Genomic DNA, 72,089 nt, shown 5'->3' on the forward strand with positions numbered 1-72,089 from the left:
ATAATTTCTGAATTTACAGTATATAAAAGAGATTGTCAATACCACATCTATCCAAAATAATCCAAAGGTCAAAAAAGGATGTCAGCAACTATAGGTCACCTTATAACCTTCAATAATGAGCCAAATTCATAGAAAATAGTTAAATATAAATTTGTACTTGTGATTTACAGGAAAGAAAAAGATCACCAAATAAAAGTTTGGATGCACAGAATACTAATCTCTTTATCTGTTTTAAAAGTCTTTATTTCAAACATTGAGGGGGTGATGTTAAAACTGGCCTCTACAACATAACACTGCTAACTTTTTCTATACAGTTGAAAGAGTATTTGCATAAAATCTAATAGATTCTATCTTTCCATGTTGTTATCTCTACACAATTCATATCAAAACACTTTCACAACAATATGGCTAAATATCTAATGCATCTTAGAATGGATGTGAATACACACTCCTAGATAGATGCTGAAGGCACTACGACATAATTCTCAAAACTATGATAAAATAGAAAAAATAAAATCACTGAGAATGTTACATTTGATTGAAAACTGATAAAATAACAAAATAAAAATAACTTAATTATTATCATACATGTTGTTTCAAATTGAAGTTTCCATTTAAAAATACCAAAAACAAATTTTACTATGAAAATATTACATATCAATTCAATATTATTCTGTAATATGCAAATTTGGATATCAACACACATTGAAGATTATGAATAGATTTTAAATTGCACTGACCAGTCAGAAATGTTCTCTGAAACATATTCTTTCAAGTTTCAACTGAATTCAACCAGATCTGTTCTTGACAGATTCTACACAGCCATTCTGTCAAGTACAGTTCAGATTGAGAAAATTACTGTTCAGTACAAATTAAATTATTAGTAAAGAATATTCCTGTAAAATTGTGACTTTTTCAGACTGCTCTAGTAAAAGTACAGTACAGATTAGTACAAATTACATATATATACTTGCTTTTGAATATAACATGCTTGTATATAAAACTTTACAAATTATTATATTTTGTCAAAGTGGTTTCAAAGTCACAAATATCATTACTGTTCATCTTCTACAACTCCATTTGATGGCTTCAAAGCTATATAATATAATAATAATGAAATATTAACAAGATAAAAAGAGGAGAGCACACAACTAAAGTAACAAAATCAGTATAAATATTAAGTAATTGCACTCTGTAAATAAAGCAAAAACAATTTCTGGTCAGTTATCTAACCATGTCTCAAACTTAACAACTCATTCAAAATCCTCAGGAAAACAAACAATGTACACAATGTCAGTTTACAATAATATTTATTGTTTCATGAAATTTGGAGGAAATGAGTTTTTTTTCCATCCATGTATAAAGTCCTGTAAGTTTTAGAACAAAAATAGCTTAAAACTGTAAAACTCTAAATGAATTTTCTATTTTAATATTTTGTAAACATTTCATGTTGATAGATTAATACAGAGACAACTTATTAAGTGAATTGGAAAAAATGGTACTCATTCACAGTATCAAGTCAACAATCTGAAACTACTTAAATGAAAAACATAAAATCGGACAGAAAGAAATAGGTGAGATTTAGTCGGAAGGCACTTAAAATCATCAATATAACTTTAAGTAAAATTCTTTATTTTTATGATAAAAACTGTTCCCAGGGACTGTGCTAGCCTCTGAAAAGTTGTCACCAGAAAAATCGCCAGCATCAGTTTTCAAAATATTTGCGCCATGTTAACATATTTCCCCCTCTTTTCAGACATGAATAACATTTTGTAAACCCTTCATTTGAAGTAATTCATGCATGATCATCAAATATAAATCAGGAACTTCCAAAACACTTTGCATGGGACATGGATATGATTAAAGATTCCCCCCTTGTCCTCCACTGCATTTTATTTTGAAAAGTAGAACAGAAATTAGAAACAGGGCATTGATCAATCTGAATTAGTTTTCTAAATTTTACCAGTGCAAATAAACACAGTTTACACAGATGTCTTGGTTGCCCTACCAAAATTAAAAACAGCAATCAAATGGCCTGTCATCTGACTGTATAAACAACATTTTATCAAAAACTGAAAAATTAAATTACTTCAAATTCACTTGCAATATGTTAGGTTCTCTGTATGTTAAATAGCCCTTACCTTAGCTTTTAATGAGAGGGTATCATTTAACTAAAATAACTGTTTAAAAATTCAGATGTTTAACAAGAGTAAAAACTTGTCAACCAAAAGCTGTCATTTGCAAAACACAAATACCAAGTCAGAAGTGATCAGGAAATCAACATTTCTTCTAAATGTTATTTTTTTTTATTAAGAAATCGTCCAGCATGTATGGGCATTGATTTTTTTTAATATATGTTAAGTTAAAGTACATTTGTTTACACTCTTCTTTTATCATCAGTTCTGTACTGATTCTGAAATGAACGTTATCAGGAAACTACATTAGGTGTTGCATCAATCCATCCCTTGTCAGAAAAGTAATTCTCATAGCTAAGTTATAGACACATGCATTTATCAAGACAAGACAAATAAAAATAGAACTGCAAAAAGAATGTTTTCTGTTTGACAACATGAGGCCTATGTAAAATTCAACACGATCAATTTGAAAGTCATGAAGTAACAAGAAGAGTTTATTATAAGACACTTATTATTGACTGCCTTTTTTTCCACAGAAGAATGGTGTTTCATTCCAGTTCAATAGAAGTATGGTGTACCATTCCAGTTAACAGCAGCACCAAACCATCTGAAAAGTAATGTAAATTCATAATAAAAAAGAGTTCATAAAAGGTCAAAATCATAATAAAAGAGTTCATAAAAGGTCAAAATCATACTACAAAATGTAACAAAATGGTTCATAATAGGCCAAAACAATGCTATGATGTTTTTAGGTCCATAACTAGAAACTAAGATTCCAATGACTGTAACAATCTCAGGTGTCTTGTCTCCAGAGTGGGAGGTCATGGGTTTCAGCACCTGACAGGTCTAACCAAAGATTGACTTAAATATTAATTTTCAATACTGTAAATTCATCCATTTATTTTGCGATCTTTGAAGACGACACAAAAATGGAAGATTAATTATTGTGATTGCAGGAAAAGCTTCAACAGATATATGTATCAGATATCAGAATGTGAGTTCTTATTACTGCCATAATCACTCAGTCCCAGTATTCGCATTAACAAAAACCTCCCAATAATTTCGGAATTTACATTTGAACACACAGTTCATACAAAAGTTTTGATATAGTGTCAATTTTTCCCTGTCAATCTATCCATTTACTTACTTTGTCATAATACACTGATCTAGCTGAGGAATTTTTCCTTCTTCGTTCTGTCTTACTAAGTTTGTCCTACCAAGTATTCTACGTCCATGTCGAGTTTCTAAAAATCACAGAAAAAAGAAGATATCTAAGAAATTAAAATATGAATATTCTAATTACCTTGAATGTAAAAGATTATTGCAAAATCCTTTGAAATATGAATGATAATACCGGAGGCACAGTTTGATTTTTGAGTAGAGTTAACAGTAAAATACACGACTTCATATATTCTTTGTTTCCATGTGCTATTGTAAAACAATAACGATCTAAAATCTGCCTCGGCCTGCTCCAAATATCACATTTTCATGTTCAGTGCAAAATCTGTGGGCTTTGCTCATTGTTGAAGACCATATAGTGATCTATAGCTGTTAATTTCTGTCTCAGTTGGTCTCTTGTGGAGAGTTGTCTCATTGGCAATCATACCACATCTTCTTATCTTTATAAAACCCTAATTTAACATACATTTTATAACTATAAAGAAATATGGAGATGAGGTGTGGTTGCCAATGAGACCACTATCCACAGACCAAACAACAAAGCAAGTGGTCTTTACATGCTATTGAAGAATTGTTATTGTTTATAAATCTTTTAGCAATGTTGGCCATTATTGCAAGCTTGGCTGATCAACCATTTTGCTCTGTTCAAATGATTTAAAAAAAATAATTGTCACTTTTTTTATTTTAAGTATTGGTGGTGAAGGGAGATATATATATAGTTATTATTCTTAAATTCTTAAAAGAGGTTTACAAAAATATCATTAATCTTAAGTTTGTTTTTGTTAGCAAACATTTTTAATATTAAACACTTGTTCAAATTAACAAATTCTGCATGACAGGGCAAGCTACTGTGGTAATACAACACTTACCAATATTTAGAAAACATTTTGGATGGTTTGGCAAGCCAGTATAGTAATATAAAACAAATCTATTTTCTATCCTCCAATCACTGACTAGATCTAGGTTAATACTGAACAAAAGGCCAATCTGTCCATTGATGTTTGTTATCCACATAGGATACTTTGGAGTCTTTAACATGCTACCAACCTGAAACAAGTGAAAGAATACAGTAATATGATAAAGATAATTTAACAATAAGCAATACACTTTGTCTGCTTATGAAATCTTCAGGTTAGAACCATACATCTCAGAATGTTTATACCTAATTGTAGCTTTCAATTGTAAAAAAAACAAGTAAAACTGTGAGCTACTGCTCACTGATGATACCCCCGCCGAAATATTTCGGTAAACAGGAAGATAATAAGTAATGAATCTGAAAACGCATTACACGGTGTAACTTACTTATATAAAACCTGAAACCAAATTTCAGAAATCCTTGTCCAGTAGTTCCTGAGAAAAATGTGACGAAAATTTTCAACTTGGCTATCATGTGTAAAATAATACAAGTGTTCGGTAAACAGGAAGTTGTTGAGTGATGAATCTGAAAACGCATCACACGGTGTAACTTACTTATATAAACCCTGAAACCAAATTTCAGAAATCCTTGTCCAGTAGTTCCTGAGAAAAATGTGAAGAAAATTTTCAACTTGGCTATCATGTGTAAAATAATACAAGTGTTCGGTAAACAGGAAGTGGTTGAGTGATGAATCTGAAAACGCATCACACGGTGTAACTTACTTATATAAACCCTGAAACCAAATTTCAGAAATCCTTGTCAAGTAGTTCCTGAGAAAAATGCGACGAAAATATTCATGGGACGGACAGACTCACGGATGGACTGAAAGATGGACTGACGGAAGGACGGACAGAGGTAAAACAGTATACTACCACTTTTTTAAAGCAGGGATATAAAAAATACAATTTTGTTAAAATGTAGCCTTGTAAATATTAGCCCCCCTTTTTTTATACTAAAACTGAGCATCAAACACATACAAATTAAAATATAAAGATAAAAATGTTACATAGTTTTATGCAATTCTTTAAATATACCTCAGTTTTTGCATCAGAATCTTCAGTTTTGTCCCAGAATAAAAATCCTACATGACTTCTTTGTTTAATACCTTTCAAAGGTTTCATCTACAAATGAAAATAGAAATTTTCAACCTTTACACAGAATAGATTGTATGATGGTACTCGTTTTACTTCTCTTTTTAATATATCAATTTTAAAACGCAGAAATCTCTATATCTAATATGTAAATCTATATAGAGATGTATCCACCAAAGTTCAAATGAAGTGGATGTAAGGTATTATAGGCAATAGTATGGACTTCAACAATGAGACAAACCAATACTGTATAGTCGGCTATAAAATGGATATATTGGAGTTTTGGAATGTAGTAGACCCTTTATCTGTATTTAGACATGTACTTTAAGGTTAACACTAATCAAGTTGAGAATGCAGTAATTCTATCAATTTCAATTTATTTTTCGGGAATAACGCATGCACTGATGAATATAGTATATATTTTGATGACTATTGGCAATAAATGTATTTGTTATTATTCTTTTATCATAAATTCTCATCAATTCTAATATTTCTATTATGCAGATGAAAATCATATTTCAACTTTTAGTTATTTGTTAAATAGGGAATGATATTTAGAGAGAAATAAAACATCCCTCTCTAAACAACATGGTTTTATTTTCATTTTCTATGTTTGGTATTAGTTACCACAATATAAAATCATTTATGAATTGTTATCTCTTGAAGATATCATCTTGAAGCCTTTAAATACATTTGGACTGTCTAACAGACAAAGCAACAACTATATTCTACTCATCATTTTTATCTAATGATCATAAAAAACCAGGTCTGTATAGTAAAAATCTAATGTTTTCAATATAATTATATATAAAAATAATAAAAATGTATCTACCATGCTAGAACTAAAACATAAATAAACAAGGTTAAAGCTTTTTATCAAACTGTGTTCAAAACTTATTTTTACAGCTATTGTCCCGATTTGATGATAATGATAAGCTAAAAGTACAATTTAAAGAGAATTCTATGTAAGAAATATTAATAATTTCACCAATATAATACACCTGTCCATTAAGAAATTGAAGAAGTTATAAGAAATCTTCAAGAGAATTAATTGGTGCTTAAACTATATTGGTGCATGAATATGTGCTATAGAAGATAAAGTCCAAGAACCCTTTAAAGCACTGTACCAAAACAACCACCAAAGCAACACCAACAAAATTAATGTGGTTCAAGTTGTACAAATCCTCGTATATTCAAAATTGATATACCCCATTTCATAGCCAATCTAAAAGTTGAAAGTATCATTAACTTCTTTTATCGCTATTTTACGAAATTTTCCTTTGATCTTACTGACTGATAATTGCCTTTCTCCGCACAGTAGAGTGATATGAAAAATTATCGCTAGAAACTAAGGGCGCACGTGCCTTTGTCAATGAAATTAACAACGTCGTCATAGGTAAAATAGGGAAAAACAGATTATCATTGGTCATCTCAGCTCGATTGCTTTTCTCACTTTCGCCGTACGGGCTCAAGCAAGAAAATCAATCTCGTTGAGATGACCAACAATAATCTATAAGTATATGGAATATTAAGTACGATAACTGACTCTGGCTTGCTTATGATTCAGTGGCAAATATTTCAAGCATATTTAAAGATGGTATATCATTTGTTCAGCAAAATGAGCAGCCCAGGAGAAGGGGTAGAAAGTTTTAACTACCCCAGAAAAAGAAAACTTCCCAGGTAGAGTAATAAGTTTCACATATAGGCCCTTTTGACAAGTTTATTAGGGGGACATACATTCCCCCTCCTTATAAAATTTAATAAGAACTCAAAATGGTATTGAAGGAAGCATTGGGGTTAGAGTGTAAAGACAGATAAAGGAACAAATATACTGTGGATGCGTTATTATTCATGGGATACCAATTATACTGTGGATTGTTATTGTGATACCAATTATACTGTGGATTGTTATTGTGATACCAATTATACTGTGGATTGTTATTATTCATGGGATATCAATTATACTGTGGATATTATTGTGATACCAATCATACTGTGGATTGTTATTATTCATGGGATACCAATTATACTGTGGATTCGTTATTATTCATGGGATACCAATTATACTGTGGATTCGTTATTATTCATGGGATACCAATTATACTGTGGATTCCTTATTATTCATGGGATACCAATTATACTGTGGATTCCTTATTATTCATGGGATACCAATTATACTGTGGATTCGTTATTGTTCATGGGATACCAATTATACTGTGGATTTGTTATTATTCATTGGATACCAATTATACTGTGGATTCGTTATTGTTCATGGGATACCAATTTTCATGGATTTGTTGGTACGGGTAAACCAAAATTTTAATGTTCAACAAATTACAAATTTTTTATAGGCTTGTGTGTAGACCTTTGCAAAACCGGGAAATCATATACTAATGACAATACAAGTTTTCCTCAATCCACAAAAATTGGTACTCACGAAAATAAGAGATTCCACAGCACATAATGATAACTTTATATCCAGTAAGAGAGGTTAGCACACAATGATCATTTTATATCCAGTAAGAGAGGTTAGCAAATACTCAGAAACTTTGCCTCAATTCATCAATATTCAATTACCTAGATCATTGAAAATATATAACATTTTATCTGCAGAGTTTTGGAATCAAGGAAAGATAACTCTGATCATCTAAGATAAAGGTTTAAAATCACAAGTAGTTATAATGGCAAAAGTCCTTTACACAAAATGAGCTGTAATGACAGCTGGCTAAAAAGTCATCAATAAGCTTTTGTTTATACTTTATGTCTGAAAGTTCATCATTTCATTTTTCAGATTAGAATAATCTTTCCTAAAAAATAAAACTAATACTAGTACTTCCTAGTTCTGCTGTAAGAGTGGCCAATTATAGTGTTATTTTATAGTTCTTTATGATTTAAAGGTTCAGTATATTAAGAACTACAGCATTTTGCTGGTTAAGCTGACAGTAATGTTAGCTAGTTGACATTGTGAGGATAGGAAATTTCGAAATATGTGAAATCAGGCAGATATCTACTTCATAATAAAACTGTAAGCGGAGAGAGATATGTCTTGCCTGCCTTTGGGCATTTTTAAAACAGTATCTTAATAAAATTAAACGAAGGGATGCTGCTGCAACATCAAACCTAATATAAATGCTTTAGTAAAAGTACTCTTATAAACCAAAGCATCAAATCAGAAAAATTAACATTTGAACAATTTTTAAAATTCAATTCACTAATGCATTGCTTGAAGGGTTCAGTTTTAACCACAGTTTTTGGTGGGGATTCATGTTACCTGTTCACGGTACTTAATCTTTAGTTTTCTTTGTGGTATTTTGTGGACTATTATCTTTTGTCCATGGTGTTGCCTGTTTTCCTTTGAATAATAGTTTTTGATTGCCGTCTTTTTTTACATTTTCCTTTAAGCTTTTGAGCACTGATACAACGTACCAAATATCAATGGTCTTGTATAAGAATCTGCTAATCAAAAAACAAAACATTTCAATTACGCAAAACTACAAAATAACTGAAGCACAACAAATGGGTTGAAGCCTCATATTCTGCTTGAAATGAAAGAATACTAATGCAACAGAAGAACAGATATTTATTGCAAGTTGAGAATTCTCTAACAAACTCACCTAATTAGATAACTAACATTTGATCAATCTAAGATTTCCAGTGCCAGAAATATGACTGACTGAGTGAAGCCTTATATCCACATTGAAACCATTATGTAAAGTCACAGTACCCAAATTGCACCGAGTACCTAAATTGCACCTATTCAACAAAAATAGCTGCAGAAATCTTACAAGTTTTCTTTGAGACTAAACAGTTTGTATTTTTATGATTTGACATTATACACGTCTTTCAACATAGATAAATATATTTAAATATACACAAAATGTTCACAGTATATATCAACAGATGAAGCATTCCCAGGAAAAAGTAAATCTACAGAAGCGACGTTCTCAAAATGTCATTTTTATAAAAAATAGCTAATTAAACCTGTTACAAGCATCCATTTCTTAAAAAATGAATAGAAAGCATGGAATAATGTCCATTGTTCAAAAATATTTGAAGAAATAAAACAAAACATCTGTTATTCAATTTTTAAGGATGTGAATTTAAACATGGATGCAATTTGGGTACTCCTCATTACAGAATCATGGATCGTTTGGAGGTCGGTTCAAACCCATTTTTCTATGAATCAATATGGATTCAAAATTAAATTAGTGTAACTATTTAGTAAATAAGGATACGTCTACAAAATAAACACAGAATGGAAACTTTTGTCTGGATCATAAAAAAACGTAGGTAAAAAAACTGTCAAAATAGATGCAATTTGGGTACCCTCACGTTATACATGATCATGCCACAACATACTATCTATCAATGGCATATCAAAAATACTTTTTTCTATCAATGGCTTATCAAAAAAACTTTTTTCTGCCAATGGTTTATCATGCATACTATTTATAAGCACTTCTAATCAGAAAATTTTCCATTTGAGCAATTAAAAAATTCCAAGGTCATGTAAGGCATGACCTATTCATTATCATGCTTTTTGAGCCATTGGAGCATTCTGTACTGTACAACTTTGTAATGTATGGGTGAAGATGCATACTGTATATTGATGAACCAGAAGAATTTATCTTGAAACAATACTATTCAGAACTTAATAAATGGTGCTGAGGACGACAGAAAAATAACACCTATGTCTCGTCACAAGTAAGATAGGGAGTAATTAGTAAATATATCTTTCTATAAGCTTTGATTGTAAGCAAAATTACTTACTGATAAATCCTGTACAATAAAAAATAGTACTTTATTTAATATAAGTGACATACATTCTAAGTTTTGATTTAGTTTTTTCTTTCCCTCTAAGAAAGCAGTACAGCAAAATGCAATAAAACATTGAGAAACCTGAACACTTGACTGTCAAATACTTTTATTCACAGATTCTAAATTCTCATTGTTTATATATCATTTCATCTATGATAGTTATGTTTTTTCTTGGTTTGATACTGTAATTTAAAGTTTTGATAAACTAAAAATTCCTGAAAAACTGACACCTCATGAATAAAAGTTGTTAACCAGTAGCATTACAAAGACTATATATTATATCTTATAAGTTTAGCTTTAGGACTACATTTTGTTTCCATTAACTATGGGTAATTGGTGCCTGCAAGCATGTGCAACAAATATCTTTGATCCTATTGGAGAACTGAAAAGTAAAGGCTGTCAACATGGAGCGGACACTTGTATCATCACTTATGGTAACCTCTTTATTCTATTTTTGGTGTAGGTGTGTTGTTGGGTTTTGTTGATTATCTTACACACTTAATTTATACTTTTTTCATTTGCCCTTATCATAAATACTCTTTTTTTTTGTTGGAAACCATTTGTAAAGCTAGCTTACAAATTCAAAATCAAGGGAAAACCACCCCATTAATGTATTGATGTAATGTGTTTATAAACAATGACATATGTGACCTATGTGTACAAACAATGACATGTTGACTTTGTGTATAAATAATGATATATGTTGACTTTGTGTATAAACAATGATATATGTTGACTTTGTGTATAAACAATGATATATGTTGACTTTGTGTATAAACAATGATATATGTTGACTTTGTGTATAAACAATGACATATGCAGCCAATTAACTCTACCTTCCGTTCCCGCTATATAGATGATGTTCTCTCACTAAATAATACAAAATTTAGTGACTATGTTGAACGAATCTATCCCATCGAACTAGAGATAAAGGATACTACAGATACAGTTAAGTCTGCCTCATTTCTTGACTTACATCTAGAAATTGACAATGAGGGTCGGTTGAAAACAAAACTTTACGACAAAAGAGATGATTTCAGCTTCCCAATTGTGAACTGTCCATTTCTATGTAGCAACATTCCAGCAGCGCCTGCATACAGAGTATATATCTCCCAATTGATACGATATTCCCAGGCTTGTGTTTCCTATCATGATTTCCTTGATAGAGGATTGCTGCTCACAAGGAAGCTATTAAACCAAGAGTTCCAAATGGTGAAGTTGAAGTCATCACTTCGTAAATTTTACGGACGCCATCACGAGTTGGTTGACCGTTATGGAATAACCGTTTCACAGATGATATCGGATATGTTCCTTATGTCGTAACTACAATACCCTTCCCTTTTCACGAATGTGACTTACCGAATTAGACTATTTACCGGATTTGTAATAACATAAGCAACACGACGGGTGCCACATGTGGAGCAGGATCTGCTTACCCTTCCGGAGCACCTGAGATCACCCCCAGTTTTTGGTGGGGTTCGTGTTGCTTAGTCTTTAGTTTTCTATGTTGTGTCATCTGTACTATTATTTGTATGTTTGTCTTTTTATTTTTGGCCATGGCGTTGTCAGTTTGTTTTCGATCTATGAGTTTGACTGTCCCTCTGGTATCTTTCGTCCCTATTTTAATTAGATCAAGTGGTTAATGTTATGTGACCTACCAGCATTTTACCAAACTGATTATACACCATATTTCCATTGTGTAGATGTTTGACTGCCTGTCCCGTCAGTAACAAATTAATAAGAGCTTGTGAACACTCCTCATTGTCTGTCAACAGTTTGTCTTTACTGTCTTCTGTAAACTGTATATCTTCTTTTATTCTATAAAATATTTAAGTTATAGGTCTGTTCTAATACATTCAAATCTCTCACTTAGCTATATAATTTAAGTTATCTCCCTTTGCCCACAGGCAGGTTAATTCTTAGCCACACCTCATTACAGGATAATGGTTAATTTTTTCCTGGTTAAAAAAAGATTAAATGACACATATAATCTATAATACTCAACGCTAAAATACAAACACAACTAGAAAGTTAACTAAGCTTAAAGAAGCAGTCTTTACAATGACTGGTATACACTGCATACACAACAGTGGCAGGGAATACATATTTTCCTTTGGACTATGGGGAAGTTAAACAACATTGACTACACACTAGGGTCTTGCATAGTTGGTTACTTTAACTTTTTACCACAGCTGTTTTTAAATACTTTAAACCAACAATCTCCAACTGACAACTTGTTTCACCTTTTGTCTATGTTGCTAACACCTTTTATACATTCTGTTCAATTTACTCTTACAATATTGGTATTCCTCAGCTTTAAGAATTATTTCCCTATGAAAGAGCTGATGTAACTGAGTCATGATACTGATAAGCATATTTTTGTTATGTTTGAGTCAACTGTATTTTTCTTTTAAATGTGTGTATGGAATACTGATGTGTTTAGTACTAACATTCACAGACTTACTTAAAGATAGTTCTAGACAGAGCTAAACTATAAAGAAAACATATACATCCATTACTCCCATCTGATTGGAACTGAAAGACATCAAGTTAAAATTTCACAATAAGCAGGTGTAGAACAAATATATTCAAGAGATAGTATCTAACAATTTTTTTCTCACACCAAGTCACTAGTTTAAAGCAATTGAAAACTATAATATCAATAAAAAATTGTAATGGGTTCCACAGAACCCTTTGTCTCCCCTGCGATTGCTGCTGCCAGTGTAAAAGTGAAATGTTGACTTAAAAAGTGAGTCTATTTATCAGTAAAATACAGAATTTAAAAAAAAATCAAACTTTTTCTTAATATGCTATTTCTTGGTCTTGAAGATTAGCTTCTGTCCTACTTTCATAACAAGCCATGAAGTTTACAAATTTATCATGTCAAAAAAATCTAATCCCAGACTGTCTGTAAATGTTAACTGTAAAAAACTAAATCATCTATCAGCTATGAAGCTTTGACAAAGTAATTGATGTGTAACAAACTTTAACCCCTGACTGAATCTGAATGTTACCTGTAAAAAAACTAAGTTTATTTATCAGTAAAATACAGAAAAATGAAAATAAATATTTTAAAAATTTTGCTCTGGATACTGTATTTTGGTCATAAACAAGCTTCTGTCCAAATTTCATAAAACCCCATGAAGGTTTGACAAAGTTATTGATGACTGAAAAACTTTAACTTCAGACTGAATCTCAATGTTACCTGTAAAAAAATCCTATTTAGTCCATTTATCAGTAAAATATGGAAAAATGGAAATAAATATTTTCAAAATTTAGCTCTGGATACTGTCTTTTGGTGAAAAACAACCATCTGTACAAATTTCATAAAATTCCATGAAGATTTGACAAAGTTATTGTCTAAAAATACTTTAACCACAAACTGAACCTAAATGTTACGTCACCCACGCCGCCACTGATGGAATCAGGGCTTCCAAAAAATATTTGAGCCAGCATGACATTATATGTCTTATCCCGATTTTAATCCCTTAAGACTTAGTAACAAAAGGCAATTATGGTAATCAGTTGGCCATCATATAACCAATGATTGACATTAAAATAACGATATTAAACTTTACGTTGATATAAATTCGATGTTCTGACGTAAACTGTTAAATTGACAGTGCATCATTCGAAGTGTGCAACATCAGCGTACTAATATCTGCCTTAGATTCTTTATTTGTGCAAAATAACGTTGTCAAAAACTTTACTTTTGTTTTTAAAAAGCACATTTTCCTAATACCGGATGTTGACATGACAATGGTTAAACATGGACCGGAGACGGATACGTAAAATCTGTGTAAGTTTACAAAGCAAGATTGAGTTTAAGTAGCTCTTTCCACGGTATTTCTTCAAGAAAATACTCGAAATGAACGTTAGATAAAGGTATCAATGATAATTTTAGCATTTTTGAAGAATTAGGATGCATAATTAAATTTCCCAGCTGCATACACGTGTACTAGTTCAAACAACGTGGTTCTGACGATTTTTCGTTTTAAAACCCTTTTTAAATTTTTCATCAAATCATATATATAAACGTATTTCTGATAATTTCAATCTTTTTGAATAAATTAATTAGATGCAAACCGCTGAAATGTAAGAAAACAACTTTGAATAGACCGATCAATGTCTGGTACAAAATAGTTTACCTGTCGCCTGAACAGGTAAATTTCAGATGTCCGACAACTCATTAACCTTGATTAAAATGAGAAGGTATTAAAGGAGGGTTTGTTTTGATAGTACTTATTCATCATGTTAATTTTATGACTGGAAATGTGTTGCTGTTTAAGGCAAAAGGTTGGGTCATAAAGATCGCATAAACTTCCAATTATTTTTGAATTATGTTAAAATGACCATATCTTAAGAAAGCCTTGAAAACTAAAAGTAGATGTCCGTTTCATGTTTTTCCCAGATGGACAATGTCTGGTAAATTTATAAATGTCCGGAATATATGACTGTTTTGGAAGCCATGGACGGAATAGAAGATTGCTATGTCTTTTTTATGCAACATAAATGTTGCAAGCTCGACAAACAAATGACTAAGCAAGGACTAGATATTTCAGGGAGTAAGTTCTCATTATACATTTGTACATAAACTGTTGACACAGAGATATTTCTTGCCTGTATGTAATTTTTCATAGTACATTTGTGTATAATGCAAATGTTGATATTAAAATGGCAATATTTTAACATGTAAACTATGCAAAAATCAATGAATGGACAAAAGGCTATACCTATTCCACCCCAAAAAACCTTTACATTGTGAATAATTATATATAATCATATGCTATAGCAGATATGGTGTAGACAGACACGAAATTGTAACACATCAACAACAAAGGGGAAACCACTGCATTACGTTTATTGATAATTGGCCTGATTTTTGAATTCAAAAAAAGTATAATTCAATTGAAGATGTTACTCACAAATTCGATGTTCCTTTTCACAAACAGTTGAAGATCCTGGAATTTCTTGAACTCATATAAAAACAACTGAAATATCAAAAAAGTATATATATCATAAATTAAAATTACAGATGTTGATTTATACTTATTTATTTCCTCACTTTTTATTTTCCTGTTGTTTTCAAAATATGGCTCATGAATGATTTGACATGTCAACATAACTTTAGCTTATCATTCAAATAATATGAAGAAAGCATTAATCAAAACAAGACCTTATAAAATTATAACATTCCAACAGCAAACTCACTCATCAGTCAAAATATTGAGATTAAATAACATGAAACAATACTTAAATGGTCTAACAATGTGAGAAGTACAAAGGAAGATACTTATATGACAGTTATTATGTACATTTCAAAGGTATCTACAAACACTGTCATTTGGAGAATGGACCCCTCTTTGAACCCTTATTACTCTAAGACACAACATCATTAGATCAATTTACCATTCTCAGATTATTGTATAATGGGTTTCAAGTCACAATTGTGTGCCCATTGTTTTCTATTCATTCACTATATAAAACCTAACACTAAATTATTGTGAAACTGATTGATAAGAAATCCTCATCTTCAAAATTGCCACTTGGCCATAAGCAAAATTATTATGCAAACAATTACTCGCAAATTATCTGTAAATGTATGCTAAAACCTTCAGACACGAACAGTGGATTATTTGTATGTAAGTTTGACCCATCCTAATTATGCTGAGTTATCTACCGTTTGTATGATTTTTGGGGTTATGACTATATTTCAGGTTATTTGGGGCATTTGATGAACCATTTAAAGAGAATATTTGCTCATTGTTAAACGTTTTAATAACAGTGCTTTTTCCAGAAGTACAGTTTCCTAATTTAGAAACAAGATCATACTGAATGGTTGATCAATTTGTGACTTTTTTTTTATAAATAATTCAGATATCTGAGCCAAATGATTATGATAATGAACTATCTGAGATAATTCCACCTTATGTAATAATGCTGTATTTTGATTGGATGAGAGACATGGTATTTTTCACCAATTTCTATGTATTGAGATTTTCTTTTCTCTGCCGAGGTATTTGTCATTAGGGAATTCCATGTGCCAGGGTATTTGCTAGCAAATACCATGGCAGATGGGGAATACCATGTCTAAAAATAACCCAATGAATTATTTGTAATCTAAAAGGACAAATTTATGGTCATTCTTAATATACGGTTCCAAGTGAAATATTTAGGATAAAAAACATCGTAAATAAATTAGGAGCGAATGACGTCAAAATTCCGCGAACCTGTACTTTTAATGACGTCATAAATAAAACTCAACGGAAACACATTGTCAACCTGTCATAAACATAAACTGGAATCCGCTTGTATTACGCTTCACTCAAACTGATGAAGAAAGTGTAGTAGTCAGCCGAGAACCAGCTTATCATAAACAGGGATATATATATATATATATACGGTCAGTGACTGTACATCAAAAATGATCAGAAATGATTTTACGGCCAATGCAATTTGTCTGCGCAAATAGGACAGCTGCAGAATATACAAAAATTATACATTCAAGTAGAAACTCCATATGATACCTGATTACAATAAACTTTCTGAGGTCAAGATGGATACAAAGAACATTCGGTGGAATTAAACAATTATACCATGCTTACAAGGGGTATTTGCCGAAAATACCGGTTTCGAGGTAATCAAATTTCCCTCGCCTAACGGCTCTGGAAATTTGTACCTCTCAACCGGTATTTTTGGCAAATACCCCTTGTAAGCACGATATATTTGTATAAAATGTTCTTAGACATGTTTATTTCATATATGGGGAGGGCTGTTTTTTTTAATAAAAAAATTACTTTCTCTAGAACTTTTTAACCCCAAAAGTGTTGATTTCTTTTATAGATTATTATGATACAAGGACTTGTACAACATAACATATGCATGATAAAGAACAAGGCTACAACAAAAACACAAAAATGTTAAAGACAGAGCAGAAAAATAAAAGATTTAGCAGAAAATCAATATCCTGTTCAATTTGTGTAATTTACCTTTCTGTAGTTCAACAAAAAGACACCTCAAATTGTTGGGCTAGTGGAACTTAAAATGGGTGAGTAGTTCCCATGTTACTCATCCAATTTGACGAGTGGTAAAAAAATCTAATTAACACTGTGACATCACAGGTAAGACTAAAAGATGATGTAGAGTATATGTCTTGATGAGTCAGCAAACTCACCAACAATATGAAATTAGAAATTCATATAGAGATCATATAGAGATCATGATGAGTCAGCAACTCACCAACAATATGAAATTAGAAATTCATATAGAGATCATATAGAGATCATGATGAGTCAGCAACTCACCAACAATATGAAATTAGAAATTCATATAGAGATCATATAGAGATCTTGATGAGTCAGCAACTCACCAACAATATGAAATTAGAAATTCATATAGAGATCTTGATGAGTCAGCAACTCACCAACAATATGAAATTAGAAATTCATATAGAGATCATATAGAGATCTTGATGAGTCAGCAACTCACCAACAATATGAAATTAGAAATTCATAAAGAGATCATATAGAGATCTTGATGAGTCAGCAACTCACCAACAATATGAAATTAGAAATTCATATAGAGATCTTGATGAGTCAGCAACTCACAAACAATATGAAATTAGAAATTCATATAGAGATCATATAGAGATCTTGATGAGTCAGCAACTCACAAACAATATGAAATTAGAAATTCATATAGAGATCATATAGAGATCTTAATGAGTCAGCAACTCACAAACAATATGAAATTAGAAATTCATATAGAGATCATATAGAGATCTTGATGAGTCAGCAACTCACCAACAATATGAAATTAGAAATTCATATAGAGATCATATAGAGATCTTGATGAGTCAGCAACTCACAAACAATATGAAATTAGAAATTCATATAGAGATCATATAGAGATCTTAATGAGTCAGCAACTCACAAACAATATGAAATTAGAAATTCATATAGAGATCATATAGAGATCTTGATGAGTCAGCAACTCACAAACAATATGAAATTAGAAATTCATATAGAGATCTTGATGAGTCAGCAACTCACAAACAATATGAAATTAGAAATTCATATAGAGATCTTGATGAGTCAGCAACTCACAAACAATATGAAATTAGAAACTCATATAGAGATCAGCCTTCAGTCTTTATCAATAGACAAATGTCTACACCATCTAATTTAGGATATTTGCTTTAGTTTACTTGTGTTGTTTAGTTGCTGTCTCATTGACAAATATGAAACATTCTCAATTCATAATCATATGATACTGTAATTGTTGCTATGTTAAAGCTAGGGGATATAATTCATACCTTCTCAGTAATCCCATCATCTCTAACACGATAATCTTTATCATAACACCTATCCTCTTGTAAGAGACATATACAGCACCGTTTCTTTTCACCTGCTGCCCATAACATCTCACATATAGCACCAATTAATGCACGTTTTCTCTCAAATTCATTTGGTTTTAAGGCACTGTAAAGAATATTCCAAGATTATGAATCATTGAAAAATAATAGACAAGACCTGGTCATTAAACATTTTCTAAATACTTAAATGTTAATAGGATTGCAAGATAAGAAGTATTTGTCGTTGAAATAGACACTACAATAAATACAATATTTTAGATTTGATACTTTTTAACACGTAATATCAACTTTTGTGAAACATATAATATGGGATGGTTGTAATTACCTCCCTTAGACTGTTACTGGGGTCAAAATTAAACACTATTTTTCAGAATGTTTGTTTTTTCTGTTTGATATAGATCTCTCTGTCTCTCCACATTATCAATAAAAAAAAATCTACATGATTTTTTTTCCATTTATTCTTTTGGATTGATTGATTATATACATATCTATACTACTAAATCTAAAGACCGTTTTTTGTTCCCCTAATAAACGTATAACTGAAGAAAGCTACAAGTCAAACTTATAGAAGGGTATATATACTTGATAGGGTATACTGAAAATTTTAACCTTTTACATCGATTACTGTTTGAAACAATAAGCAATTAGACAAATTTATAAGTTCCGGAACTATCCGATGCGATTTCCTTTTAGTCATGTCATTATATTTTCCGGTCTAATGTAAGCAGTAGCTTTCTTGGGTTATACGTTTATTAGGTGAACAAAAAACTGTCTTTAGATTTAGTAGTATAGATGTTAAAGAACAAGATTTTGAAAGCAGAGAAAACTGCACCTGATAATCAACATAACTTTATCAGATGATAATACGATTACTAAAAATAAGGCGTAGGTACTTTAATTCAGTCCCGGTTCTGCGATATCGCGGGTGTGTTCTAGTATAAAACAGAAAACTGGTAACAAACATATGTTATCAATTTGTCCAAATCTTAAGATTACATTTTTACTTTTCAGTAATAGTTTATAAAGTTTGTGATGATTATAGGGAGATTATATATATACATGTAAAAGGTAAATCATTAAGCACAAGAAATCAGAACGTTTTGTGTGGTGAAATTTTACTCAAAAAGACATTTACCAGACTGATACTCAGTTGAAATTAAACAAAAGAAATTGAACTGTTTATTAGAGAAGGTAAATAAGGCCAAGTTGGTATATTTGAATTATTTACATCTGTTTCTGTTGACTTTAAAAGTTTAATGTAGGTGCATAATTTATGATTTTATGCATCTTATATATGTGTTTTTACTTAAATTATAGTATGGAGCTTCAAGATATTTGTAAACTTTTTAATTAAAGACAAATTTTCACAAAACTGTCGATTGTGGTAGGTGCAAATACATATGAATCATTTCTGTGCATAAGCATAAATTCCGCTGAAAAAAATTCCTCAAAAAGATAAAAAAAATGATCTTTTTAAAGCATTAATTTGCATCTCTGCCCATCCAAATTCAAACTTGATCTGAGTTTTGTGGTAATAAGCATTGTGTATAATTTTCATATTATTTGATTGAGGCAAACTAAAGTTAAAGGAAACCAATTTCGGGACGTACAGAGTTACAGACGTAGACGGACAAGGGCAACACTTAATGCCCCTTCCGCTGCGGCCAGGGCATAAAAATCCTAAAAATGGGCAATAATTTCATGGAAAAGGTAAAGTAAGAGTACACCTTTTTAAGTTCAGGCATGTCTAATTGACTATTTTGATTTGAAAACGTATAAAGCAAAAATATTTGATACATCACCTCGCTTCAGATTCTACTATTTTTATATTTCAAGGCTACAAGTTGATATAATACCATGAAATTCACAGTAATAAAAAATGAAATATGTGGGTCAAGTGAAAAACCTTTCTAATGAGTCATAACAACAGAGTAGGTGTGTTAGAATAACATTTTTTTTTTACTAAAACTACTTGGCGACAGACTTTGCAAGTGGATCTTAAAAATGTATTATTTCAAAAGGATTGTAATGATGCTGTATGGATAAATTTATCGGTTCTCAAGCACTAAATTGACAGAGTGTCATTCCTGCAATGGCTTCCATTTTTTTATGATTGAAAAATTAGGTGGCGTAATTAGTAGATAATGTTGACAAAGTAGAATCCTGACTGTAAAAAAATACCTTCTTGCAAGTTCCACAGAAAAGTATTCTCTTTCAAAAATTAAATGCTTCAATAAAAATGCTTGCACACAAAGCACCAAACCACGAGATCCACACTGAAAGTATAAAAATATAGTATTATCATAATGCCCTTAACATACCAAAGTTATTTAAGTTTAATGATGGCTTTTATTAAAATATAATCATTTGGTGCTTTAAAATTAATTCAATAATAACTAGGTTTTCATCAAATTTCCAATGCAAAACTTTTGTACTATTTTTTGTAAATGTAGTACAATGTATATATGTAAAGTATTGGAATGGTGACACACTTCATTTTACCAATTATATTCTAATTATTCCTTGTTGTAGGGAAAGAACTTCCTACAATATCTTCTTCAGTTTTGTATTTTTACTATATAACAATAAGATGATGTGGTACATATATATGGTATGATTGCCAATGAAACAACTATACATTCCGAACAAAGGACCAAGATTTGAACAATTACAATTTGATATTTTTATTTATTACATTTTTTGGTTTTTGTTTCACACAAGTTAACATTGTTTGCAGCTGAAATCAAAATAAAAACATTTTCATAATTTAAGCCCTTTTCTGTAAAATAGGAATAAGGCATCTAAATATCAAAGATTTGTAAGTGACAGGATAATAACCCATGACCTCCCTCACTCAAGGTCAGCAATTTACAATGAAACAACCATTGCTGTTTGTGTGTTTTAAAATAAATATGAGAAAAAAGTGGTTGCAAGGCAAAAATTTGAAAAATAAATTGCATTAAAAAAAGGTCAGAAAGGTAACAAAATATTTAGGAAAATAAAAAATGTCAGCAACAAACAACAAAGATCCCAAAAGAGAATATGAAAACAAAAAATTCTCATAAGTAAACTTATATTAAAACTATTAAAATCTGCACATACTGTCTATTCTTTCTAATATTATTTGTTTCTTTGTATTATAATTACTTCATTGATTGATATAAGGTAATAAACAATGTTCAATTCAAGTTTCATTACCTGATTTTTCTAGTTAATGCAAAACATCATTTAAACCCTCTTGCAGATATTGAAAAAAGAACCAACCCTATACTAACCATCCAAACAGTGAAATTCTTTGCAAAATTTTGAAGTGCATACATATCAAGGTGAAATGTTTTACTTTAATTACCTTGCTAAACCTGATTAACTTCCTGATAAAAAAACAAATTAATGATTAAAAAAAGTGATATATTACACAAGTGATTGATTTATTGATGGGTTTGTAAACTAAAATGCACACGTTGTCATGTTTAGCATACCCCCAACTCAATGTAATTCAATACATTGGAAAACAGAGAGTAATTGTCTAAAGTGTTGAAAATGTTTAAGTTCATTTTCAATAAATAGAGATATGTCTTTCTTGTATGTTATTTTGATAGTAAAATGCAAATGTTGAAATCGAAACTACAATACTTTAAAAACGTGTAAAATATGCAAAACATTCATCGTCAATAAACCATAACTGAATCTACAGGTCCAAATGATCTCAATGGAAATAATATATGACAGTGTTAATAAAACAGCATACTGTGGATTCATTATTATTCGATGGGTACCAATTTTCATGGATTTCTTGGGTACAGTTGAACCACTAAATTAAATGTTCAACTAATGACATATTTTCTACAGGCTTGTATACAGACTTTAGCAAAACCACGACATTAAATATCCATGATCATGTAAGTTTTCCTCAATCCACGAAACTAAATGAATCCACAGTACCACATTGACTTATCATAATGAGGTTCTGAGAAAAATGTGAAGAAACAAAATTTGTTGGAATGGATAGGCAACAATCTGCAGGAAATTGTATACCCTATCTTCATTAGGTCACAATCTGCAGGAAACATGTACCCTATCTTCACAAATTATTTGCACTTTGGGAGGACCAGCCATGCTCTTACTCCTAAATGCTGCTAGCTCAGCAAATATAAATATAATAGAGGTTCTCAGGTTTTTGAGCCTCAGTGGTCTTTTGGTCCAGTCACTGTTCAAGCATAACTGGTCCACTCAGTGTATTAGTTGTATTTTACAGTATGAGTATTACAAAATTCTAATATCTACACTGGGCCACAATAAAAATATTGTTTGTTTCCCCTAGCCCGACCGACCCACTGAAAACCGTGCCTACTCAAAAATGTTTTTATTCCCTTTTTTCTGTTGCATTTTTTTTTATTTCGGTTTTACTTTCGGAAACGAAATTTCTGGATCCGATTTGTTTTTATGTTGACCGGAAGTTCAGGAAAGTTTTTCTCTGAATTGCCTTTACATTTGAGGTAAAATGCCGAGAGAAAACCTGTAAGTTGTCTGCTTAAAATGTCGTCTACATCAGGCTAAAAACGACAACATAGTGGCAATAAGTTTACTTTATGTAATGTATGAAACATGGAACGATGCCCTGAATGATCTCTTAGACACTGAAAACTACAAACTTCATAAAACACACACGGTAAGACTATGTGTGAGTGATAAGCTTATGGGAACATTAACATTTACACATGACACTGAAGAGGCTATTAGAATAGTCAAAGAGTTTGATTAAAATTTAAAATGTGTAGTTGATACAGTACACAGAGATGAAGATGTTGGTCTGACAGACCATAAAAATGCAAATACTTTAGGAACAACAAAATCTGTATTTGCTGTAATGATGAATTCCTCCAACACAAAGAAATATAATCCTACACCAAAGGATGCCTCATCAGAAAACTTTACAGGTATGTTCAATGCAAATTTAATGAATTCTCTCAAAGAGGAGATTGGTTCCTTTAGGATAAGGGGAACCTTCTCCCATCTCCTCTTTGCTATTTTTTTTTATTAACCTGGTTTAAGTTTAGGGGGGAAATCCTTTATGATAGGGGGAACCCCTGCCCAAATTTTTTTAAGGGTATGTGAACAACGTCTCCATGATTCAAATAAACTGTTAACACAGAGATATGTCTCGCATATTTGTTATTTTGATAATGCAAATGTTGAAATAAAAATAGCAATACTTTAACATGTAAGTTATGCAAGTATTCAAAGTCAATGAACCATGACTGAAGGTACAGGGCTAAACAATCTCCATGAAAATGAGATGTGCCAATGCTAATACAACTGCAAACCAAATACCATTGACTTTTCATAAGTTGTTCCCTTTAAACAAACCTAAACACAAACATTAACTTGTAAACTATGTAAAAGTTTCAAAGTCAATGAACCATAATTAGGGGTTAGGGTTATATAATCTCCATGGAAATGAAACTTGCAAATGCCAATAAATTTGGATACAGTATATCATTGACTTAACATTAGTGGTTCATCTTAAACTGACCCAATCACAAACTAATACATGTAAACAAAGCAAAAGTTTCAAAGTCAATAGACCATGACTGAGGGGTAAGGACCAAATATTCTCCATGGAAATGAGATGTGCTAATGCTTATACAACTGCATACCAATTATCATTGACCTACCATTAATGGTTCCCATTAAACTGACCTAATCACAAACTAATACATGAAAACTAAGCAAAAGTTTTAAAGTCAATAGACCATGAATGAGGGGACGGAGCCAAATAATCTCCATGGAAATGAGATATGCCAATGCTTATACAACTGCATACCAAATATCATTGACCTACCACTAGTGGTTCTCATTAAACTGACCTAATCACAAACTAATACATGTAATCTAAGCAGAGTTTCAAAGTCAATAGACCTTGACTGAGGGGACTGGGCCAAATAATCTCCATGGTAATGAGATGTGCCAATGCTAATACAACTGTATACCAAATATCATTGACCTACCACTAGTGGTTCACCATATGCATGAACTAGACCTTATCACAAACTAATACATTGTTGATGCCGCTGCCGACGCCGGAAACAGCATACGTATGTCTCGCTTTTTGACTCCGTCAAGGCGAGACAAAAAAGGTGAAGGGCGTTAAACTGGTAGGTTAAATACAAACAAACTAATTTCTGGTTCCTCTATATAGCTAGGATAATGGAACATTCTCCCATATCATTGTTTCATATATTAATTTTTGTTACTGAATTTCTACAAAATATTTCATTTTCTTCTTGCGTGTATGTATTGTTAATGGTGTTCTGTTTTTTACAGGAGATGCTTAGTAGGGAAAAGGTTTTGTACGATTACAATTAAATTTGTCATGTTCAACATATATTGAGTTTCCTGTCTATTCATCAAGTGTTGGTCGACCAGATATTCACTGTCATTGTGCTGCATCAAATACTACAAGTAATGAAAATACCTTCATGAAAAATCATATAGTAGTGTTGACGGTTTGCGGAAACTGTGTGCAGAAGGGAATGCCAATAAAATGACATTTCTTCTCGACAGTATCTGTCAGACATTAAAATTTAGTAACAAAATGTTCAAATCTAGTCATTGAATAAAAGTCTGAAAATTTTTTTAATTTTATTCGCCCTTTTTCAGAAGAAAATTCTGTGGATAAAAAAAATCTTTTTACCTACCTACCCACTTTTGGAAAGTAGGGTAGGGAGAGGGGAAACAGACATATTTTTAAATTTGGCCCTGGTCATATGGTCCAGTAATTGATTAAATTTTACTGGACTGAACCATTTATTACTGGACATTATCACGTCTGACAGACCTTGGGAATGACTGATATAAGATTTTTTGGTTTGACCTTAAAAGGAAATCTGAAGAACCTCTTGTACTAGAGGCAATCACATGACCAGTAGATCACACAGGAGAAGAAATAACGTGATGTACATATTTGATTTGATTCTTCATAACATAAATTTCTGTTTCATTTTGATGTCTAAATCATCGCTTAAGTTAAGGCTGTTTATTTTATTGCTTTTTAAAAATGTCTGCAAACCAAGTTTTTTTTTTTGTGGCCTTATAATGAATCAATTATTAGTTTATTATGACTTTTGTTTCATGCTTAAGAAATCAATGATGTCATTTAACCGATTTTACCTCACAGCTTTTAACAAAGGAAATCAATTGACATAAAATCAGCCACTTAATAGGTGAACAATCAGCTAACAATGTCATGTTCTGTAGGCTCTACATTTTACTGGTAAAATTCTAGAGAAGAGATAATTGGATAGAAAGAATCTCTTAAATTTTCATTGTTCCACAGGTTAAGGAGTGGAAGTGGATAAATATATATTGATGAACAGAGGAACAAAGAGAATAAATTGTCCTGTTTTGTTCATTCATTAGCATAAAGCCCTATTCTATGTCAAATACCAGAATATTTACTGTTGTACTTTATAAAGTCATTGATATAACATTAAAGACTTGAACAAGACAAACATGATGCACTGCTGTATGCAGGAAATAAGTGCCACAAGCATTCTAAAACCTTCAACATTCTGTTATTAGTGGAAGATTTAGAGAAAATCAAAATCCAGATCAAATGCACGCCTTTAGTATATGTAATAACACCTTACATCATATAAAAGTTCTAGCTTGATAACTGTAGGAGAAGTTAGCAAGACAAACTATGTATCGTATGTGGAACAGACTGACAGACAGGGGTGAAACAATATGTCACTTACATTTCGTTACAGGGCCATCAATATATAACTTTGAAAACAAAATCGAGTTGAATAAATCAATCTGCTTATGTCACAGACTCATAATTATAACAGGGTACATGTTAACTGTTCTTACCCTGTGAGTCTGAAGTCCCCATGGAAATGGACTAGAAATATCTTGAAACTGTAACGTAGACTTCTTCCACTCACGACTAAAGGAGTGATATGGTGATCCATAAACTATATGTCGTAAAGCCTGCAAAACAAACATTGTGTCTAATATTTATTTGTAGACTTTTATACTGTTTATCATCAAGTATGGAAACAGAAAAAGGTCTGCTATTCATTTTTTCAAAAGAAAATGAAAGTGCACCAGAGCCACCAGTAAAAGTTGGTAGGAGGACTTGACCAGAATATCTTATATTATCTGATACATTTTTCTGTTTGGTTAATATGATGCTACTATCTACCATGTACAGATAGATACTGTTAGTACCATCCTTCCTTACTGGAAAGTAGGGCATGATTTGCCATTTTGAGGCTTATATCTGTCTCTGAAATTTGTTTGCTTTCTATTGTTATTTTTTTCTTTTCTTTCTTTTAACATGGAATCAACAGATTTTAAGTATTATAACAGAAATTACTAATAAATTCATTATTCAATTTACAACTATATCAATTATTGCATATATCATACATGTATGCATATAAAAATGGCAAAAACATAGAAAAGATTCAAAAGATTCATATTAGTGAGAATTTTCTTCTTCTTCTTCAAAATTCACATATTCTGTAAAACTTTCTCTTATCTCGAGGTAAATATATACTTACTACTGCAGTATCTATTGTAATAGGTGTACCACCAATTAATCTACTGGAACGGGGTCGTAGTGTGTTGTCTGCAAAATATAACATCCAATTAAATACTATGTTTTCTTGCTATTACTTATTCTTCATCTTATATAGTTAAATGCTTTAACTAGAGGCTCCAAGTAGCCTTTATGGCTTATCTGGTATTTTTTGTGTGTGTAAAATTGAAATGATGCAATAACAATATCATCTGATTGTTTCCAGCAAAAACATAAAGTAGAGACTCTAAAGAGCCTGTGTCCCTCACCTTGGTCTATGTGCATATTCAACAAAGGACAGTCTCCAACATTGTAGACGAGAATAGAATTCATGACAAAAATCTCTTTTGTATTGATCTTGTATTGATGATCATTTTGTCCGTTTACTTTCTCTCTATTTTCTTCATTTTTGCTCAAAACACAAAAGAGAGCAAAAAAAAAATACTCATTTAAGGGCAATCACTCCTATAAAGATTGACAGTAAATCAATCCTATAGAGATTGACTGTCTACTAACTATATCGGCAAAATTTTACTCATTTGTAGATCTTGCCTTGCTGATCAGTTTTGTTATTTAAAGTTTCTGTTTATCTACTATAACTTTATCATATAAGGCAAAACGCCAAAAAATTGGTAAAATTCGTCATTAAGGTATAGAACCACTGATTCGGCCCGGTTAGAAAGATCATACAAGAAAGTAGAACATATTTTGAACAAAATAGTTCATATGCATAGCTGTCAGTGGCGTAGCTTGCATGTATGCTCAGATGCTCAAGCATGCACATCATTTTGACCAAAAAAAAAAAAAATAATTGTATATGATCGCATTAAATATGTTCGCAGCAGATACCGAATGTAACAAGGGTAAGGATATGAGGATAACGCCCAATCATTTCCGAAGCATGTGCTTGGTCAGTACGTGTCTGTTCTTCATTAAGTTTATGTATACTAGATGGATAAATCGCAGAAAAGTGTTCTCTACTTTTTTCGTAAAAAGTCTTCGTCGTCGTCGGCTACAGCAAGCGCAGAGGATGATGATATGCAGACCCGCGGACATGTTTCATCTGAAATTGAGCCAAGCAGAGCGATGGCTTCTACATCTGACAGAGCAACGTTAACATCAATTAAACTACCATATCCTGATATCGCTTCCTGTGACAAGAAAGACGAATTGATCAAAACTCAATTTGTGACAGGGTGCGATCATTCCTGGGCTTAAAAATACCTGTTTCCATCTAGGAACAAATATTAATTTTATTTTCAATAAAACATACCTCTTATATTCTAACAGAATATACATTTTGTAACATTGCGCACACACAAGGTTGTCGCGTCATGATTGACATGAAATTTGAGGCCCTCATGGCGGGTCCAAATAATTGCATAATCACAAATGTTTTGGCAATATCATCACTAAAAAGGCCAAGTAATCATAAATCAAAAACCCCATGGAGAGGCTCAAATTCCGGGAAAAGGGGGATCACTGGTTCCAATATTCCAAAGTTTCATAAACAGAAGCGCCGCTGTAATGGGTCCAATTTTCTAGCTGTCAAATATGATTGGGTGGGGAACTTTTACATTAAATATTTATGAATTGAATGATGGTAGTTTGGAGAAAACAATAAAATTCTATTGGAAATATATGAATTGGTGGTTATATTGAAATTCAAAGCTACATAGCCTCAGGTATATCATGGCAGAAACTAAACCAAAGACACTCCATGAAACACTTGTCACCACAAACAAAAATCTCTATCCGAACATTTCTGTTATTATATCTGTCCTTCCTACAATGCCAGCTTCAACATCCACAACAGAGAAATCTTTTAGCGCAATGAACAGAATTTAAACCTACTTGAGAACCACAATGAGAACAGAATAGAAAGCAAGGGGGCTATAGAATTTTGCTTGTTTAAGTTTCTATCTATCTATTATGACTTTTAAGATATAAGGCAAAAACACAAACAATTGGAAAAAATCATCATCAAAGGGCAATAACTCTAATAAGGAGTTGACTGACAATTTCAACCATTAAACTTATTTGAAGATCTTATCTTGTTGATCATTTTTGCAGTTAAAGATAATAGCCAAAAATGAAAAAAAAAGGAAAAATTTGTCATTTAAGGCCAACAACTCATACAAGAAGTCGTCTGACAGTTTTGACATTAATAGACAATTGGTAGAACTCACCATTTTGAACATTTTTGCCTTGTCAGATTTGCTCTATTTATAAATAGCTAATACTTGCTTTCTACCCCTATGTTCTATTTTTAGCCGTGTCGGCCATCTTGGCCAAGTTTTGTAAAATTTGGTCTAGTAGTTTCAGAGGAGAAGATTTTTATAAAAGTTAACGGACAACAACGAAGGACACCAAGTGATGAGAAAAGCTCACTTGGGCCAGGTGAGCTAAAAATAGGTAAAAATCACTATTCAATGACAACTGCACCTATACATGGTCAACTGATGAAAACATCAGATATTATTGTAAATTTTTTATATATCTTTTATTGTTGAAAATTAATGCTATTATAAAAACAGTTTCTCTCTATATTTACTATATTGTTTCCACAAAAAACACAAATATGGGTAACAATTGTCATTCAAGGGCAATAACTTCAATAAGAAGTAGACAGATATTAAGGTCATGCAGAATTTTTAGTAGATCTTGTCCTGCTGTTCATTTTTATGTTAAGAGTTTTTCTTTATCTACTTTATGTTTCACAAAAACACAAATATGGGTAAAATTTGTCATTCAAGGGCAATAACTCCTACAAGGAGTAGAAATAATTTATCCCAGTTGATTATTTTTCCTATTAAAATTCTCTCTTTATCTATTCAAGTTTTCAAGGTAATAGCCAAAATTGCTTCAACAAAAAGTATAGAAATCATTTCAAGGCAATATTAGTGTATACATTTGACAGAAAGTTTTGGTTGAAATGGACAGTAGGTAGAATGTGACATTCTGAATGTTTCTGCCCCTGTCAGATTTAATCTATAACAGTTTACAAGATGACAAACAAAACTTCTGTTTTATGGTCATGTTGGTTGGTATTTGTGATGATCAGTCACATTAAGCTACCCCAAGGATGATTGTGGTTACGTTTGGTTCTAATGAGACCAGTGGTTTCAAAGAATATATTTTTGTAAAAGTTAACAAGTGACCACAACTGGAGAGGATGAAAGACAGACGGCTTATCTTTTTCTTGGGTTTCCCATTGCAATACTCACAGAGTACAAGGTATGAATTTGTGAGTTCTGTTCATATCGTCACAGTTTGTAGGGTAAATGTATTTAGTATTGTATACAACTATGCATGACTTGCATGTTCCATATTTGATCACTATATACTGAACCAAGGTAGTGTTTAATTCAAAGGGATAAAATCAATTGGACTTGAACATTTCTAACTTTGTTTTGATAACAGTTCAATGCATTAGAAATAATAAAATACATTTGTGTCATTTAAAATGAACTTTAACATGTAATTTGGCACAATTAATATTTCAATTCAATAAGTGCAAAATAGGAGTTGTAAGGAACCAGATAAAAATTTAAATTCATTTACATTTAAGTTATTTAATAAAATGTCTTAAAATTACTGCCGTGTTTAATTCCACAATCAAATGTGTGTTTAATTAATGCATAAATGATAAAGAATAATGAAGTAATTTAAATAAAAAATACTACAAGCTTTAAAGAGCATCTTCTCCTGGATAAGTACCAGTATACCTATGTACAATGTCAATGTAAAAAAAATGGCAACTCTGCACTCAAATTTGAACTGTTTACCACATTTTTCGAATGATGGAAATTAAACCAATCTGAACTGTTTACCCTTCAGGAGCATTTATTTTCCCCAGAGATCAAATGTCAAAAAGTTTTACTGGCAATAGATACGTACCCCTAGTAAAAGGGGAGCCATAATTAGGAGAAAGAAAGCAAAAGTGAAAAAAAGTATGACAAACTATGTCCAATATCACTAAAACATATGTAAAATGAAAATTTGTTATAAACCAAATTTTGGACAGGAGCTTACATTGTACTCAAGGATCTTACCATTGTGCTAAAAAGTAATGCTGAAGAAAAAATTTAAGGTCTTACATGTACATGTAACTGTCAAATTTGAAAAAAATAAAGTTTCATAACTCAAGAATAGCAAATTACATAATTATTGATAAAGAAATGATTGCCATGACCCCCAACAAAACAAACAAAAGTTTTGAGGACCTTCAAACTGTTGTTAAGAGATGATAAAATGTTGAAAATTCAACAGAAAATGGACACAATATGAGGGCAAAACCTCAAATTAGCCCTTTGGGTTTTGCTATATATATGTGAACTTCTAGGGCACAAAAATTACTATCTACATGTAGATGAATTATTGTAAATTCAGAAATTATTGCGAGGTTTTTATTAAAGCGAATAAAGTGACTAGATGAGTATCTCAATAATAAGAACTCACATTCTCATATCTAATAGGTATATCTGTATGCAGATTTCCCTGAAATCGCAATAATTAATCTCGCATGCATGTCCATTCTTCAAAAATCGCAATAATAAATGCATGCAATAATTTCTGAATTTACAGTAATCACAGGTTAGCAGAAAGAATAATAAATATTTTCACACAAACATGTATTATTTTGTCAATATTGAATACTTACTTGAATGAGAAATTTTAGATAAAAGTATACTACTGCAATGTGATAGATTGGCTTATCTTTAAATCTATTTATTTTGTTGTTAAGACCATTTAATTCTCAAGTACTATACAGATAATTTAAACATGGACAACTATTTATTGATCTATATATCATACAATTTCAATAATTAACACAATAAAAGTACCTGGTAGAGTGTAAGTAACTTCAGTTTTGAGGACCTATCTAATATCTGTCAAAATTGTTTTCATATTTATCAAAAGTTTATGGATTCATTGTATGATTAAAATTTTACGATGACAACTTAACCAATAAAACTTTATTGCATCTGTATGAAAATAATATAAGTACTAACTGTACATGTACTTCAACGGAAAAAAAGTGAATTTCTCTACATCTATATCTGTATATATATTCTTTAATTCCTCTTATACAGAGATGTGTAATATATACAATTATATTGTTATAAGATCAAATTATTCATGAATAATTAATGTTTTTGGCAAGTAAAGGAGAACAAATTAATCGTCTTTAGAGAAAATCACACAAGCAGTGTCACGTAAGAACTTAGTGTGAATGTTCACAAAGCTATCTATATCACATTCTATATCTGGATAGTTTTCTATGACAAGATTTGTTAAGAACATGCCAAAAATAGCTAATTTATCTGTATAATGAATGAATTGTCCAAGGTGAAATATTTGGTCTGTTCCTGTTCTAAAGTCTTACTCAAAGACAATCAGTCAAATATTCAACTTCACCTGCATTGAACTTGACCTCTGGCCATGAATCCACATAAAATGTCTTCACTCTTTGAGTTAGTTTTGGTCGATCATCTTCCTCTTCATCTCCAACATCTCTAAATCCAACTCTTTTTCTCTACAATGATCAAATTTACTATAAACTAGAGGCTCTTAAGAGCTGGTGTCGCTCACCTTGGTCCAAAATTGAAGACGAGAATAGAATTCACGACAAAAATCTGTTTTGTTGATTTTGTTTTGCTGAATGTTTAGTCTGTTTAGTTTCTCTCTATCTTCTTTAGTTTTTGCTCAAAACACAAAACAAGAGGCTCTCAAGAGCCTGAATCACTCACCTGTACTTCAGAGGAAAAGATTTTTAAATATTAGCAAACTTGATGAACAAATTGTGTAAAATTGTCTTTAAAGGGCAATAACTCCTTAAGGGGTCAATTGACAATTTTGGTCATTTAACTTTTTTGTAGATCTTACTTTGCTGAACATTATTGCTGCTTACAGTTTATATATATCTATAATAATATTCAAAATAATAACAAAAAACTGCAAAATTTTGTTAAAACTACCAATTCGGTGGCAGCAACCCAACAATGGGTTGCATGATTCGTCTGATAATTTCAGGGTCGATAGATCTTGACCAATTAAACAATTTTACCCCATGTCACATTTGCTCTAAAAGATATAGTTTTTGAGATATAAGCCAAAAACTGCATTTGACCCTTATGTTCTATTTTTAGCCATGGCAGCCATGTTTGTCAATGGATACAAACTTCGGATACAATTTATAAACAAGATACCCTAAGGAACATTTATTTAAAGTTTGAAGGTAATTGGCCCAGTAGTTTCAGAGGAGAAGATTTTTTAAATATTAGCAAACTTGATGAACAAATTGTGTAAAATTGTCTTTAAAGGGCAATAACTCCTTAAGGGGTCAATTGACAATTTTGGTCATATTAACTTTTTTGTAGATCTTACTTTGCTGAACATTATTGCTGCTTACAGTTTATATATATCTATAATAATATTCAAAATAATAACAAAAAACAGCAAAATTTTGTTAAAACTACCAATTCGGTGGCAGCAACCCAACAATGGGTTGTTTGATTCGTCTGAAAATTTCAGAGGTGATAGATCTTGACCAATTGAACAATTTTACCCAATGTCAGATAAGCTTTAAAAGCTTTAGTTTTTGAGATATAAGCCAAAAACTGCATTTGACCCCTATGTTCTAGTTTTAGCCATGGCGGCCATGTTTGTCAATGGGTCAAAACTTCAGATACAATTTATAAACTAGATACTCTAAGGAACATTTAGTTAAAGTTTGGAGGTATTTGGCCCAGTAGTTTCAGAGGAGAAGATATAGTTTACGACGACAGACGATGACGACGACGACGGACGTACAAATACATTTGCAAACCAAATATCATTGACTTAACATCAGTGGATCATCTTCACAAACTTATACCTGTAAACTAAGCAAAAGTTTCAAAGTCAATAGACCATGACTGAGGGGGCGGGGCCAATAATAATCTCCATGGAAATGAGATGTGCCAATGCTTATACAACTACATACCAAATATCATTGACCAACCAATAGTGGTTCCCCATAAACTAACCTAATCACAAATTAATACATGTAAACTAAGCAAAAGTTTCAAATTCAATAGACCATGATTGAGGGGCTAGGCCAAATAATCTCCATGGAAATGAGATGTGCCAATGATTATACAACTACATAACAAATATCATTGACCAACCAATAGTGGTTCCCCATAAACTAACCTAATCACAAACTAATACATGTAAACTAAGCAAAATTTTCAGTCAATAGACCATGACTGAGGGAGCAGGGCCAAATAATCTCCATGGAAATGAGATATGCCAATGCTTATACAACTACATACCAAATATCATTGACCTACCACTAGTGGTTCCCCATAAACTGACCTTATCACAAACTAATACATGTAAACTAAGCAATAGTTTCAAAGTCAATAGACCATGACTGAGGGGGCAGGGCCAAAATATATCCATGGAAATGAGATGTGCGAAAGCTAATACAACTACATACCAAATATCATTGACCTACCACTAGTGGTTCACCATAAACTAGACCTTATCACAAACTTATACATTGTTGATGCCGCTGCCCGCTGGAAACAGCATACCTATGTCTCGCTTTTTGACTCACTCAAGGCGAGACAAAAATTGGTAAAAATCATCATCAAAGGGCAATAGCTGTAATAAGGAGTTGACTGAAGATTTCAACCATTAGACTTATTTGTAGAACATGTCTTGCTGATCATTTTTGCAATTTAAAGTTTCTCTTTAACTATTATAGTTTTCAAGATAATAGGCAAAAATGAAGAAAATGGTAAAATTTTTGATTTAAGGGCAATAACTCCTATAAGAAGTCGTCTGACAGTTTTGACGTATCAAGACAATTGGTAAAGCTCACTGTGCTGAACATTTTTGCTCTTGTCAGATTTTCTCTTTTTATAACAGTTTCAAAATAATAGATTTCAAAATAATAGACAAAACTTGCATTTTTACCCTAGGCCTATGTTCTGTTTTTAGCCATGTCTGCCATCTTGGTTGGCAGGCAGGGTCATTGGACACATTGTTTTAAACTAGATACCCCAATGATGATTGTGGCCAAGTTTGGTTAAATTTTGCCCTGTAGTTTCTGAGAAGATTTTTGTAAAAGTTAACGGACGAAAACGACGACAGACGAAGGACGTCAAGTGATGAGAAAAGCTCACTTGGCCCAGTGGGCCAGCTGACCTAAAAATGTAACATTTTTACATTGTTTCAATTTTAACCAAAAAGTATAATCATAATAAAAATGTAAAATACCAAAGTACTTTCAGTTGCCTTATTAAGTGCACCTAATTGTGCAGGGTAACCAAATTGAGTGTTGTTATTTGGTACTTACCCTGCTGTCCTATATATGTAAAAAACAACTTATTTAAGTTATACAATTCTCCTATTTTTGGCACTCTGTACAAACTTAATAAATCAATGTTAGTGCTGTAAAATTAATTGACAGCAGAATGACCATTACATCAATAACATGTGTTCTACACAGCAGAATTGCATGGTTGATTGAAAACTTATGCATGGTACATAACATTGTATTCATTGTCCATTTTTTACATTAATTGATTGTTTCTAGCTTAAAGTCCAGTGGCAAATATGTCAAGCATACATGTAGTCAGGACAACTGTTTGTTATACTAAATTGTAGTAAACATTATATAGGGAAGTATAAAACTTTGAAATAATTGAAAACATCGTAACAGATAGAAGATCTTACATAGATCAATTTCTACAGAAAAAGCAAGAGGCAGTGTCAGCCGATACCCATGTTATAACTCTTCAGTAAATTGAAAGTTGATAGAGTGAATATTATTGGAAGGACCTATGCAAACCAGTTTAGCCCCTTCCTTGGAAGGAAGAGGGTATAATAAATTATTTTCCAGGGTACTTAATTATCAATTGAAGAGATAAAAAAATGGTTTAGCATAAATAATAATAGAATAATTTTGTTTGGAATTCTTATCTTGCCACATTAAATAATAGTCCTGAATTGCCAACATCTTCAAAATAAGAAATCTATAGTAGATGTTAAATTATTGTTAAAATCTAGGCATGAGTGACCTACTTTTCTAAGAGGCTGATGTACTCCTGGACCATTAGATGCATCCTTAACACTTAGTTTAATGATTTAAGCTCTTAACATACATGTATGAGGACTGAACTTTGACATATAACTCATATTTAAGCCACTGGACAATGAAATAAAGGCAAGTGACCATGGTGACCATTATTTTATGGCACATGTATGGCCAGTCTGATGAAGATGTGTCTGCACATATCTGTATATTTATTATCTATGAAGAATTGGCTACAATACACATGATTAACAAATTTTTGTGGCAAACCATGCTGTGCAAAATTTTATACTGTAAATTAAGAAATTATTGTGTGCATTTATAATTGAGATTTTTGAAGAATGGACATAAATGTGAGATTTATTATTGTGATTTCAGGAAAATCTATATACTTATACATTGTATATGCATCAGATATCAGAATGTGAGTTCTTATCATCGTGATACTCACCCAGTTGCATTATTCCCATTAATAAATACCATGCAATAATTTGTGAATTTACAGTAACATTTCTCAGATAAGCAAACTGTTATATGATACACGTTGCTTTTTCAACAAATAAAGTTCCATTACTCCTCAATGTCGTATCAGAAATTTATAAAATAAACCTAAGGGAGCTTATTTAAATAGATATAAACCAGTCAATAAAGCTTCATGAAAACTGCTCAAAGCATTTTTGAGTTATTGTCCGAAAACTTGAAAATCCCCCTTTTTAATGAATAAAATCCCATAACTTGGAAACGTAAAATCAAAAATTTGCAAAAATCGAAAGGGAGCTTACGTCAATAGATATAAACAATTCACAAAAGTTTCATGAAAATTGTTTAAAGTTTTTTTGAGTTATTGTCTGACATGTTGATGACAGATGGACGGACAGAAGGATGGACTGACAGACAATGGTATACCATAATAGGTCCCATAAACGGGCATATAAAAAAGTTTGGTTATCAATGTTTTGTTCAATAGTTATGATTTATATCACAACTATATTTGTTATAATGAAAAAGGTTAAACATCATATTGAATCATTTAATGAAACAATTCTGAAAAACCATCATATAGTTAAAAAAAAATATTATTCTATATGATCTAATGTTTTAAAATTATTTAAAACTTTTTGTGATGGATTTCAATGTTTTCTTGAACAATGAGCAAAGAATCAGTGTTGTACATGGTCCACAAAATCCTTGCTTAAATTGATTTAAATCAATTTTTCAGTTAGCATGATTAGAATAAACTAGAATAATTAAAACTGTCTAAAGTCAGACTTGCCCAATGGAGGTGAAGCCCATCCTTCACAAGGTTTTGATTTGTACATGTACAAAAGTATAGTTTGACCATTACCTGTGATAATAACAATACAGGAACAAGTCTGCTGTTTTAGGGTAACAATTAAGCGTCCATAAGAATACCTACAATTTGTTGATAACTTTTTTGCCAAAACATATACATATTATATAGATATTGCAAGAAGGAAATTAACAGTTTTAATCATCTAATGGATGTTTGTCATTAACCAAAAATTGTGAGGGATGATCTCAGAATTGGAAAGTAAAAATCTGCAATGAAAGTTTGGTGTGATTAGTAAACTAGAGTCTCTAAAGAGCCGGTGTCACTCACCTAGGTCTATGTGCATCTTCAACAATGGACACTCTCAAACATTATAGACTAGATTAGTATTCAAGACAAAAATCTCTCTTTTTTTATCTTGTAATGCTTACAAATTTTTCTGTTTAAAACTGTTGATTTTTACCAAAACATAAAAAAAAGATTTACAAAAATTGTCTTAAGTCAATCACTCCTATGAAGAGTCTACTAATGATTTTGACACAGACTTATTTATAGATCTGGTCTTGCTGATAGTTTTTGTGATTTATGTGTCTATTGTTTTTATGTTGGTTGTTTTTATGCCTCAAACCGATCCTTTGAGTTAAGCCAATTGCAAATGAGTTTTAGTTTATTCTTAATTTGTGCGGTTACACCACTGTTCCAGGTTAGGGGAGGGTTTCAAAAGTGCTCACAAACATCTTTAACCCCACCATATTCTGTATCATCATGTATGTGCCTGTCCCAAGTCAGGAACTAGTATTTCAGTGGTTGTAATTGTTTCATGTCTGCCGTATTTGTTTCTTTGTAAATTGTTTTTATTATAAATTAGGGTGTCAGTTTTCTCGTTTGAATTATTTCACATTTTTCATGTCCGGGCCTTTTATAGCAAACTATACAGCATTGGTTTCATTTTTGAAGGCCATATGATATGGTTGCCTATTATGGCTTACATCCACTTACATGTACAATGTACTTGAACACTGGTGGATAGTTGTCTCATTGGCAATCATACCACATCTCCTTATTCTTATATTTTTGGTAGATCTTGTCGTGCTGATCATATTTGCTCACTAAAGTTTCCCTCTATCTTCCATTTTCAAGATAATAGGAAATATTGAAAAAAAATTGCAAGTTGTCATTTAAGGGCAATAACTCCTATAAGAAGTTGTCTGACAATTTTGACATAAATGGACAGTAGGTACACATGTAGATCTCAGCATTCTGAACCTTTCTACTCCTATTAGATGTTCTCAATTTTAAGCGGATTTTGGGATAAAAGACAAAACTTGCATCTTAACCCTATGTTCTATTTTAAGCCATGTTGGTTCAATGGCAGGCAGGTTCATGGAACACATTTTCTAAACTATTACCCAATGATGTTTGTGGCCAAGTTTGGTTAAATTTGGCCCAGTAGTTTCAGAGAAGATTTTTGTAAAAGTGAATGATGATGACGGACGACAAGTGATGAGAAAAGCTCACTTGGCCCTTTGGGCCAGGTGAGCCATAAACTCAATATTAACTTACTTTTTCTCCTTCCTAGTAAACAATAGTTACCATGTTAATATTTAAACATGGATATTTGTATGTACATGAAATAAGCTGCAGTCAGAACAGCTTGTATATATATGCATATAAATTATATTGAAAACAACATTCTTAATTAATCTTAATCTAGAATGCACTAAACAGTATAGATCCAATGACTTAACTATTGTATAAACGAGTGGACAATATCATTCTAACCCTAAGTTTGTATACAATGAGTCTTCTTGTGATTAACATTTTATTCATTATTGAACCCATACATGTACTGACCATAAATACGATAAAACTATAACTTAATCACAGAATTAGAAAAAAGATTCACAGGACCGGTGAAACTTAACGAAAAGGAAATTCATGTGCTGTCTTACTTGCAAGAAGATGTTGTTCAAAGTTTTACTTACTTTATTATCTTTCAGGCCAAATGCAATACTGTTATCAAAAAGTTTCAAAAGCCTATCAAGTCGCTCTCTCTCTTCACCAGGGGATGACAACCCCAAATTTGTTGTTTTTGTTGTTGCCATTGCAACAATTCATAGTCTTCTGTTTTTATTAAAATGCTACAATATATTGAGAAGAAATCATCAAATAGATATAAGAAGATGTGGTATGAGTGCCAATGAGACAACTCTCTATCCAAGTCAAAATTTATAAAAGTAAACCATTATAGGTCAAAGTACGGTCTTCAACACGGAGCCTTGGCTCACACCGAACAGCAAGCTATAAAGGGCCCTAAAAATTACTAGTGTAAAACCAATCAAACGGGAAAACCAACGGTCAAATCTAAATAAAAAATTCGTAAGGGTTCCACGGAACCCAGTGTCTCGCCTACTTTTTCTGTTAATTGCCGGCTCAACAAAAATGAGGAAGTAAATCAATAAAAATATTCCTCTTGATACTATCTTTTGATTGTAAGAAGCTTCTGTCCAAGTTTGGTAAAAATCCAGGATAGTTTATGAATCTAATAAATGTTTAAAAACTTTAACTGCAGACTGAATGTAATGTTAACTGGAAGAAAACAAAATTTCCTTCTAGATACTAGCATTTGATCATAAACAATCTTCTGTCCAAGTTTGGTACAAATCCAAAATAGTACAAGAAAGTTATTAAAATTTTAAAAACTTTAACCACAGAGTGAATGTGTTGTTTCCTGGCAGAAATCTAAGTCCATTTAAAAGTAAAATACGGAAAAAATGGATTTATTTTTTTACAAAATTTCCTTCTAGATACTAGCTTTTGGTCATAAACAAGCTTCTGTCCAGGTTTGGTACAAATCCAAAATAGTATAAGAAAGTTATTAAAATTTTAAAAACTTTAACCACAGAGTGAATGTGTTGTTTCGTGGCAGAAAATCTAAGTCCATTTAAAAGTAAAATAAGGAAAAAATGGATTTTTTTTTTTACAAAATTTACTTCTGGATACTATCTTATGATCATAAAAAAGCTTCTGTCCAAGTTTGGTAGAAACCCAGGATAGTTTAAGAAAGTTTTTAAAATTTTAAAAACTTTAACCACAGACATGACAGATTGAATGTAATGTTTCCCAGCAGAAAAACTAAGTCCATTTATAAGTAAAATACGGAAAAAATGGAATTTTATTATTACAAAATTTACTTCTGGATACTATCTTATGATCATAAACAAGCTTCTGTCCAAGTTTGGTAGAAATCCAGGATAATTTAAGAAAGTTATTAAAATTTCAAAAACTGTAACCACAGAGTGAATATTTGTGGATGCCGCCGACGGAATGTAGGATCGCTATGTCTCGCTTTTTCGACTAAAGTCGAAGGCTCGACAAAAACGAGAAACACTTATGAACCACATCAACAAATGACAAAAATGTTATAAAGAAATAAAGATGGACTCACTATGTATGTATATATCACAGGGATAAATTAGATGTGTCGGAATGACACAAATACATGTAGCCCCACTCGCCAAAAAAAGCTTGAAGCCATTTTTAGAAGTGGAAATTTGAGAATAAAAGTCAGTATAACTGTTATTTACATGAAATTTTCAAAGTCCAAAACCTGTAATATCGACACAAATCAGTGGATCAAAACCAGACATAAACTCAATGACAACCTGTAACTGTAGGCGTACTTTCATTTCGCCGTGTATTTATTCCGGGTAACTGTTTTTCACTAAAGAATATTGGATGTAAATAGTGTGAAAGCGTTGATCTTGATATCGTTGTATTGTTTATATTAGACCGGTTTATTGTTTACATAAATAAATGGGTTAAAATTAAAATGATTTTCAAGGAACCAGTTTAATTAATCTGAGTCAATCCAATAAATAATATTGATGATGATGAGGAGGATATTTTTATAACTCAAAATACTTTATCAATGATCAGGACATTGCACTTGATATAAACCAAATTTAAAGAGCAGATTTGTTCTTACATAAAGTTTCAATTATAGAAGCATCCTTTGATATTGACATAGAAGACATGATTTTTTATATCTAAGTCGACCGAAAAGCAAATACACAGTAAAACTTCGGCAATCCAATAAATATAAATATTACAATTAGTGACAATTTAAAAGCATATGATTTTATAGATTTGCATAGAAAAATTATTTAAATCTTATTCGTTAATAAGCATTATTGTGTTATCGTGTGTTCAAAATGAGTATTAATCACTTCATCAATGTATGGATCTAAATAAAGCACTAGTGTAATTAATCCTGGTATAAAATAACTAGTGCAATCATTAGTGTGAGCATTCCTTGGATGAAAACTCTCCACTTTTTACATAAATCAACTATGCAAGTTTCAAATACACTAAAAACTATTAAGCCACATTTTATATATATTTCCCCTTCAAAAAACTTTTTTTAGAACCTTATAATGACTGGTGGATGTTTTATACTGGACCCGGATAGAAAAACCTAGTGAATTTTTGTTGGTGGATAAAAACAGGGTTTAAGATAGGATTTTGAGGGCTTTAGCCACTTTTGCGGGAGATGAAATCAACCTTTTTTTGGGTAACAGCAAGGGACAAAGCATATATATTACTACATGTAGCTATATGTATACATGTACATCTTTGTCAGACTTTGAAGGACTTAGGCATGCTAGGCATTTATTGCATGATTTGACTGATGTGGTGCTTAAATATGAAGATTATGATATAGGATCTGGAAATCTAGTTCACAATTTCACTTTAGTTTGTTTCAGTGGACATTCCTGATCAACAAAAGTTGGATTCCAATTTTTTAAAACCAGGAATCACAGCATAAATGAACTTGTAACGACTACATGTATTTCACTGCATAATCATTATCCTTAAAAACGTTTAAATCGATATCTGGAATTCACTTCTATAAGAGTTGGAAACAAGGATTTGTACAAATCCTTATTGGAACGATTCTAATGACTGTAAAGCGGTTGTAAACTAATCAAGAATAGATCATCACGTTAACTTTCAATTTTCAAATGAAATGAAAACGGGAAGTGACACATGGATATAAAATTCAGAATGAATTCGGATTCATCTACGGATTGGGTCGTGTTTAAAAAAAGGCAGGAAATTATCATTTTTTAAATTCAATTTGCGTAGTTAGAGATATATATTTGTCTCTCTTGTTGAATTTGATACTAATTATAAATTATTACGTATTTTACGTTTTTAGTGTCTATAAATATTCATAGGAATACTTTCATGCATGCGCAGTACATAGTACAGGCAGCACCTGTTTAGCTCATGAAAACATTTCTGAAAGTTCTGAATAAAGTTCTTTCTTTTTAATCGAAATTGTCGAAAGTTTTTGATGAAAAGTCATATCTAATATGACGAAAATACATTCAAATGACGAAACTACGACAAACGATCTGCAAATTGTGATCGTTTGAGAAATATTGAAAATAAACAGAATATTCATCATGTTGAATGTGGGCAGTATTTGGAAAAAGAAATGCGAACTGGCCAGGGGAAAACAATTTTGTTCAAAAGACGAAACAACCACAAACGAACTGCAAGTTTTACTGTGGAAAATAATTGTGATGGTCAATTATGAGGTTTATATTATAATTAACAGATTAGTGACCCATCCGATGGTGATAAGCGGATTACCTGTAATCACAACTTTTAACACGTTGTAAATGTTAATTAGCTGAGGGTCATAAACTTGTCAGAAACATGATGACAGGTAGAATTATAGTATTTTCATGCGAAAATATTTTAACACTTTCCAAATTTAAGTGACGAAATTGATTTGAAATACTTTCGTCATTTTGAAAACCGTTTCGTAAATGACGAAAATGACGAGCGCTAGCAAAATCACTGGGGATTTTCTTCCTCCGGATAAAGAACACTGGCGAATCAAACCACTGTTACATAACTCATTATACAGAACTGTAGCTAGAATTGGATTATATATGTGGTCAGCTGTGACACAAATATTCCATAAAGGTCAACCAAATCATGTTGTCATCCCTATATTTCCATTAGATCACTATACAATGTTAATTGTATATATATCGATACAGACTGTAATGCAGTGTGAGAATTTAAATAGAAATATATGGGACTCTTCCCTCGTAACATGTACTCAACGTTATATGCTTTTCTGTAATAGATGTAATTTATGTTAGTGATTTTAAATTTATACTATTTCGCTTCATTTCAATAAAAGAAAACAGAAGTAGTTAAAGATAAAAAAAAAAAAAAGCCACTGTGTCGACTCAACATAACTGTGAATTAACTTACAGTTTGCGTGATTATTCCATAGTTGCGTGCAACTGTATAAATATTGGTGATTTACAGCTACAGGATGTTTACAATTAATCTTGGTCGACTAATTTAAAGTTAAGTGTTGTTTTTATGTCCCTGAAACATTTATGACTTTCATCCTGATCATGTTGCCAAAGACGCTTTTCCTTTCGGAACTCCTCTGAAAAAAGGCGGGAAAATAATTTTATTTTTAAAAGAATCTCACCTAAATCGTGTATACAGCATGTATGTGCAATGCATAGACACTCAGCATGTTCTTTATCCAATCTCTCACAATGTACAGAGTAGCACACCTTTATTTTAATCATTTGTTTTATAAATTTGTGTGACCTGGTAGATTTTAGAACTGCAAATATGTCAGTCTGGCTCCCATCTGAGATCATAGTCATTATAGTCGCAGTCATCTATAAGTCACTAGCTAAAACTATAGACCAGTCAGTTTGACATCAGTTGTGTGTAAAATAATGGAAAAAATACTACGGCATTATGTAGTAGAGTCCGGTTTTTATCATTTATTGTCAATTACAGTTATATTACATTGACATATATATTTACAGAGACATATAAAATGTCTCTGATATTTATTATCTTAATCAGGAACATATATATTGACGTTCCATAGATTGGTAATTAGTTATATACATTTCATGAACTAAGTGAATATATTGATATATAATATAAGAATAGTATGATATGAAGTACTGAAATATCTACCTGTAAGAGTTATCTTCCTTGTGTAAAACTTCATGAAATACATACTGAAATGTAACTGTAGTTTTAGGAGTTATATTATTACTTACCTTATTGGTAGAGTTTGAATTGTCTCACTGACAATTCTTAAAGAGGAATTGTTGCAAATATTATAGTAATGCAGACAGATTGTTTATGCATGTTTCTTTGTAATTGATTATAATATGTATGTGTCACATCTACTGTATTTTATGTTATTTATGGTATTTAATACTTGTAATAATTGTTATTTTATAGGGTACTGATATACTGAATATTTAGAATAAAGATTATATAAAAGAACCTTAGCCTTTGTGGTTTATCTCCGTATTGGAAATCCACAACTGTTACAATTATATAAGTAAAGACGCAAAAGAAAACAAACTGTTTTCTAAAAACAATATAATAGTGTTATTGCGGGGAGGTCAACTAGATATAGACTTCAACTCACTTGAGCCGCGGATTATTGATAAGTTGACAATGGCATGGTCACCCCAAAAAATCGATCCGTGGAGGACAACTTGAAAATTTATAAAAAAACAAAAAACAAACTTCATTTCAAAGACAACAAAGAAGAATGTATCAATTAGAGTTATCATAAAACAATATATTAATTTTTTTATAATACCAGATGGTTGGAAAAAAACTGGCGATATACTCAGTAAAAGAGAAGATGAAATATTTGTATGCAATTGATAAAAATATTGCTATGAAAAACAAAAGTGAATATTAGTTTGAACTTTCACAGATAATGGAATATTTTAAATATATTACGTAGTTCAGTAAAGTATATATCTTTACTGCTATAAATTAAAATGTAGGATTTACTATACTCAGAGACGTCTCTGCTATACTGAATTATAATTTAATGTCCAGATGAATTTGTCTTGAAAACTCTTTTTCTCTCTCTCTCAATCTCTCTCTATGGTGTCCAGACTGTCTTACTCTCTATCTTATATACGTATATTTAGAAGGAAAAAAGCTTCATAAGAAAGATGTATTGATTAGATAATATTAATATTCATATTATTATATATTGCTATTATATTTGTGTATATTATGCTGTAAATTGGAAATTATAAATAATAATAATAAAAAAAGAAGGTATCAATTAAAACAGCTGGAGGAAAGAAGTCATTACTCTAGATTAACGTCATCATAAGACGAATAATACAACGAAAGAACAAAACTGCTGTTGACTGGAACAACCTTGAAGACGGCAAAATCACACCCAAGACAGCCGAAGGCTCAGTCAAAGCGGCACTATATAGCCGCACTCGGGACAAATTGCGTTCTCCGTCCCCGAAATAAACTCATGACAACTTTGTAAACAATCTGATAGTCAATACGCCTTCGGGTGCGGGAGTTTCTCGCTGCATTGAAGACCCATTGGTGGCCTTCGGCTGTTGTCTGCTCTATGGTCGGGTTGTTGTCTCTTTGACACATTCCCCATTTCCATTCTCAATTTTATTTAGGTTACTAAACTATTTTGGAATATTCCATAGCCAATGGCAGACAAACGAGGGATTCCACCACTTCAAACCAAAAAAAAAAAATGAAAAACTTGCCGAAAACGACAGCGAGAAAGCTGAAGCTCTAAATCAACAGTATATAAGCGTTTATTACAGAAACAAAGTTTGATTCTGTACAGTATAGTAAATCAATATCAAAATAATGAACCGCAATGTTATCAGAAAAGAAGTGGAAAATATGCTAAAGATTAGAAATGCTACTTAAGCGATAAGACTTGACGGCATCCATCCCCGTGTTATGAAGGAAATGTCAACAGATCTATCAGACATCCTACCCAGTAAGTATCTATCAGTATCAATAACTTGTATCACATGTAAATTAATAGAACACATCATATATTCAAACCTTATACACACTGCACTTTGAAGACCAAAACATACTCAACAACAGACAGCACTCCAATCTGATTAAAATTCAGATCTATTCTACCTCGCGTCCCCCTGATCAAAATTCACATCTATCTTAACTCGCGTGCTCGTATATAAGCTCATATGCGAGACACAACTGCAACACAACTAAAACTTGCATCCACTTCATTTGAATTTTGGTATCTCATCGGCAATCATACCACATCTCCTTATTTTTATACGGTAAGCATAAAACACTAACAGGCAACTACCATAGACAACAAGAAACAGGCTGACATTTTTATACTTGACTTTGAAAATGCAGTTGATACGGTACCTCACGAACTTCTAAAAAGTAAGGTCAATAGATATGGAATAGGAACAAAGACATTACATTGGATAGATATAAGAAGATGTGGTATGAGTGCAAATGAGACAACTCTCCATCCAAGTCAGAATTTATAAAAGTAAACCATTATAGGTCAAAGTACGGTCATCAACACGGAGCCTTGGCTCACACCGCACAGTAAGCTATAAAGGACCCCAAAAGTTACTAGTGTAAAACCATTCATACGGGAAAACCAACGGTCTAATCTATTTAAAAAAAACGAGAAAAGAGAAACACTTATGAACCACATCAACAAACGACAACTACTGAACATCAGATTCCTGACTTAGGACAGGTGCAAACAATTGCAGCGGGTTTAAACGTTTTAATGGTACCAAACCTTCACCCTTATCTGAAACATCACAACATAGAAAGACACACTATAAAATATCAATTGAAATGGCTTAACTCAATCAAAAGACATATTAACACAAGTGAACATACACTGAACGAATAAATTTGATCTATGATACAATGTAAATACAATAACTATTATATTGTAGTGATGCAAATCAGTATACTTTGGTTTGTTGTTATATATTATATTAATGTTTGTATATAACAGTTACATGTATAAAATATAATTTTCATATAATTTTCATCCATTTGTATATCATTAAATTTTATTATTCTAATAATAGTGCAGTGCAAGTGCATGGTGGACACTCTTCTGTAATAATATGATTTTTCTAATAGATTGGATTTGAGCAGGCATTCATATTTTCCCGCAAAACGTTCTTGAGATATTCTTCCGCATGCGTTTACACAATTTTTCTGTACGTGTGCATAGATATTATCAATGATTTTTTACTTACATATATATTTCTAACGACAAAACATTTTCATACTATTAATTTATGTTCTAAACACAAATTTTTTATGAGTATTCATTTAAGAAATGAATTAATAACAAGCGATAATAACATATCCGTTTTTAATTCGTGAAACAGATATCCAATAACTGTCAATCAACTTGTGATCACGTCCGTAAAAATTTCGGATGAATGACTTTAGCTTTACCACTTGGAACCCTTGGTGTGGTAAAATACTCAATAAATCATACTAACAGTATGGTAAGATATTCAATAAAACACATAATTTTCCTATATTCTCAATACACCACAATCACCTTGTGATAAGTAACTCAATCTACTACAAGCAAGCATCGTCTGGTAAAATACTCAATAAAACGCCTTTCATCGTCTGGTAAAATACTAAATGAACGACATTCACCGGCTGGTAAAATACTCAATAAACGACATTCACCGTCTAGTAAATACCCAATAAATGACCTTCACCGTCTGGTAAAATACTCAATGGACGACTCACTGTCTGGTAAAATACTCAATTAACGACATTCACCGTCTGGTAAAATACTGAATAAACGACATTCAACTTCTGGTAAAATCCTCAATAAAGTAACTCAATCTACTACAAGCAAGCATCGTCTGGTAAAATACTCAATAAAACGCCTTTCATCGTCTGGTAAAAAAACTCAATGAACGACATTCACCGTCTGGTAAAATACTCAATGGACGACTAAAATGGACGGGAAAAACAAGTAACAAACACAGTATTGGTTAAGTATAATATTCAATAAAACATAAACATCGTGTAGTTTATTACTCTACCACAACCACCCTGAGGTAAAATACTCAATACACAACATCTACTGTGTGGTAAAATATTCAATACATAATTCACAATAAAACTTAACGCCAGTATCGGATTATGAGGGCAATGGAACATGATGGTTCACATTGGATTATCTCTCCTTTAGCAGAAAACTAAAAATAAATTGGGTCTGGAACTTCAGTTTAGTACGAGTTATGTTAATTGTCTTGACGTCTCTTTTATCAACAATCAACATAATTCATGAATATGCAGGTATACATCAAAGAGACAGCAACCCAACGACAAAATTAACCAAAATCTATATAGAAGGCAACATACAGTCTTAACAATATTCACAAATTCTACTACCATGCAAAATACAGGAAACGATCCAAGATTATTAATAACATATTTTGGAGGGTTAGCAGTTCTAAATAAAGACAAATTGAAACCGTATATCCAAAATTTGAATAATACTAACCCGTATTATCAATTAACCCGTATTATCAATGGGTAAATCTTCAAAGCAATTATTTCGGTTTCGGAGAAGATCTGTATATATGTTTATTTAAACCATTGTGGTGACGTCAGCCTATTCATTTACCGTGGATTCTTTTTCTAGAATCAACGCTTCCTAAATATGCCGCTGAAATTGACTCGCCAAATTATATTCAATTGTTTCCTTTGTGTGCCTAATTTCATTAAGTTTGAATTGGCTAATTTACTGATTTCTGTTCACGAATGGAATTAATTTAAAAACTTACCTTTAAATTTTGTTATTTTTATATGCCTTCACTGGGAATCGAACCCTTCCTTGAAATCTGTTATGTGTGACTGACATCAACACATCGACGAAACCTCTCGGCCACCAATGGGTTACACTATAGATGTCTATTTTATATATTTAAACGAACATCTGATATACATCGGTTCATCGGACACACAGGGCTTGTACCTTTATATAGACACAATAGGCAGTCGTATAGTATGAGTTGGTAGCCTCGAGGTTAGCATGGTTAAAATCAATGAGTTAAAGATAGGGATTTGTCGGTTTAGGTTCGAATCCCTGTATTCTCTCTGTTGTTCCAATTCTTAAGTTATCCTGGTTTTATTCTAATTTTGCATGTTATAGTGGATATTTTTGTAATAATAGCGAGTTTTATCGGTTTTTTTTTATTATTATTGGCTATTTCACATGTTTGAAACAAAAATGATTACATTCTATTTGTCAAATTTTGTTTTATAAATATAGTATGATTTCATCTGTTTTACTACATAATTTTACAAAGGTTTGTTCGCAAATTCCTATGCGAGAAAATCGTGATGTGCCTAGAGTGCTAGAAATATTTCGATAACATACTTATTATATATACTTTATATATGCCTTTTGGTCGGGTTGTTGTCTCTTTGACACGTTCCCCATTTCCATTTTCAATTTTATTAGAACTAATTTTGAATATGTCTTATTTTGTATAAACAGATAATATTCATATGCCTGGTAATATAAAGATCTTTAAAGGTAGAAGTGTTATATTTGTATTTTGTTAACCAATTAATTGTGATCTGAGATTTATCAATGCATCGTTGGTCACGATAACATGGTTATTTAAACTCACTTACAATACCTTCTAATTGAGAAAAGGCTTTAATTTTGAAAAGAAATTAACATAATAGTTTAAGTTATAGATACAATGGATAAGCGTAGATTCATGAAAAACAAACCATTCGCCCTCCGGGCTCATGGTTTCTTTTTCAAGAATCCACGCTTATCCATTGTATCTATATAACGTATTATTCACCCAGTTGTCCAGCATATACTAGCGACACGACCTTACCTTACGATTTTAAGAACGTGGCTTAAGTTTACTCTATGTATATTTTAATGCTAAAGTTACATGACAAAAAAAATGGGCATGCGTCAAATGATATGGTAGGGTAAACGAACAGTCCTCGAAAATGGGATATAATTGATGGATAACGCATTATTTTTCCTGAAAACTGTCATTTATTTCATTCCTGAATACTTTAATGTTTATCTGAACTGAAAATCAGTGAACAAACTTTGATGTAAACATTATGTTTTACTGAGCTTAGCTCCGTGCAGATTTTGTAATGAGTGAAAACAATATGGCGTCCCCCACAAATGTAAACAAGGACTTGCCAGATGAAAGCCAAGATGATATTTTGGTAACCTGCTCTCAACCAGGTCTTACAATAACCACTCAAGAGTCTATTTGTAACAAGAGACCCCATCCAGACAGCCCCGATACCCTCCCAGCGACACTTAAACAGCGGACAAGACAACTCCGAAGGCGAGGCAATTCGTTAGGTGATCTTACTGATTTAGATATTCCCAAAAAAGCGGCTTCACTTAGAAAGTCTGTTGCTGATAGAGTCCTGGAGGCCCTAAGCAGTCCAGAGGTCATAAACACTATTATGCCTATTTTGTCAAAACAAATAAGTGAAACCTTGGTGCCAATTATACAAACGGAGGTCAAAAAATGTGTTATGGACGAAATGGAACCACTTTTACACAAAATCGACAGTCAGAATAAAACAATTGAAAAACAACAGCAACAAATCACCATACAATTTATCCAACTTTCAGCCTTACAAAGCACCACTAAAGATCAAGTAACATCAAACAAAGAACGAGACAACGATGTCAACTTCCTTCATAATAGAACTAGAGAACAGACTTGAAATTCAAGAACAGTACTCTAGAAGGACAAGTCTTCGTTTCAATAATATCCCTATTCCTGTAGACCGACTCAGTGGAGGTAAAATTGTACATCCTGTCGATACTGACAAAATCATATTGGATACATGTAAAAACAAACTCAAACTTGATATTGGTATCCAAGACATAGGAAGATCACATGTCATTGGCAAAGTCAAACAAGGAAAGTCTCAAGTGATTGTACGATTCATTTCCTACAGAACTAGACAACTAGTATACTCAAACAAAAAGGCTCTAAAAGGTGATCCAAATGGTACCTTCATTACAGAAAATTTGACCCAATTTAGGACAAACCTCGTCAAAAAATTAGCCGCTCTAAAATTTAACAATAAAATCAATACATACTGGACCATGGACGGTCGAATCTTTGTCAAACTGACTGCAAACAGTAATAAACGAATAATCAACGATCTCCAAGATATTTCTGATCTTGAGGCAGCAATCCGTCAAGGTGAAGACAGCACAAACTCAAACAACTCTGGAGACTAGAGTTCAGGATCTCATCAACTTTTCAAAACTTTAATAAACTCACTTCTTATTTGTTTCGCATTGTTTCACGTTTCCTAATAAGTATCATATGTGCTAATCAAGGTGTTGCCAATTACAAATAGAGTATTCATGTCAAAAAAAATCCTAATTAAATAAAAAATAATGAACGAAAGTGATCACACTATATAACACATCTCTATGAATAAAGTAAATTAGCGTTTTCCTTTACTATGAAAATTGACACTTATTCACTCTTAATTATGAAGAAGACTTAAGTTAACTCTTCTATTTAATAAACAGCAGCTGGTACACTTATGTGATTGATTTTTGATAAGCAATAATAATTCGGACGAAGCATATCATAGTATGCGTTTATAGTTTGGAGCCCATCTCTTTCTTGTTTTGTTTTTCTGCTTAACATGCAAATTTTCCCTTTAACTCCATCCCTCGTCATCTTCTTCCTTTATACGCAATAACATACATTCGTTGAAAACTGCTAACAGGGTTATTGTCCTGTTTAATAACCTTATGAAAATAGATCAGTTATTACTTATTATGACTTTCAACATGGTATTCAAGTTTCTTATTTGTATTATTAATGGCTATCTTTATATGGTAAAATTCATGCTAAAAGTAAGGCGCTGGCTCGCCGTTTACAGTTTTATAAAAAAAAATCAAATCAAACATTTATGTACGTAACAAGTACATATATTAAAATTACCAAATCAGTAATAAGTACAGGACATAATCGAATCTTATAAATGTTAACTCCTTATTTTCTATTATTTTTCCGTCCAATCTTCTTTTATTTATAGTTCATATACAACCAGTACAATTGTCAACAGCATGTAATATATTAGGGGACAACCATTTGATATTCTGGGGGGGGCAGGAGGATTTTGAAAATAAATAACTCAGCCTTGATAATCACAAAAATAAATGGTTTGTTCTGTGGTAGTTCGAAAATAAATAACCTGACTTACAATGTATTGAAAATGAATAACTCGGCAGGTCTTTAAGCCATTTTATAAATGCTATTCGACAGTATGAGGTGGCACGAAGATTCTTCATAAAATTCCTCTTTTTTTCAAAAAAAATTCGGGAAACACTTCCCAAATCTTTTAATAATAAAAGTATAAATATTATTTAAATATACTTGAAATGTCTGAAAATGGGTTTCATTTAACTTGAGATATATTGGCTCAGGAACACTTACCTCACTTTTATTACAGGGCTGTAACTACATTGAGGCAAATGCCTTTATGAAGGAAATATTAAAACCAAAAGCTTGTCTTCATATCAAACTATTTTCACAGCAAGTGTTTGCAAGAAGCAAGTTCTGTTCTCCCTTGGACGTAGCACCTGTTTTTTTCGGGATCAATGTTTTTTTAAATTTGTCTTTTGTTCATTGATTGCCCTTCTGTATTTTCTTAGTGTTGCATTCCTTTTGTGATTTAGTAATTTTGTTTTCAACTTGATCATGAGTTTTATTTTATTTAAGACTTTTTAGCTAATTTTACAACTTAACTACTTTAAATTGTATCCCAGTTAAGAGCTACATCAAGTTATAATTGAAATGTGTTATTAAAAATTACTTGACATAGTTATATCACTGATAATCAGCCCCCTCCTAACTTAATTTGAATAAAACCCCATATAATTTACAGGTATAAAAGATTTAAATTCTGCATGCCGAAAAAAAAAAAACAAAAACAAAAACAAAAACAAAAAAAAACCAGCAGCCACATACTTAACTATGTGAATTACATTTTTACTTTATTCTTCATATTGGTCTTTTGATGTTGTCCATAAAAACTTAAATCTATACATTTTGCTTTAAGACCAAAATATTGTCAAAAAATTATTAAAACAGAACTTGCGATTTCAGAATAAGAAAGGGTCTGGGGACGCCCAGAAAGCACGATTTTGCAACATTTGTTCTATAGTTTCTTTGGGCCTTCAGCGGCTTCAAAACCCTTCAAAATTTGTTTGCCTCGCTCCGCTCGGCGTAAATATATTTGGCAATACTTTTAAAAGAGGCTAGTCACAGCCCAACTCTAATACCATGTATTTATGCATACATGTATATGCAGTTTGGGATTCAGAAGATTCATTTCCGCAGAGGATGATGATTAATTCTGATTAAATGGTACATTAATGACTTGACTGTACATGTATTGTTTATAATAAAAAATGAATTCAATAATTGTATGTTTTCAAATATTATTAATATAGTTATAAATAATCAGTCCCTTGTTTTAATGAAAATGAAAAATCTTGCTTCAACAGTGCAGAAAATAAATAATCTGTCCTCTTAGTTTACAAAAATAAATAACCGATCCAAAACAAATCCTCCTGCCCCCCCCCCCCCCCCCCCCCCCCCCCCCCCCCCCAGAATATCAAATGGTCGTCCCCTTAGTGTACACTGTAGAAATCCAGTAAATACTCTTACCGAACTCTACACAAATGATCAATTTAAATACCTATCGACGGATAGCTCACCATAGCAGTGTATCAGTATTTAATAAATGCATAATTTGAGAATGAATAAAAAAAAAACAAAGCGTAAAGAATAGCTGTAATGCAAGATGAAATTTGTCTATTATTATATGAGCCATTTGCCTTGACCTTTTGTATTGTATTCCTGTTCGGTTGTCAATGTATTTATGTTTATTGTGTATGCTGTGGTAATTTGTACTTTCATGTTTATTGTCTTTGCTGTTTTTTTGTAATGTTTGATTTAGATGTAAAACCAATAGCATATATGGAAGTTTGGGCTAATACTGCTAACAACAATGATAGCTATAAAACTACAAAAAATAATGATAGATTTTAAAGAAACGTCTATATCCCATTCCTCTGGCTAATTAAATATGTGTTCTGGCTACCAAACTTGTAATTTAAAACTTGTTTACTTCCAGGTCTAATAGTTTGAACTTTATCGTGTACAGCTTTCTCATTGGCATTCATACTTAGTGCCTTATTTAATATCAATACAGTTTCAATTTAATTTTTTTTGTCTAGTTTTTCCCTGTAAGTATAATACTAAATTTTTTCAATATAACAGAATCCCATTTTCATTCAACGATCATGACTTCCATGTATGTCAAACTTACTTCTCATGCTTTTATACTGTTCAAATTATTTTTTGAATCTTTTTGTTTTTTTTTATTTTGTTGTGTTTTCCTGTGATGATGATGATGATGATGATGATGATGATTTGTGTGCCGGTTTGGTAATGCTTCCCTACAACAGTCCTTTCTTATCCCCTGTTACGGCTGTTTCAGTCAATGGGTAACAGCGTTCAAGATTACAGGGCTGCTGTAGGTATATTTAATAATCGAAGAAAATACTGTAAACCTTTAGCACGTATAAAAATGGATTCCTATTCAGATATACTTTTTACTAACTTACGCTGCAGTTTCCTCGTCTTCAATCTCTCGGTTTTACAAACAGTAAGTCCAAGATCAGACATTATTTTTCTGTTGTATGTACTTCATTTTATCCTCCTAATTGGAAATGTTGAAACAAACCCAGATCCAAATCTTCGTAACGAATCGAATACACCGTCATTTAACGACACAAATACATCAGAAAATTTTATTTCCATTTGTAGTCTGAACATTAGATCCGTCAGAAATAAACTAGCATTTCTAGATAATTTTTGTGACGAATTTGATATTGTAACATTAACAGAAACGCACTTAGATCCCAACATCGCTGATGACAACATACAACTAGACTCTTTCTCTTCAAATATCGTAAGAAAAGATAGAAATAGCTTTGGTGGTGGTTTACTTATCTATGTTAAAGATGGTATTGGACTTAAACGCATTGATGCACTCGAAACAATAGACGATGAATCCCTTTTTGTAAATATCCATGTTAGAGGCCAAACATTTTTATTATGTCACACTTATCGATCGCCTAATTCAGATAATAACTACTGGACACGTTTAAATCATGCAATCGGAATGGGATTACAGGTCAATGAGAGGATGGTTATTACGGGCGATTTGAACTCTGACTTACTTACAGCGCACAACAACAAACTGATTGACACATTAAATTTGTTCAATCTAACCAATGTAATTAAGCTACCTACTAGAATAACGGACCATAGTAGCACTCTGCTAGATCCGATTATAATAAGTGACTCTATGACATGTTCCTTTTCTAGTGTTCTAAAAACCCCATCCGATATTAGTGATCATGATGCACCTATTGCATTTCTCGAATGTCCAATGTCCTATTTTAAATCTTTTAAAAGAGAAATATGGCTCTATGATAGGGCTGATAAATCAAAATTTGCGGAGAAATTAGATGAAATAGACTGGAACACAGTGCTTCCGGACACTAAAAACACCAACGAGTTGTGTGAAATATTTACAATCAATAGAATTTTTGAAAATAACCAAAGAGTGTATCCCTACTAAGCTAATAACTGTAAGACATAACGACAAACACTGGTTCACTAACGATATAAGACGAGAAATTCGAATTCGAGACCGATTAAGAAAAAAGGCAGTTAAATCCAAGACTGAAAATGACATTTTGAGGTACAAGCAACAGAGAAATAAAGTAAATAATATGAAAAAAATAGCCAAAGAAAAGTTTGAAACAAATTTGGACAGTATTATACTAGAAAACTCCCCGAACTCAAAAACGTATTGGAAACTTATGAAAATGTTGATTAAATCAAATAAAAATTCGGACAACATACCCCCTCTCCAAAATATTATAAATGATAATGGACTAAACGATGTCGTATATGAAGATGAGGATAAATGCAGCTTATTAAACAAATATTTTAGTATGATTTCAAAACTTGATGAAGAACATGTAAATTTACCCGAATTTAAAACAAAAACTGATAGTAAATTTTCGGAAATCAAAATAAATACACAAGAAATCATAGATATTATCCAGATATTAGATCCAAACAAGGCATCAGGCCCAGATGTGATCAGCCATAAAATGCTTAAGTTATGTCCGGAAAAGGTTGCAGTTCCGCTAAACATTATATTCAATAAATCTTTAAGAGAAGGCAAATATCCAACCAGTTGGAAGATAGCTAATTTAATACCTATTTTCAAAAAGGGGGATTCATCCTTGCCTTCAAATTACAGACCAATTTCTCTTATTAGTTGTGTTGGAAAAGTAATGGAAAGAGTTGTTTTTAAGCACTTGTATAATCATCTACACGCTAACAAATTAATTTATGAATATCAATCCGGATTTCTTCCCCAAAATTCAACTGTCCATCAACTTTTAGAAATATACAACTGCATCTTAAACGCTTTGGAAAAAAAAGAAATAAACTGTTTTGTATTCTGTGATTTCTCTAAAGCGTTTGACAAAGTTTGGCATAGAGGTCTTATTCACAAACTGAAAGCCTATGGTATTGATGGAACCTTATTACAGTGGTTTGAAGATTATCTGCATGACAGGAAACAAAGAGTAGTACTGAATAATTCGTCCTCCTCTTTTTGTAATGTGTCAGCAGGTGTACCCCAGGGATCTGTTTTGGGCCCTCTTCTCTTTGTTTTATATATTAATGATATTGCTGATAAGCTTACATCGCTGTGTAGGCTATTTGCAGACGACACTTCATTCAGTTATTCCGGTAGCGATGGTGCACAGATTAAATCTGTGATCGACCGCGACCTGAAAGAGCTGGACGTTTGGTCAACTAAATGGCTTATGTCATTTAATCCTGATAAAACAGAAATTATGATATTTTCAAATATTGAGATACCAGATCTCAACTTTTCCCTAAATGATAAAACTATCCTTATAAATACATCGCATAAGCACCTGGGAGTTACCTTTAGTTGTGACGCAAAATGGAACAATCATATTGAAAGTATAATTACAAGTGTAAAGAAACACCTTAATGTTCTGCGTAAACTTAAATATCGACTGTCTCGTAATAATTTAGAAAAACTTTATCTAGTTTTTATTAGACCCATTTTTGAATATGCCACGGAAGTGTGGGATAATTGTGGGATATGTTATTCAAATAAATTAGAAAATTTGCAATTGGAAGCCGCAAGAATTGTAACAGGTCTACCAATCTTCACTAAAACTGATACTCTGTACTCTGAGGTTGGCTGGGAATCTTTATATGAAAGACGAAGAAGAAGAAAATTACAGATGTTTTATAATATAAATAAAAAACATGCACCTCAGTACCTGTGTAATCTTGTCCCCCCATGTATACAAAGTACAACCAACTATCCGTTGCGAAACGGTCAAAATATCATTGTTCCATTTTGTAGACTTTCCCTTACCACTAAATCTTTTATTCCATCCACAATACGAGAATGGAATAAGCTTGACTTAAAAATTCGAAACACCGACTCTATAGCTAAATTTAAGAGAGAATTGAAAAATGAAAGTGTTCAGAGTAGAGTTGCGCCGTATTATATGTACGGTCCGAGAAAACTGAATATTATTTTAACTCAATTGCGATGTTCCGCTTCATTTTTGAACTCTGACCTTTTCAAAGCTAACATTATACTGGATCCTTCGTGTCAGTGTGGGTCTGATATTGAGGATGTTCATCATTTTCTTTTAGTTTGCCCAAAATACACTACGTGTAGAGAAATTTTACTTAACAATCTTAATTGGCTTACTGAAAACTTTATTATTGATACTAAACTATTAACTTGCGGAGATCTTGAACTTTCAAATGAACAAAATCTACTAATTTCCAAACATGTTCAAGATTTTATTAAAAGGTCTAACAGATTTCTAGTACCTTCATAAAATATTATTGCTACCGGCACGGATGATCATCACCATCAAACCTAAGTCAACATCACAGAAAATATAATTTGCTTCTTTTTTCTTTTCCTCCTTTTCCATTCTTCTTGTTCTTTTTTTCTTTTTATTTATAGTTCGTATAATATTTAATGAATTTGTTAGCTTTACATGCATGCTCATAATGTTATTATTGTATATATACTTGTATTGTAATATGGAGAAGACTTCATAAGTATGATTTACTTGTGTCTCATCCATTTTGCTGATATTTAGCAAATAAAATATGTTTAAACTAAACATGACAGAATATGATTGAATCCAAAGAAAGTGAAAATTTAAATGTTAATAAAGTTCCTACAAAATATGACTACATTTCTAATAAAAGTGGAGATTTAAATGCTAGAGTTTTTACAGAATATGACTGCATTTCTAACAAAAGTGGAGATTTTAATGCCAAAGTTTCAACAGAATACGACTGCATTTCTAACGAAAGTGAGGATTTTAATGCCAAAGTTTCTACAGAATACGACTGCATTTCTAACGAAAGAGAAGATTTTAATGCCGAAGTTTCTACAGAATATGACTGCATTTCTAAAGAAAGGGGAGATTTTAATGCTAAAGTTTCTACAAAATATGAGTAAATTTCTAATAAGAGTGGAGATTTAAATGCTGGAAATTCTACAAAAAATTTTAATGTTAATAAAGTTTCTACAGAATATGACTACATTTCTAATGAAAGATGAGATTTGAATGCTGGAGTTTCTTTCTACAGAATATGACCGAATTTCTAACGAAAGAAAGTAGAGATTTAAATACTAGAGTTTCTAGAATATGACTTCATTTCTAAAGAAAGTGGAGATTTTAATGCCAAAGTTACTACAGAATATGACTGCATTTCCAACAAAAGGGGAGATTTTTATGCCAAAGTTTCTAAAGAATATGACTGCATTTCACAAGAAAGAAAGTGGGGATTTTAATGCTAAAGTTTCTAAAGAATACGACTGCATTTCTATTGAAAGAGGAGATTTTAATGCCAAAGTTTCTACAGAAAACGACTGCCTTTCTAACGAAAGTGGAGATATAAATGCCAAAGTTTCTACAGAATATGGCTGCATTTCTAACGAAAGTGGAGATTTTAATGCTAAAGTTACTACAGAATATGACTGCATTTCCAACAAAAAGGAAGATTTTAATGCCAAAGTTTCTACAGAATATAGCTGCATTTCTAACGAAAGTGAGTGGAAATTTTAATGCTAGAGTTTCTACAAAATATGACTTCATTTTTAACGAAAGTGGAAATTTTATTGCCAAAGTTACTACAGAATATGACTGCATTTTCAACAAAAGGGGAGATTTTTATGCCAAAGTTTCTACAGCATATGACTGCATTTCCAAAGAAAGAAAGTGGAGATTTTAATGCTAGAGTTTCTAAAGAATGCATTTCTAACGAAAGAGGAGATTTTAATGCCAAAGTTTCTACAGAATACGACTGCATTTCTAACGAAAGTGAAGATTTTAATGCCAAAGTTTCTACAGAATACGACTGCATTTCTAACGAAAGAGAAGATTTTTAATGCCGAAGTTTCTACAGAATATGACTGCATTTCGAATGAAAGGGGAGATTTTAATGCTAAAGTTTCTACAGAATATGAGTAAATTTCTAATAAGAGTGGAGATTTTAATGCTGGAAATTCTACAGAAAATTTTAATGTTAATAAAGTTTCTACAGAATATGACTACATTTCTATTGAAAGATGAGATTTGAATGCTGGAGTTTCTTTCTACAGAATATGACCGAATTTCTAACGAAAGAAAGTGGAGATTTTAATACTAGAGTTTCCAGAATATGATTTCATTTCTAACGAAACGATGGAGATTTTAATGCCAAAGTTACTACAGAATATGACTGCATTTCCAACAAAAGGGGAGATTTTTATGCCAAAGTTTCTACAGAATATAACTGCATTTCCAGAGAAAGAAAGTGGAGATTTTAATGCTAGAGTTTCTAAAGAATACGACTGCATTTCTAACGAAAGAGGAGATTTTAATGCCAAAGTTTCTACAGAATACGACTGCCTTTCTAACGAAAGTGGAGATATAAATGCCAAAGTTTCTACAGAATATGGCTGCATTTCAAACGAAAGTGGAGATTTTAATGCCAAAGTTACTACAGAATATGACTGCATTTCCAACAAAAGGGAAGATTTTAATGCCAAAGTTTCTACAGAATATGACTGCATTTCCAATATAAGAAAGTGGAGATTTTAATGCTAGATTTTCTAAAGAATACGACTGCATTTCTAACAAAAGAGGAGATTTTAATGCCAAAGTTTCTACAGAATACGACTGCCTTTCTAACGAAAGTGGAGATATAAATGCCAAAGTTTCTACAGAATATGGCTGCACTTCTAAGGAAAGTGAGTGGAAATTTTAATGCTAGAGTTTCTACAAAATATGACTTCATTTCTAACGAAAGTGGAAATTTTAATGCCAAAGTTACTACAGAATATGACTGCATTTTCAACAAAAGGGAAGATTTTAATGCCAAAGTTTCTACGGAATATCACTGCATTTCCAATGAAAGAAAGTGGAGATTTTTATGCTAAAGTTTCTAAAGAATACGACTGCATTTCTATTGAAAGAGGAGATTTTAATGCCAAAGTTTCTACAGAAAACGACTGCCTTTCTAACGAAAGTGGAGATATAAATGCCAAAGTTTCTACAGAATATGGCTGCATTTCTAACGAAAGTGGAGATTTTAATGCTAAAGTTACTACAGAATATGACTGCATTTCCAACAAAAAGGAAGATTTTAATGCCAAAGTTTCTACAGAATATAGCTGCATTTCTAACGAAAGTGAGTGGAAATTTTAATGCTAGAGTTTCTACAAAATATGACTTCATTTTTAACGAAAGTGGAAATTTTATTGCCAAAGTTACTACAGAATATGACTGCATTTTCAACAAAAGGGGAGATTTTTATGCCAAAGTTTCTACAGCATATGACTGCATTTCCAAAGAAAGAAAGTGGAGATTTTAATGCTAGAGTTTCTAAAGAATGCATTTCTAACGAAAGAGGAGATTTTAATGCCAAAGTTTCTACAGAATACGACTGCATTTCTAACGAAAGTGAAGATTTTAATGCCAAAGTTTCTACAGAATACGACTGCATTTCTAACGAAAGAGAAGATTTTTAATGCCGAAGTTTCTACAGAATATGACTGCATTTCGAATGAAAGGGGAGATTTTAATGCTAAAGTTTCTACAGAATATGAGTAAATTTCTAATAAGAGTGGAGATTTTAATGCTGGAAATTCTACAGAAAATTTTAATGTTAATAAAGTTTCTACAGAATATGACTACATTTCTATTGAAAGATGAGATTTGAATGCTGGAGTTTCTTTCTACAGAATATGACCGAATTTCTAACGAAAGAAAGTGGAGATTTTAATACTAGAGTTTCCAGAATATGATTTCATTTCTAACGAAACGATGGAGATTTTAATGCCAAAGTTACTACAGAATATGACTGCATTTCCAACAAAAGGGGAGATTTTTATGCCAAAGTTTCTACAGAATATAACTGCATTTCCAGAGAAAGAAAGTGGAGATTTTAATGCTAGAGTTTCTAAAGAATACGACTGCATTTCTAACGAAAGAGGAGATTTTAATGCCAAAGTTTCTACAGAATACGACTGCCTTTCTAACGAAAGTGGAGATATAAATGCCAAAGTTTCTACAGAATATGGCTGCATTTCAAACGAAAGTGGAGATTTTAATGCCAAAGTTACTACAGAATATGACTGCATTTCCAACAAAAGGGAAGATTTTAATGCCAAAGTTTCTACAGAATATGACTGCATTTCCAATATAAGAAAGTGGAGATTTTAATGCTAGATTTTCTAAAGAATACGACTGCATTTCTAACAAAAGAGGAGATTTTAATGCCAAAGTTTCTACAGAATACGACTGCCTTTCTAACGAAAGTGGAGATATAAATGCCAAAGTTTCTACAGAATATGGCTGCACTTCTAAGGAAAGTGAGTGGAAATTTTAATGCTAGAGTTTCTACAAAATATGACTTCATTTCTAACGAAAGTGGAAATTTTAATGCCAAAGTTACTACAGAATATGACTGCATTTTCAACAAAAGGGAAGATTTTAATGCCAAAGTTTCTACGGAATATCACTGCATTTCCAATGAAAGAAAGTGGAGATTTTTATGCTAAAGTTTCTAAAGAATACGACTGCATTTCTATTGAAAGAGGAGATTTTAATGCCAAAGTTTCTACAGAAAACGACTGCCTTTCTAACGAAAGTGGAGATATAAATGCCAAAGTTTCTACAGAATATGGCTGCATTTCTAACGAAAGTGGAGATTTTAATGCTAAAGTTACTACAGAATATGACTGCATTTCCAACAAAAAGGAAGATTTTAATGCCAAAGTTTCTACAGAATATAGCTGCATTTCTAACGAAAGTGAGTGGAAATTTTAATGCTAGAGTTTCTACAAAATATGACTTCATTTTTAACGAAAGTGGAAATTTTATTGCCAAAGTTACTACAGAATATGACTGCATTTTCAACAAAAGGGGAGATTTTTATGCCAAAGTTTCTACAGCATATGACTGCATTTCCAAAGAAAGAAAGTGGAGATTTTAATGCTAGAGTTTCTAAAGAATGCATTTCTAACGAAAGAGGAGATTTTAATGCCAAAGTTTCTACAGAATACGACTGCATTTCTAACGAAAGTGAAGATTTAAATGCCAAAGTTTCTACAGAATACGACTGCATTTCTAACGAAAGAGAAGATTTTTAATGCCGAAGTTTCTACAGAATATGACTGCATTTCGAATGAAAGGGGAGATTTTAATGCTAAAGTTTCTACAGAATATGAGTAAATTTCTAATAAGAGTGGAGATTTTAATGCTGGAAATTCTACAGAAAATTTTAATGTTAATAAAGTTTCTACAGAATATGACTACATTTCTATTGAAAGATGAGATTTGAATGCTGGAGTTTCTTTCTACAGAATATGACCGAATTTCTAACGAAAGAAAGTGGAGATTTTAATACTAGAGTTTCCAGAATATGATTTCATTTCTAACGAAACGATGGAGATTTTAATGCCAAAGTTACTACAGAATATGACTGCATTTCCAACAAAAGGGGAGATTTTTATGCCAAAGTTTCTACAGAATATAACTGCATTTCCAGAGAAAGAAAGTGGAGATTTTAATGTTAGAGTTTCTAAAGAATACGACTGCATTTCTAACGAAAGAGGAGATTTTAATGCCAAAGTTTCTACAGAATACGACTGCCTTTCTAACGAAAGTGGAGATATAAATGCCAAAGTTTCTACAGAATATGGCTGCATTTCAAACGAAAGTGGAGATTTTAATGCCAAAGTTACTACAGAATATGACTGCATTTCCAACAAAAGGGAAGATTTTAATGCCAAAGTTTCTACAGAATATGACTGCATTTCCAATATAAGAAAGTGGAGATTTTAATGCTAGATTTTCTAAAGAATACGACTGCATTTCTAACAAAAGAGGAGATTTTAATGCCAAAGTTTCTACAGAATACGACTGCCTTTCTAACGAAAGTGGAGATATAAATGCCAAAGTTTCTACAGAATATGGCTGCACTTCTAAGGAAAGTGAGTGGAAATTTTAATGCTAGAGTTTCTACAAAATATGACTTCATTTCTAACGAAAGTGGAAATTTTAATGCCAAAGTTACTACAGAATATGACTGCATTTTCAACAAAAGGGAAGATTTTAATGCCAAAGTTTCTACGGAATATCACTGCATTTCCAATGAAAGAAAGTGAAGATTTTTATGCTTGAGTTTCTAAAAAATACGACTGCATTTCTAAAGAAAGAGGAGATTTTAATGCCAAATGTTCTACAGAATACGACTGCCTTTCTAACGAAAGTGGAGATATAAATGCCAAAGTTTCTACAGAATATGGCTGCATTAAAACGAAAGTTGAGATTTTAATGCCAAATTTTCTACAGAATAAGACTGCATTTCCAGCGAAAGGGGAGATTTTTATGCCAAAGTGTCTACAGAATATGACTGCATTTCCAAAAAAAGAAAGTGGAGATTTTAATGCTAGAGTCTCTAAACATACGACTGCATTTCTAACAAAAGTGGAGATTTTAGTAGAGATTTTAATGCCAAAGTTTCTACAGAATATGACTGCATTTCTACTGAAAGTGGAGATTTTAATGCCAAAGTTTCTACACAATATGACTGCATTTCTAACGAAAGTGGATATTTTAATGCCAAAGTTTCTACACAATATGTCTGCATTTCTAACAAAAGGGGATATTTTATTGCCAAAGTTTCTACAGAATATAACTGAATTTCTAACGAAAATTGAGATTTTAATGCCAAAGTTTCTACAGAATATGACTGCATTTCAAATGATAGGTGTGATGTTAGTGCCAACATTTCTTCAGAATTTCAGAATATGACAGCATTTTTACAGAAAGGGGAGATTTTCTACAGAATATGAGTACATTTCTAACGATTTCTAAATGTGCCAAAGTTTCTACAGAATATGACTGCATTTCTAACAAAAGTGGAGATATAAATGCCAAAGTGTCTACAGAATATGACTGCATTTCTAACGAAAGAAAATGGAGATTTTAATGCAAGAGTTTCTACAGATTATGAATGCTTTTCCAATGAAAGGGGAGATTTTTATACCAAAATTTTTACAGAATATGACTGCATTCCTAAAAAAAGAAAGTTAAGATTTTATTGCAAGAGTTTCTACAGAATATGACTACATTTCTAATGAGAGTGTACATTTTAATGCTGGAAATTCTACAGAAAAATTTAAATCTTAATAAAGTTTCTACAGAATGTGACTACATTTAAAATGAGAGTGGAGATTTTAATTCTAGAATTTCTATAGAAATTGACTACTTTTCTAAAAATAGTCGATATTTTAATGCCAAAGTTCAGATATCGGTAGTTCTGCTTTATGATTTTATGATTGCAAATAAATTTGGATATTTTCTGTGCAATTTAACAAAGTCTATCCATAAAAAGTTTTGGAATAATATCTTCAGTTTTCTTATCCTCTATTTGCGCATCGGGAGGAATTTGCTATAATGCGTCTGCGTTTTGATGCTTTCTACCTGATCGGTATTCTATATTCAAATCCTATTCCTGCAGAGTTAATGACTATCATGCTACCCTTCCCGTAGGATCTTTAATGTCCATATGCCATTTTAAAGGATTATGATCCGGTATAATTGTCACTTTCTTCCGTAGAGAAAATGTCTAAAATATTTCACACCCCATACGATTGCTAGAGTTTCTTTTTCGATGACAGCATAATTACGTTCGTTCGGTTTAAGAGTTCTACTTGCATACGCGATTTCCCTTTCACTCTCTGGTCCCTGTTGAGCAAATACTATTCCAAGACCTGTATCGCACGCATTTGTAATAACAAGAAAGGCAATTTAAAATCCGGATAGGGTAATACTGGATATTGTGTCAAAGCCTGCTTAAATATGCCAAAGGTCTTTTCACATTTTCATCCTAAACAGATTTTATTCAACATGAACATCTCCAAAAGGTAATATCTCATGGTCCTAAGTTCAGAGAACCCCAACACATCAATTGGAACCATAACTTCAAAATAATTATGGATTCCATTGAGGACTACGCCAGAGCATGGGCAAAACGAGAAGAAGTTAAACTGGACACTGTGTCAGAATGGGTCAAAACTACCAGGTTTCTGATAAAACGTCAAATTTATAAGTTGAAAAACTGTGTGAATGATCGACCAAAGTCCGTTTTCAGAGACAAAGAAGCAGTGAAATGTCTTTCATCTCTTCACGATAAATATGTTGTTGTTTCTGCGGACACATCTTCAAATAATATTGTCTTTGTATGTAAATCGTACTACTACGAGTGTCTTATAAAAGAATTAGGAATAAATGAGCACTTAAAAATATATCATTTGACAAGGATGAGATTTTGGCGAATAATAAGTCCTTCATGGCTTCAATGAACATTACATTGAACAGCAAATCTGAGGACTTAACTTGTTTGTATTGGATACCTAAGCTTCACAAAATTCCGTACAATCAACGGTACATTGTCGGCTCATCTGCATGTTCAACAAAAGAATGTCCATAAGATTGACAAAAATTCTGTCCGCATTGAAATAGGGTCTTCAAAAATACTGTGAAACTGTTTACTCGCGTAGTGGTATTAACCATATGTGGATTCTAAAAAAACTCTAAAGAACTTCTGGATAATTTTAAATCTCGATCTTTCTCAGAAATTAATTCTATCAAAACTATTGATTTTTCAACTCTGTATACCACCATTCCCCATATTAAATTGAAAAATCATCTAAAAGAAATAATCCACAATGCTTTTCATTTTAAAAATAGTAACAAATGCTATAAATTTATTACGTTGGGATACCATACGGCATATGTTGTATATAGTGAACAAAAAGGTAAAACATGCTACACAGAGGAACAAGTGATCAGTATGCTGGAGTTTCTTATTGACAACATATTTGTTGAATTTGGAGGTAGACTTTTTCAACAAATTGTCGGCATTCCTATGGGAACGATCTGTGCTCCTCTCCTTGCCGACCTCTTCTTATTTTCATATGAGTCGGAGTTCCTTCAGACACTTGTCAAAAACTTTTCTGATTTGGTTCCATTAATATATCCTCCAGAACTAGAAATTAAAGAAACAACAGACACGGCTTCCTCCGCCTTATTTTTAGACTTAAACCTCGAATTTGACATAAGCGGTCATCTCAGTACCAGAATCTATGACAAACGAGACGATTTTAATTTTGAAATTGTCAATTTCCCCCACCTCAATAGCAATATACCAACTTCACCTGCATATGGGATATACATTTTCTAACTCATTCGGTATTCAAGAGCTTGCAGCTGCAGACTTTATGAAACGTCACCAGTGTCTCATCAGAAAGTTGATGAACCATGGTTATGTCAAAGAACGTCTCGTCCTTTTTCTAGGAAAAGTTCATCGGAAGATACCAAGACCTTGTTGATAAATATTCCTTATCAACTTCACAAATAATACATGATTTGAAAATGATCATATCATCGATATAAACTTGATAAGACTTCCACAATAATCCATATAGTAATGTATCCTTTAGGGGTTGGAACGTAGGAGCGTAAATACATAATTCAAACGGCATAAAGTTGAATTCATAATGACCACCGAAATACGAAAAAAAGCTGTTTTCTCTTTGTCGACTTCCCTGACGGGGACTTGATGATATCCTTGGCACATACAGAAACTGTATAATATTTTGGTTTGTTAAAACCGTCTTACATTTCGTCTATTTGAGGGATCGGATAAACATCCATTTTCGTTACTTCATTTATCTGACGATAATCGATACACAGTCTTATAGAACCATCACGTTTCGGAACCAAGACAAAGGAGCAGAGTACGAACTCTTATAAATGCCAATAATTCCTTTATCATACAGCATTTGTATTTTATCTCCTAATGCATTTCTTTCACTGAATGGGATTTTAAACGGACGTTGATATATTGGTTTACTATCTCCAATATCAACGGAATGTTCGATAACCGTATTTTTTCCAAACTGGTCATCAGAAAATGCGAATATCGACTTGTATTTCTGAAGAAGAATTTGCTCATTTTCACTTTTCTCTAATCCTTCATCTATATTGAATGAATTTTCAATTTCATTCACACTTTCTACTAGATCTATTCCATTCATAGATTCAAGTTGTGTAACATCACATTTAGATAACGGCATATCCTCTAAACATTCAAAATTTACATATTACTCATTATTAAACACAATACAATTATTTCCTAAATCTACATTGCATGAAAAATCACACATGATATCTAATCGTATGATACACTGATAGAAAAATAGCTGTTACATAGACATTGTACACAAATTCGCACTTATTCCCAATCTTAAATTGCACATTAGATTTTCCAATAATGTTGATTTCATCACCGGATGCAGAAGTAATGCATACATTACTAACCTTTGATACATCCCTTATATCAACAAAACTAGCATTGACAATACTGACGGTCGAGCCTGTATCCACCAACATTGCTACACTTTTCTCATTAATTGAACCTCTTATGTTGTCAACAAAATATTTAGGATTTAGTTCACAAGATATAACATTTTCCTCTACGGCATCTGAATGGCGAGACAAGAATTTTCATTTACAATTTGTACCACTTGTGGACAAAACTTCGTGAAAGGAGAATTTCCACAATCACCAACCTTTTCACTTATTTTAGGAATGATTCTTGGTTTTTCTGCTGTCCTGACTCTAACTAAGGAAGCAGCTCTTAGTTTCCGACCCATTGTTAAACCTTTTTCTCCTAACACCATATTTCAACGTGTCCCACTATCATATAGTAGTTACATATTGGCCTACTCACCTGTGTTCGCAAATTTCCGTTACTTCCATATCCACGGCCTCTTCCTTGTCCTTCCCATTGTTGAAATCTATTTCAAGGATTTCCAAAACTATCTCTTCCTCCTGTGGAGAAATCATTCATTTTTATTGTTAATACTTTCAATTGTTCATTTAAATCTTTAATATTGTCTTCCAGTTACTACTGAGCGCACATGTCACTGCTTGCTTGTCCCGGTTTGTGAATGTATTATTGCATTCCTCTTGTTTTGCAGAACGGAAAGCTTCCTCGAATGTTAACAGATTTGATAACATAACAAATCTCTTGATGTCTGTTTTAAACCTTGAATAAAAAGTTCCTTTATTAAGACATCCTTCTGGTTTCGCTACATGTCTGCATACGCACGTATTGCTAGTTTATTTATTTTTTATGCAAAGTCTCCAACGTTTTATCCATCGCGCTGGCGTGCTTGATATAGGTTGCTGTAATAATTATAACGATTGTAACTCTTTTGGCATGAATCGTTTTCTTAAGGCGTCACATAGCGTTAGATGTTTTTCCTTTTTATCTTCCTCTAAGGATTCGTATAGTTCTGTTGCACGTTCTCTTAAAAATGCAGGCAAACTATTAGATTTCCCATCATTGCTCCACTCCTTTGCAGTTGCGATTCGTTCAAAGTTTTTCAACCAACTATCTACATCTTCTTCTAAATTCCATAGAATATGGTTGGTTTTACAATGTCCTTCGCTGTGTGTGGAGCTGGTGATAACATATTAAGGTTATTTCTCATGTCAATTTCATCATCTTCGGAACGCATTGTTTTTTTATCTTCCTTTGGGTGGTATGTTGAATTTGTAAATGCTTATATATACAATGTCAATTATAAAAAGATAAAAACTAACTGAACTTAAAATTGCATGAGGGTCCGGATGGGGTTTACAGAAAAGAGATGAATGGACCAATACGACAGAATAATGATCCCAAAAAATAGAGAAAAATAAACCAATAAAAAATAAGGAATGTAGAATAATCGGGTGTTAAAATATAGAGAATAATGACCTGAAAAAAATAAAGAATACAGAATTGAGGGACGCAACATCCAGACCGTCTTGCATGGTATAATAAAAGTAATGATGAAAAGTGGTAATACAAGGTGATCACTGATAGCTATGAAAGTTTTAAATTGGTCGTTATAATTGCTATACATATATATATTTTATTGTGAAGCTACCCCTTCACAACGGGGGCAAGCGCAGCGGGGTACTGACACCTGCGTCATAAAAAAACATATCATAGTATTTACAAATAGCATTATATGATTGTAATAAAAATGGTACAAGATACTTGCAAATATTTAAAAGTCTATAAATACATTAACGCTAAAATAACATAATACATTGGTTATTTTGTAAAAGTACATAATAGTAACAAAGTCATATTCATATATTATTGGAGATCTTTCGTCCATAAAAGATTAAAAATTTCAATCTTGAAACTAAAAACGTTCGCACACAGTTCAAGATATTAAACATTTGAAATTTTATCAAGTACAAAAGAACGTTCATTCATAACGTCTGCAAGGTATTTTTTTCACGATCTTATCTAAACTATTACCTAAGTCTGGAGAATACAAGTAACCCAGATCACCTATCAAGCACTGTATTTGTGCTAAGGGCGGCAACTCTGAAACACAGATATCCATTTTTAAACTATCGAAATATGCTTGTATATCAGTACTTGTTCTTTTTCTGATAGCCGAGAAAGAATGACAATCTAACATAACGTGAAAAATATTCTCGGTTGAATTTGAGGAACATAACTGACACTCATTGTTTGTTATAAGATTCATTCGTTGAAGCGTGGCAGTATAGGCAGACAATTCGTTCTTGCCAAAAATTTTAGCCTTGTTGAGCGGAAGTCGTCAACGTTTGATAGATACGGCTGCTTACGTTTAACAACCACAAGGGATTGGTACAAGTTTAAACTACTCTTTCCTAAAATATTGGATAGTTGAGTATTGGTCGTTTCGTTACCATAAAGTTTATCAAAGATATTAACGTTTATGTTTCCATTTGCATAATGGTCAAGACCCGCAGTCTGTAGAATAGTTTCAATATTTTCTATATATTTCCGTTCATTACATTTAACAGGTATAATTTCATTTAACGTCAGCCGAATAGCCGACATCCACAGAGAATGTCCAAAATCTATACGATTAAAATCCCCATGTTCACCTAAAATACGAATTGCATGATTTATTTTCCGTTGAAAATTTTCTTTCAGGTACTGCTCTATATGGTATGTAGATTTAAGGGATCTTGAAAAATATACGCCTAAATATTTATATTCATTAACTTCTTCAATGAGATAATTCCCTAGGTACCATTTTTTATCTGAGTCTTTCTTTTTACCTGTAACCAGAACCTTCGACTTTGATGAATAAACTTTAAGCTCCATTTTGAGACAAATTTATGAGCTATGTTTAAAAGAATTTGTAGCTCATCTTCCGTGTTTCCTAACAGGACAATGTCATCAGCGAAAAGAAGACAGTGAATTAATTCAGAAGCGATGCTTATACCCAAATTTGCCTCCTTCAGCATATCGCATAGGTCAGTCAGTCGGAAAAAAAGTGTAGGAGATAAAATGCATCCTTGTTTAAGACCAAATTTTTGATCGAACCAATCAGACTCGTAATTACCAAAAAGGACTTTATTGCTAAAATTCTTATATAGTGCCCGTAGAATCTTCCAGCATTTACCCTGGATACCCTTTTTCCAGAGAACAGTCCATCCCGCCAAACTTTATCGAAAGCCGATGAAAGATCAAGGAAGGCAAGAAAAGTCTTTTCCTTCCTGGACTTTTTCATCGAACAAATTCCGTTCAGTATGAAAATGTGATCCTTCACCCTCCTGTCTTTTCGAAATGCACCTTGAGTTTCACCAAGTATCCCTTTATCTTCAATATAACCAATCAGATTGCATTCAATTAGCTTACAGTATACCTTGTATACATTTGATGTGAGAGTTATACCTCTATAGTTACTCAGAGAGTGTGTAGACTAACCTTTGTGTACGGGTATAATGATTCCTTTATGCCATTCATCTGGAATTGTTTCTAGATCTGTAATTTTTGTAAAAATATGAACAAGGGAGTTCAACAGAATGTCCCCACCATATTTAAGGAATTCGTTAGGAATGCCATCAGTATCACAGGTTTTTCCAGATTTGAGACTTTTCA

The 72,089-nt window shown here is 32.1% G+C and overlaps 1 protein-coding gene across 1 annotated transcript; it reads right to left on the minus strand.

The window, feature by feature from the left end:
• Positions 1 to 1,293: 1,293 nt before the first annotated feature.
• On the minus strand, positions 1,294 to 43,953 carry LOC127737476 (inactive ubiquitin carboxyl-terminal hydrolase MINDY-4B-like). The gene is made up of 14 exons (XM_052248190.1): positions 43,774 to 43,953; positions 39,462 to 39,617; positions 32,519 to 32,636; positions 27,081 to 27,148; positions 26,386 to 26,505; positions 20,695 to 20,789; positions 18,454 to 18,619; positions 15,065 to 15,130; positions 12,604 to 12,674; positions 11,798 to 11,957; positions 5,265 to 5,351; positions 4,184 to 4,361; positions 3,283 to 3,379; positions 1,294 to 2,742 (listed from the first exon to the last, which is right to left on the minus strand). Exons 2-14 carry the CDS (start codon positions 39,579 to 39,581, stop codon positions 2,694 to 2,696), a joined length of 1,395 nt encoding a protein of 464 aa, XP_052104150.1. The 5' UTR covers positions 39,582 to 39,617; positions 43,774 to 43,953; the 3' UTR covers positions 1,294 to 2,693.
• Between the last annotated feature and the right edge of the window lie 28,136 nt (positions 43,954 to 72,089).

This window comes from Mytilus californianus, unplaced genomic scaffold (genome assembly GCF_021869535.1).
Source record: "Mytilus californianus isolate M0D057914Y unplaced genomic scaffold, xbMytCali1.0.p SCAF_4, whole genome shotgun sequence".
Classification (NCBI taxonomy): domain Eukaryota; kingdom Metazoa; phylum Mollusca; class Bivalvia; order Mytilida; family Mytilidae; genus Mytilus; species Mytilus californianus.

What these genes read in the sequence shown, in the direction of transcription:
- LOC127737476 (XM_052248190.1), bottom strand. Translation starts at nt 39,581, where the DNA reads ATGGCAACAACAAAAACAACAAATTTGGGGTTGTCATCCCCTGGTGAA. An exon ending in TTACAATAGATACTGCAGTA is followed by an intron (nt 26,506 to 27,080) that starts GTAAGTATATAT and finishes TTTGTTTTGCAG; the next exon opens with GCTTTACGACATATAGTTTA. An exon ending in GGGGACTTCAGACTCACAGG is followed by an intron (nt 20,790 to 26,385) that starts GTAAGAACAGTT and finishes TTATACTTTCAG; the next exon opens with TGTGGATCTCGTGGTTTGGT.